We start from the raw sequence: 72089 nt of genomic DNA, 5'->3' as shown, positions 1-72089 counted from the left end.
AGAGATGAAGACTCCCAAAGAGCTTGTTGCCAATGTTTGCAATAGCAGTGACGCACAGGCCAATTCCATTGATAATGAGGTATTTAAGGTTAGACCCGGAGAAGTCAAAGATAACCATCCTGATAGGGAAAAGGGTAGGTTGAAATGCTACAGATGTGGCAGCGGTACAAAAGGGGGTGGTGATGGACGGAGAATCTGAACCAATCAAACACTCTCAGATGTGGCAGTAACAATCACCTTGCTAATGATGTACTGCCCGTAATGTCACGTGTGTAAAATGAAACAAGAAGGGGCCTCTGGGTAGAGTGTGTAACAACAGTGAAAACTACCAAGTGAAAGTAGTACACAGTGAAGGTGATTTGGCTCCTAAGTGTGTGTTCCAAGTAAAATGCAAGATACTGTCAAGCTTCCCCAAGTTCTCAAGAACAATTCTGTGACCACAGGTCCATTGATTATCCAAAATGTACCATCATTGTGAATAATAAGCCCAAAGAGGTGTTTGCTGATTCGTGTGCCCCAGTGACCTTATTTAATATTGATGTCGTAAATTTGATATTTGATACCTCCAGTCTCAACATTTTAGAACCTGATATATCAGCTGTAGGGTATGCAGAAGAGAACATCCCATTAGTAGGAATGATGATGGCGGCTATTCAATTCAAAGGGAGAACCACATGGGGCAAAGTGTACATGGTAAGCAAAGGTTCCAATCTGTTTGGTTGGCATCATCAAAGAGAGTTGGGGATTGTGCTGGATCCTAATAACAAAGATCAGGTCCAATTAGCTGAACGGGAGGAGGAAACCAGCAGTAATTTAACTAATCAATCTGAAAAGTTCTCTGGAGTAGGCCACCTGGTAAATAGTACTACCTGCGGTGTACTTCCCATGGGAGTGAACACAATTACGAACCAAAGTTCTATATCTGAAACTGATGGTGTTAAAAGAAAGCCTGGAGAGAAAATCCATGTTCCTTCGAGAAATCCTACAGCAGTTCCTAAAATACCATGGACTAAGTTGGCATTATAAATAATCGGCCCCACGGAACAATTAGGAGTCCTTGAAAGATTTCTGATTGTACTCATGGACTACACTTCTCACTGGGTTAAATACAAGTTTGTTTCAAGGATCTCGACCAAAACTCTCATCGACTTTTTAAGAGAGTCATTCTCATGTGAAGGTGTGCCAGCTTGCATAGTCACCAACAATGGTATTAACTTCTCTTCTATTGAAATGATGACATTCCTAAACGATCTGAGCATCAAGCAAGAGGAAACCACTTTGCAATGTCAAGGGAACAATGACCTCATGTGTAAATCTGTAATCTTGATTAAAAATCTCACTCAACTAGCTTTTGCCAATAATATGGATGTGGATAAGGCGTTAAGAGAAGGGATTTGGGCATATCACACCTCTTCCGACTTGATAACGGGAGTAACCCCTTTTGCTTCCATCAGGGGAAGAGATCCAATTGCCAAATTTAATATCCCCTGATTCAACGTTCATATGGCCTTCATCAAAGATGTAACCTGTTGTATGTTCATCCACCTGGGCAGCTATGTGTTTCCGAGCCCCTTGGTCTCCGGTTGTATACCTCCAACTGAATTGCATGTTAGTTTTATTGTTTAGTACCCCTCCTTGGGGTTCCTTCAACCTTTGCACTTTCAGCAACCGCCTGCTTCCTTTGTATATCCTCCCCTGCGTAGGGAGATGTGTTGTAATCTTCCTTTTTCCTTTCCCTTGGTACATTCCCCCCTCCACCCTCCTTCCCCTTGGAATGTTCCTCCAGAGTTCACTCTAGAATGTTGGTGATCCTGTCAGTTATGGAGAGTGGATGACAGAATAAAGACGTTTGCACTCACCCTGCCTTAGAGCGTCTTTACTTCACAACATTAATTTATCAAGTCTGCACGATCTAACAGAAGTCTGGGAGTCTGAGACTCGGGGTAAGACTCCAGTGCATGCCTGTACTTGGAGCTTTACAGAAATGAGGGTGACTCTAGTATTACTAGCGCTCACAAGGGTTTGTTTACCACGGTGCAAGGCTGTTTGCCTCTTCAGAGACCGGTCCTGCTGCAACATCACTCCACTGCAATTAACGGGGTTGGGGGAGTGGTGACGTTCAACAGTTTAAGTGACTTAAGTAAAGTCATGCAGCAGTAGGAGGGGCAACGCAGCCTATCAAATTAAAATAACGTAGGCAACAAGGCAGGAATCTCCTCATTGATACATGGAATCACCAGCAGATGTTCTACCTCACTAAACCAACGCAATGCTACAGCCAACAGCCCCCAACCCGCGGGAGCACGAGCGGATGCCATGACCTGCTGGCAGCCACACCAGCAGCCTTAGCATAGTATTTATGCAGGCAGGTGTTTAGTAGGCAACTCTAACATCTTTGACAGATGAGGCGCAATGCCTGTAATGCGTGACAATGCATTTCAGTGCGGTGATATGGATCACCAGACTGAAATCCATTAGTCTGTCTAACGCCTGATATGTGGTACATGTCAGGACTGAGTACTCTGCTGAGGGTGCCCCTGCAGATCAAGGCCCCCCTGCACCGCAGGGTCTGTAGGGCCTGTGTTATGCCCCTGGGTGGCGGTCCTTCCACCATCGAACGGATATTTCCCACCACCAGATTAGGATGGCGGTGGGAACATGAATGCGTCCGCCGCGGGCGCAAAGACTGCCTACCACCAGCAATCATTCCTGATTGCCTGGCGAACGGTCCAGGGAGCCCAAAATGGTGGCATTGCTAGCAGGCACCATCCACCGGATTAGGATTCCAGCTTTAACCAGCCTTTCCATGACAGCGAATATGCCATGGAAAAGTATACAGTGTTTAGCCACGGGCCCGTTACGGGTCCCCGGGGGTGTGTGAGGTTGGGTGGCTGCACTTGGGGGGTATCTATGGTAACCCACTACAGTGACATGCTCAAGGTGGCAGACACCGCGTGGTGCCTGCCATGTCGTGCATCGCAGTGCAAAACATGGTATTTTAAAATTGCGTACAGTGCTGCAGCCAGCAACACCGTCCACAATGTTAACCTACCAGGATGCGCCCGACATTGTGGCAGGTGCATCCTAATAAGGTGGGCAGGACCTTTGCACCTATGGCAGATGGTCCCAGCTCTGCAGGCATGGCAGGCGGACGTAAGTCCACCCGCCATCCTAATAGTCTCCTTAGTCTTATAAGCAAAGAAGAATATCTTAAATGATAGAGTCTGCTTGAGGGGAAGACAGGGAAAGACTCGGATGAGATGAGAATATGTTCAATGTTGGGATTTTCAACAACCAGGCGAGCGGCAGCATTCTGTATGACTTGAAGCTCTTTCAGACAGTCAATATCACTGTGAATATCAAGCCTTTCCCTAATCCATATTGGAAGAACTAAAACCCAATGTTGTTGTCTGGCAGCTATTACTGTGAGGCATGATACAATCTATCATAAAGCCACAAGTTCATGTATATCTACTGGGTTATATGAAATTGTCCAAGCGCCTCATGCCAAAGGACTTTGTCCAATGATGTTCTCTGTGTCCAATCACCATCTCCATGAGTTCAGTGTCTGCCAATATCTACCCACCCAATATAGTGTATATGCCTGAAATGTTCTAGAGGATTCAATTTGATTGCCCTGGTACTCTGGGCACATGGTTATCTAGCATAGAAGCAGAAGAGTCGTTCGACAGCATGGATAAGAGGAGCTATTGGTTGGTTAACCATTTAAAAATAGCCATGGAGTCTTTGCCAATGAGATTGAGAAAGTGTAGGCATGTAAGCATCATTTGGTGACTGCAATGGAAATCATCACAAACTATAGCATGCATTAGAGTCTCTGCAGGAAAAGAACTGTAGTTCTGATCTGAATTACATTCATAGCACCAAGTCAGATTGGGGGCCCTCAGTAATGGCTATGACTATCTATGGTAGGGTCTTGGAAAGTTGACAAGCTAGAAAGGAGGCTGTTATTCTCGCATAATGAATGCAGTTTCTTTTTGGTAAAATCATATGTCCCTTGGCACTTTCTTGGCTTAGTCTCTTGTCTCCACGACAGAAATGGGGCTTTTGAAACATGGTAGTGAACATCTGAAACAAATGTTGACATATTTCACGTTTACGACTGGTCCATTTGGTGGCCATTCAAATAGACAGATTTGAATCACCTTAAAAAGTGACAGAGGGGTTTCTAAAAAGGTGAAAGTAATATGTAATAGCCCTGTTTTAGGTAGTTTGAGGAACCAATAAAGGTAATTTTGGATATCGGCTCACCACTGCAGGCTTATGACATATTCATGAGTTACGTTGAACAACTCTGCAGACATTTCCTTTCAATTACAATTGGGACAGTGGCAACAACTAGTACAGCAGTGTTGGGGTTCTGAAAGTTTAAAACTTGGTATGCTTATTTTGAATACCAGTACATTTCTTTTATCACTTGTAAAAAGTTTTGAAACTAATTCTATCATATGTGGCGGTCGAGGCGATCTGCCTACATGTTTAACGGTCACTTGTTAGTTGACTCCACACGTGTTGGTAAAACATGTCATGGGCACAGTACATTAATGGATTAATGGATTTAACGTGTGTTAGGTCTAACCGAGGTATATGGGTACCTATCTGAAAGATGCACTTATAGTTTAATTGTAGCTAAGCTAAAGGAAAATAACATAGTTATGGTTAGCTAAACTACCCGGCGAACAGTCAAAATATCGATTTTTAAATATCGAAGTACATTTATATTGAGTTTTAAATATCTTAGCCACGGAATATCAAAATTAAGAATATCGACAACCATAACATCAAACTTAAGGTAAGAAATACCGATGTTGCAAATATCGATGATAGTAATATCAATAGAAAAATGATTGTTGTTAATAATATCAATATTTATGTTAGTGTTATGTATTTTAGTATGTATTTTATATGTATGTGTTCTATATTTTTTGTTAAGTATTGTACTGTTTTTTAAACATATGTATACATTTTTTTAAAATTTGTAATTATTTTTAAAGTAAATTATCCATTTTAGTACCTCAGCGGGTTGTGGGTTTATAGAGGAATAGGACGGGCAGTAATTTAATTATAGTAAATCAAATAATATTTTTTAAGAATTATTAAGTATGTTTAATTACATTTTGGGGTTGATTCTGATTCGGGAAACTAATCTGTACGACGATTCGAATTCGTAGCCCTTTCTGTACAAATCGTATAAATCCGTCCGAATCGCGTAGTACGATCTGTAGGAAAAAAATACGTCCAAATCTTTGCGAATGTACGAAAAACAAGGGTAAGTCTGTACGACATGGACCCTCACAGTGAACCGTACGAATCGTAAACATGCCGTTCGACCCGCCAAGTACGATCCGGACTGGGGAATGAGTACTCAATTAGTACGGTAAATGTCGCGTATGAGCAATTCGTACGGAGAGCCACACAATCACATACGCACCGTACCCCTGCAATCATGGGGTGTACGAACCATACCCCTACGATCATGGGGTGTACGAACTGTACTCCTACGATCATGGGGTGTACGAACCGTACCCCTACAATCATGGGGTGTACGAACCGTACCCCTACGATCATGGTGTATACGAACCGTACCCGGGGGTCGGTTTTGTACGCATTTCGAGTCGAATTTTGCTTTTCCGGACGTTTTGAGCTCCCGTTGAAACAGAGTCGTACGGAACGCTGACTAGACGAATCGTACTTGCTGGGTCGGAATATGTTGCTACGATCCGTACGGACATCGCATACTGCGTGTTTCGAATGCCATTCGTATGGATTATTGAGTCATACGGGCTTTGGTACGATTCGGACAGAGAACTGCTTTGGGTACGCATCGGACTACATCGTACATACGGGGACGTTCGGGGATACGATTCGTACAGGAAAAATGCCGAATCGGAATCGCCCCCAAAGTGTTTTAGTTCTGTAGTGGGTTGTGGGTTTGTAGGGGAATAGGGTGTGAAGTAATTTAATTTTAAGTAAGTAATTATTAATTTTTTATTATTGGTATTAATAATTATTTTACTGTTAATTAATTATTCATTGGCAACGATTTTTTATTAATTGATAATTATACTTTTTGTATTAATTTAATACAGAGAGTAATTTAATTTTAAGTAAGTAATTATAACATTGTATTTATTGGTATTATTTAATTAATTTATTGTTAATTAATTATTACTTGGTCATTAATTATTATTAATTGATAATTATATTATTTGTATTCAGTTAAATATTGGAGTGGGTTGTGTGTTTATAGGGGAATAGGGTGGGAAGTAATTTATTTGTAATTTAGTAATTAATAGAACAAAATTTGGGATTGATTTAATTTCTTTGTGAATTACTAATTGTTTACACATTTTTATTAAATAGTATTTAATGGTATTTATAATGAATGTATTGTTAATTAATTGATTAATAGAAAATTAAGTTAATTGTGTGACTTTTTGGGGTAGTGTGTTGTGCTTTTTTGGGGGAATGGGATGGAAAGTATTTAATGTTATTAAAGTAAATATACATTTTCATATATTTATATTTTTTATTTTATTTGTTGTTAATTTTTTTATAAACCATTATTTAATAATAATATTTATTTTACTTATAAGTATGTTATTTTTAACACCTACGCTATCCAACGCTTTCCCTACTCTTGCACTCTCTGGAGTGGAAATAGTAATTTTTACCCCTATGCTATCCAACGCTTTCCCCACTGTTGTACTCTCTGGAATGGGAATAGAAATTTGTATCCCTACGCTATCCAGTGCTTTCCCCACTGTTACACTCTCTGAAGTGGAAATAGTCATTTTTACCCCTATGCTATCCAACACTTTCCCTACTGTTGCAACTCTCTGGAGCGGGAATAGTAATTTTTACACCTATGCTATCCAGTGCTTTCCCTACTGTTGCACTATGTGGAGTAAGTATATAAAGTAATTTATATGTATATGTTTAATATATTTTATTATTATATGTATTAGTTATTATTTTAAATATGTTTTAATATATTTAAACTATGTTTCTTTTAATTATATGTATTATTTACTTAATTTTACATTATCATTCAAACATTTTTAAAAACTATATTTTTAACATCGATATTTTTGACAACAATATTTTTTTCTCTATATTTTTGTACTTACCATTATGTAGATTGGACTTTGATATTTTGACTTTGATATTTTTGTGTCGATATTTTTGTACTTCGATTTTCTGTCCGTCGATATTCTGTCAGACATTCCAACTATCCAAAGCTTCTACACCTGCAATGCAAACCATAACAGTGGTACCAAATACATTGCTCATGGCCTCATCCTTGATGTACCAGATTACTTTACGAATGACAGAACTGCTCAGACTAGTGACCATTAACAATGTGAATTGACGGAACAGGTTTCCTTTCAAAACCATATTTAAAAGGAAAAGCTAGGCAGGAGGACTTTAGTCCACACCATCCATCTCCAGAGGAAGGAAAATTACTTCCTGCCAACCATCTCATTCAATCAAATTCTTAGAGTGTACGATTGCCTGGGCACCCCAGCAGAGGATGGACACAGACAACGGTATTACCTGTTTGTGATTGTTAATGGTAGACACAGACAAAGGTATCACTTGTTTGTCCCTATGTGGGCCAGAAAAAGCTGATATTGGTTGGTAGACAAGTGCACAGCTATGGATCAACTGTTTGTAAGCAAAAGTTCAATCTATAGAATAGGTGCCCCCAGGTATCGTCCTCTCCCCAGTGGACGAGTAGTAATTCAGAAAATGAAGTGCTATCAATAAAAAACTGATTGCATCCCTTAGGGCACACTTGTGTTGGGGGGTCTTTGCCTCCAAAAGTTTTAAAGAAACAGTATTGACAAGTTTGTTTGTATCTCAAAGAATAAAGTTTTTAATCCAATGTGGTCATTGTAATATGTTTCTTCACATACTCAATTTGGAACATTATATCCTTAATTATTTCCTCCTGCTCCAATGCATTTCGGGCTGCTGCCCTTCATCTGGGAGCATCTAAAAAAACGACAAATCAAAAGACCTATGTATATTCCTTCAACAAAACAAATCTATAAACATACAATAAATATGCAAAAATAGTGCACTGAAAATCAAAATCTACACAAGGTGAACATTAGTGAGCAATCAACAAATTTGTGCGCGTAAAAGCTAGGAAACGTGCTGTTAGGTCTTTAACCTGCGTGAGACGGAAACAGTTCTAGGGCGGGTGGTGATATTACGCTGTACAGAAAAGGCCTGGTTAAAATTAAGGTGTTTTTGGAGCCAAAGGCGTTAAACATGACTGTTGTGTAAGCATGGCTAGCTAGATGTGAGCAAGTTAAAATGAAGTTCGTAATTTACCCAAGCGCTAAATGGGGCTAGTAAAACAAGTTAATTACTGGCAGCCTTAATGATAGCTAGTGAGAAGTGCTCCGCGACTTACGTTAGAGAAAAGAAATGGCGAGTCTTTTCGCGCTGGTTCAAACGCTCAGCAGTGGGTTGGGAAACTAATGCAGAAATGTGGTTTAAACCCGGTGAATCGGTTACGTGCTCGGGAAGCATGGAACTAGAAATAGGACTGACCATGTGGTTCAAAGGAATAACTGTTATACAATAATAACAACAAATGAATGAAAATTACAAAAGAAAAAATGATAAATAAAAAGATGTGTTCTCATGTCTAGGAATAATCAAAAGGTACCTAATATAACAACAAGGAGAACTGTCCAGAACTGGTGACCCCATGGTGGGGGTTCTTCAAAGATTGTTTATAGATAGCATGAAAATTCAATGCGTTCATTTAACCCATATGGTTTGATGGACTGAAGTTTGTAGATCCAAAAAATTTCTCTTTGGAGTAAGTACTTGTTATTGTCTCGTCCCTCCACTTTATCAATAACTTCCAAAATTGTGTATTTCAGTTGCGACCCTGAAGGACTTTAAAAGGGAGCTCAGAGAGGACATAAAGGTGGACATAGGAGCCTCCTTCGACTACTTCTACTAGTGGAGAAGTGTGGCTCACTGGTTAGAGCGGCAGTCCCTGCTGCAGAGGTCTGGCCCGGGACCAGGGTTCAATTCCCGCCTCAGCTGATCTCGGTGGTTCTTGTGCTCATAATTCCTTGGACCTGATTTCTTGCCTCGGTGCCTACTCTGAACATGAGTCCCACACTGCAACTCTGGGCAATAGCTTGCTTAGTCTCCACAACGGCCCCCAACAGCGCTGGGGATGCCTGGCTTCACCCCGGGGATGCCCAGGAGTGGACATTTCACAGGGAAAAGCCAGGATGGGTTCCCTAGCGGTATGAGTACAGCGCCAGGATACACTGGTTTCCGGGGTAACAGAGCTCTTTACAAATACATTTACATTTTACTTCAAATCGGAAATGGGCACAAAACTTAATGCGCTCCAGGCGGACGTGGAATCCATTGGGGCGCGCACCCTTGACTTAGAAGCAAAATGACAGGACCTGGAAGGTCGACTCCAACCCAAGCCTGTTCTTGCCCTCATCCCAGTGAGGGCAGGAACAGGCTCCCTCGACTGTTGAGACCTAGATATTCTGACTGATGCCCGGCGGAGCTACTCCGATAGCTATTGGAGAGATGGCTGTGGATTCCCTCATCAGCAGTCTCCTACCCAGCTGGTCTTTGGGCAGACTCTCCTTCATCTCTCCTGACCCAATCTCCCTCCTCTCCCCTCATAATCCCCCCCTACCCCTATCCACTCTACTTATCTCCTTTCTAGTTCCTGAACTTTGCCCTGACCCACTTGGTTCTGAGTTCCCATCCTGTTTCACATCTGGACATTCTTCTGGGAGAGTGGCTGTGGATTCCCTCCTCGGCCGTCACCTACCCAGTCGGTCATTAGGCAGACTTTCCCTTCGTCTCTCATACCGTCTACCCCCTCTTCCTCTCCCTTCTCACTCCCCTTCTCCCCCTATCCGCTCTGTTTGTCTCCCCTTCTTGCTCTTTAATGTGTTGCATATATTTAGATATACCCCCTTACCCTTCTAAGCTCCATTTATTTTGTCATCTACACTCTTGAAATATTTTCTAGTAACTGATATAACGTGTAACTGATGTTAATTTTGTAATTTCTGTGGAACCTTATGTAAAGCACTCTGATAGCTCCGGGTCTAGCCAGAGCTATATAAAACTCTCAAAATAAATAAAATAAAATAAATAAAGGTCGATGAAAAAACCTTGATAGATCTGGCCCAGAGTATCTTGAATTTGATGTACTTTACTGACTGGAGATATAGGGCCTGATTTAAAAAATTGTCTGTGCAATGTAACGCAGAAAAACAACGCGATGTGCAGCATGAAAGAGAGAGGGCAGAATGCAGCACACTTAGAAAGAGGAAACAAAGAGGAGAAATAAAGATATTTCTTCTTGGTGCACCTCTGGTGGGAAGGCGTGCAGCTCTGCTGTATTTCAAGGTCTATCAGTATTGGTATATCTGGGAATGCATCCAAATCCATGGGTGGATGCGTAGGAACACTGACGCTCTACCCATGTGACACCCCCATCATGAAGAGTAACGCAAGGCAGCAACTAGTGATGCCTTGGGTCACTCCAGAGTTCCCAGGCCATGCTGGCCCACGCAAGCTGACTCTGCATGCTTAGTAATTCACATGCTTGGTTTTGCGTCGCCTGACGCCCCCTTGCCTGGCGCCAGGGCGGCACACAACCTTAATAAATCTGGGCCCAAATGTCTACAGAGGTGCGTCCTCTGCACTTCAGTCCTGTCAACCTACGGGACACTGCATTTTGCAGTCTCTGTAATTGTAAACTCACATTTTGTTTAGGGAGACCCAAACATGTATCACTGGAGACATCCAATCATGACAGAATCAGTGCAATCACAGAACTGGCTGACTTTTTGAATAACCTTTTGATTTCTATGTATTGTCTATAAAATGTCCATTGTAAATGTTTTATTATGCTATTATTTATTGTTCAAAGCTCGTCAGCCTTTGGTAAGGTTTGCACACACACATTTTTGGTAAAATAAACATATAGTTTGTTAAGTGGCTGCAGATGAAAATAACCCACCTTTCACTCCTGAATTGGCTCCAACTAAAAATCTTGATGATAACACCCTTCCATCCACCCTCCCCCCGAAGTTACAATGGTCTTGTGTAACTAGATTCGAACATATGCTCAAATCCGGAGGTAGAGTTACCTGCCACATTACAGACTCTGGGCCTACTACCACATTCTTGGCTTTAGGCACATCTCTACCATCAGTGTATTTTTTATGTTCTATACATTTTTTATTGGTATGTAGTAAGAAAACACATACAAATAAACCAATGTTGCAGATGCTCTGTGATACAAACAGAAGCTGCAAACCCAAAAAACAAAAACAAGAAACAAGAAACCATATAAAATGGCAAAAAAAGAAATACCTACGAGTACATTTGGTAACTAACAACCATTTCCAATTAAGATACAGAAACACAAATATGGAAGTAATGGTATATGATGTGAATGTGATCACTGAAAAGTTGGTAAGATATGACTGAATGAGTTTGTGAGAGTTAGTATATCATGCAGGCTCTGTCGCATAATCAAAATAAGTGCAAACAGCTACATAATTTATTATATTACCAGCTGAAGGCCGTTTTAGATTTACTGCAATTTGTGTCCGACAATATAACAAACTGTGTTGCATGCTGACGAGTTGTGATGTTCACTTTAGTCTGTGCTGTTGTTACTCGTTCCCAAAGATAATGCACATCTCTTATTTTTTGCTTGAAGGCCATCTCATCTGAAGTTCCATTTCTTAATTCAATTCTTATTTCAAAAAGTTGCAGAGCCCTGATCCTGCGCTGCTGGAATATGTTTCTGCCTCGGCCTGTGCCCTTGAGTTTATTAATAAATGTATATGTAGCTCCCTTCAAAAAAAGAAAAAAGACACTTATCTGTCACTGCACATACAAGCTGCGCATCGAATGGACCCCTTACCAGGTATGCAGTTGGTGAGGGTCCCACACACGGGGCGGGATTAACAACTTCCGCACTGGGCCCACTCCCAAACCGCTTTGCATGACATTTTACACATACATTTTCCAATAAAGATTGACTACATGTGTGTCTTGTTTCCTGTGGTAGATGTTGGCTGCAGTTTATTTTAGTTTATTTTATCAATTACTTTTGCGTTGCAATACCATGGACAGATCCCGCTATGACCAACGTCATGGGATGTCATGAATCACGTTTGATAAGCTCATAAATCATAGACATGACAGTTTATTAATCACTTCATTTGGCAGTCATAAATCATTTCAACAGGCTCATAAATAACGTAACAAGGCAAACCTCACAATGGCTGACAGGTCATAAATCATTTCTGACATATCACAATCAAGTTCTGTTATCTGCCTGCCATAGTTGTGCCAGCTCTTAGTCTGTTCAGGCCATCATACATGCCGTTTTATGGGGTCATGAAGTTCCTTGACGGTTTTCACATTGATTAGTTGGGGGGGAGTAGCCTCTCTTTGGAATAAGGCCCCAGCTCGCTACCTCGTTTGTCCATTTTTGTGCCTTGCCATTTGGCGGGTCTAGGCTGCGAGTGCTGTCTCTGCTCGCTCCCCCCTTCCAGCCTACTCACCCTGCCTAAGGCATCCAAAGGTGAGTGACCATCCTCCTGCACACCGCCGCCCGGTTGGCCTCCTTACCAATAAATGTACCCCTTCTTAGCCGCACCGTCGCAAGGGAGGCTTCCAGATCCCTGTGACTCCCCATCCTCTTTGTCGATTTCCCTTTCTTCTTGATTGATTTTTTTGAAAACAAAAGGTGCAGCCTGCCGGTGCTATGGCTGCCCATTGGTTGGCCCAGAGAAGTTTCACGCAACTTCTGTAAAATGCACCTGGCGTAAAGCTCCAGGAGTGCTGGGATGATCAGGCTGTGCTGAATGCTCTCCTGGCCAATGGTTTTGCAAATCTGTTGGTTCGCTTAGCTTCCTCCTGGAGCTCTCCACTGTGGTCTCTGACCGGGTGCCTCCCCATGCCAGCCTGGCAATACTTTCAAACCATCCGATGGTGGTGCTGCCACCAGCTCGATCGCCTTCGCCAAGCCTGTGTGGATAGAGTGGAGAAGGCCCCTCCTCTCGAGCATCGCTGATTTCACTGCCTCCCAGTTGAATCACCAAGACCTCAGGGTGCCATGCAAACGCTGCCTGTAATCCCTTTAGGGTTGATGAAGAGCCGGTTCCAATCCTCGCATTCGTGTGCGTGCACCGCCGGATCCTATTCAGGACCCAAGAGTGTCCGCTCATTAATGCCATACATGGAAGAAAAATAACAGTTATACACCAAGCATTCTGTTTTTTGGGAGGAGTGGTGCAGCACACCATCGCCAAACAACCCATTTGTTTTGACTAATGCCAATCAATGGCTTTGTTAGGCACCCCTACAATGGACTGCTGGCAAGCGGGACGGCTTCGTGCCCACCGGGCTGCACCCCACTTTAGTTGCGATCTAAGTTAACGCCCTTAGACCTCCATGGTATTGCCCAATCACAATGTAAACTGAAGGGCTCATCTGTTTCTGTTAAATCTGATCATGAAAGCACTACACCAAACATCCTCTAGAGCCCCACTTCTCTGTCTGATGGTGTTTTCTCCTGTGTAAGTGTGAGCAACTTGTAATAGTGAGTTAGCGTCTCAGCTAGCTTATCAATGCATACACCTCGTATTATTCTCTGCGCACAAGGCTCTGGGCAGCTGCAGTCAATATCCCAGTTAGCAGGCTGGGGTCCCGTACACTTACCCACAAAGACACCTTTGCCCATTTGTACATACTTCCAACCTTGGGGGGTTATCCATACTGAAGAGTTTCTAAATGATTTCTACTTTTTTTGATTTTTTTATACAGTAGCATTGCATCACATGCAGCTATCTTCTTACCTTAAGGGGGGTGCTCAGAAGATCCCTCTTCTGTGCTGGGCCATAATGGAAATGGGTGTGGTCATGACGAGCTCAGCTCATCATGAGCACACAAGAGGTATACCTCATGACGACCTGAGCTCGTCATGAGCATCGAAGGGTTTAAGGCGGGTGCTCATTACCTTTAGCTTACCTCCAAAATGTACGACCACTGCTGCTAGTATGGAAATTCCAGTTTGGCCTCACATGTGGAGTTGATGTCTTCTGTTCCATTCCTGGTCAAACATGCCCCAGAGCGTATATTTCTGCTCTTATTTATTTTATTTTTTACTATTGTGGTATGATGTACACTCTGTGCAGCGAGCTAGACAACACATGGGCGCTACTTAGGTTGCAAAAGGCCCCCTTGAACCCGGCAGGCGTTGGATCGTACTACTCACATCGGTCCAGGTGCCAATTCCCCCTTTCCCCCAGGAAAACCGACCTTTTTAAAACTGCAACAAAGCCTGCCTCCTGGAGCGTGCCAAGCATATCCACACTGGTGTGCGCCCTGGTCAGGGGGATTGCGCCTAGAAACCCCACTTGTACTTACTCGCCCTGGCTCTGGCCTCCCATGGAGATGCCAATTCTCTCCCTTTTTCTTCTTTTCTTCTTTATCTATATCAACTGCAAAGCTTACAAGGTTTCACCTTTGTTAAAATTAATCAGGAAGCATTTGTAGAAAATGAGTAGGTTTAATGTCCAGCACAGCATCAGCAAGTACACAGATCAAAATCCAAGGTACAACTGACTCATTACACTAAACCTTCTAGAATACAGGTGAGGTTGGAATCAAAACATAACATGCAGGGAAGACATCAGAAGAACAGGGTGATGTCATACAAGCATAAATAAATAATTAATAGGAAGAGGAAAGATAGGATGTAACACATCCCCCTTTTCCATAACAAAGATACACTAAACATAGTACCTATATATTCAAAGGCCTGTTTGTGACCCGCACATCACGTTTGATCCTTGAGGCGATGGTGTCTTGATTACTCTGCCCTGAAATATCAGAACACGGTAAATTCTTAGCACAGGCACCATAAGCAGCATGGTTACATTTTGCAATTCTTTTAGTGTTCCATAACTTACCATCCTGAGTAATAACAGAATTAGAGAACACTTTTTTAACTTGTATAGGTCTACCAAACTTAGAGGAACCTTTAGTCATTAAACCAGGTTTTTTAATTCGCACCCAATCCCCTACAACAAAATCATGCATTTTGACATTCCATTTTTTGTTGTACCAACACATGGTCTTGTTCTGTTTCTCTTCGACTCTTTTAGCCGTATCGTGTACACATTCCCTAGTTGATAATTTATCTTGACATTTATCCATAAGCCACCATGGACAAATTTTGGAGGCTGGATCTCTACCCTTCAATAATTTGAAAGGACTAATTCCAGTCGTGGAATGAGGCGTAATTCGATAAACCCACAACCTCTCTCTCAACTCACTCAACCATTCTCCACGTGTATTAATGACATCAGCAATGTAAGATTTCAACACCCTATTGAACCTTTCTACTTGACCGTTTTCATGCGGTTCATACAAAGATGTACATTTGTGCACAATACCATGTCCCTTCAAAATGTTTTCCATCTCTAATGATTTCAACTGGACACCATTGTCCGTTACAAGAATAGAAGGGCAGCCCTCTCGAGCAAAAATCTCCTTGAAAAACAAAATAACAGCATTAGTGGTGGCAGAGGGAACAAACTTCACCTCTGGCCACTTTGAATGGAAATCAATTAACACCAATGCAAAACGTGAATTCTCTGGTAAGTTCTTGAAAGGTCCCGCAATGTCGAAAGCTAATTTTTTCCAAGGCACCTCTGGCCATTTTGTCACCTTTAAAGGTGGAACATTAGTTCTGAGCATCTTTTCACTAGATATACACTCGGTACATTCCCTTACTGTTCTGTCAATGTACGCATCCATTCCTGGCCACCAAAAAAAGGTCCTAATCAATCTCTTCATGGACGATATACCTGGGTGTGTCTTGTGAGCCAATTTAAGAATCATGTCATGTATACCCTGCGGTGGAACACATTTCCCAGATTTAAACAAGAAATCATTCTCCATTTCTAACTCATCTGCAACCTTAGCAAAAGGCAATAACTCCTCCATAATCACATTTTTCTTGGGCCAACCCTCCATCACAAATTTTTTGAGGGTGCTCCACTTATCGTCTTCACTAATGCAATTATTCCACTTCTCCTCAGTAATCTCTTGAAACTGATCACCCAATACATCTGTAATAGATACAGAAAAATCAACCTCTCTAATGACATCAACATCATCTTCTTTACATGGAAGTCGAGAAAGAAAATCCGCTGTAACATTTTTTTTACCTGGGACATATTCCGTACTGAAATTATACTCCTGTAACTTGGATGACAATCTTGCAATTCTGGCAGTCGAATTCCATCCACCACCAGTAGATAGAATATTAACTAACGGCTTATGATCCGTTCGCAGAACAAATCTACAGCCCCAGACATACAAACAAAAATGTTCAACAGCCCACACACATGCAAGAAGCTCCCTCTCGATTACTGCATACCTCCTTTCACAGTCATTTAGTGTGCGAGAAGCAAAAGCTACGTTCCACTCCTCTTTTCCTTCTCTCTGTGACAGAACACCCCCTAGGCCATATAGACTCGCATCTACAGTTATAACACATTCTTTCTTCATCCTGAAAGGTTTCAACGTGGGGGCATTGACAATATCCCTTTTTATTAACTCAAAAGCCTCCTGTTGTTCCTTAGACCAGACATACGTCACATTCTGTCTCAACAAACTTCGCAGAGGTTCCATTTTGGTAGCAAAACCTTGCACAAATTTGCTATAGTATTCACACATTCCTGTGAAAGACAGTAATTGATCTCTATTAACAGGTGATGGTGCTTTGAGTATGGCATCAACATTATTTTTCTTGGGAATAATTCCATCTCCAGATAAGGTATGTCCTAGATATTCAACCGAACGTTGGAACAGTTTACATTTGTGGGCTTTTAAGGTAAGACCATGATCTTCTAAGCTTTTGCAAACTTCATAGAGATGTCCTACATGGTCATTTTCCTTCCTTGAAAAAATCAGAATATCGTCCTGAAAGCACTTAACATACTCATCTAAATCTCTGAAAATCAAAAACATGACTCTTTGAAAAACTGACGCGGCTGACGCCAGGCCAAAAGGCATTCTAGTGTATTGATATAAACCAAACGGTGTAATAAATGCTGTCAGTTTCTTAGATTCCTCTTTAAGTTCAATCTGATGGTACGCTGAACGCAAATCTAACGTTGAAAATATTTTTGCACCTTCAAACATTGATACTACTTCGTTGATATTGGGTAAAGGGTGACAGTCTATGACAATATTAGCATTTAGCGCCCTGAGGTCTACACACACTCTTAATTTTTGATCAGGCTTGCGGACTAAAACTATGGGGGAAACCCACTCCGCTGACTCAATAGTTTCAATTATTCCCTCATCTGACAATTCTTTTAACATGTCTTTTAGTTCTTGTCTCACACTAATAGGTACACCCCTTATTTTTTGTTTCACTGGTATAGCATTGTCTTTCAAAACAATCTTGTGTGAGAAACTCTTTAACTTCCCCAATTTGTCACAAAAAACATTTTTAAAAGAGTTGACAAGTTTTTGTTCTTCACCATCAATCTTAAAATTATCTTCCACTGTGGCTACTTGGTTATAAAGTGCATCATCACATAACATAACTGGTTCCTTAGCTCTGGGATTTAGTATAATACCTAGCTTATATTGGTCACGCCAACCCAGGACATTAACACCTTTTTTTGCAATGTAAAGCTTTATGTCAGCAGATCTGTGTTTAAAATGTATGGACACTTCAAAATAACCTTCAACTTCAATATGATGTCCTTCAAAACTAACGGCCATAATGTCTGGTTGTTCCAACTTACTAATACAAAGATGATCACTTAACTTTTCAAACAAATACTGTTCTGTCATAATTGTCCATGGTGATCCTGAGTCTACCATTAAGGATAACTTAAGTTGACATATAATAAAATCAGCATTTGGTGATTTTTTAATGTGCGCCGGAACAATATCAATTATAGAGACAACAAAACCCTTGTCTATCATGTCTGTTCCCTCTAATGAATCTTGTGAATTGCTATTGTGAGTGGTTTCATTACAAGTGAGAACAGAAACTGCTCCCTTAGAGGGTGTGGTATTTCGTTTGACATCTTTACAAACACTGGTGAAATGTCCCATTCTACCACAATTTCTACATTCCTTATTGAGAGCAGGACATCCAGGGAAGGAAGCTAAATGTGATCTATTTCCACATCTATAACACACAGACGTACTACCAAACGTTCCCTGAAAATTTCTATTGAAACCTCCTCTGTAATTTTGTTGAAAACGTGAAGGTTGAGGACGTTGATAGGTTTGTTGCATATGATTATCGTTCCTGAGTTTAACATTACATATTTCCTCTTCTGTGGCTTTCTTATTAGCATTATCTTTAACAACCTCCATCCATTTTTCAGATTGTTCTAAAGCTTTAGCTTCTGAAATGGCCTCAGCTAACGTGGGATTACCCAACACCCACAATCTTTCCTGTATTTTTTTATTTTTAACATGCACTATGATTTGATCGCTGATCATTTCATCTGTTAACATCCCAAAATTGCAGTGTATAGATAATGATCTCAAACCTGTAAGGAAATCATCAAAGTTTTCATCAGACTTTTGTTCTCTTGTATAAAATTTAAATCGATTAAGGGCAATACTGGTGACAGGTTTAAATCTTTTCTCTATACGTAATAAGGCTTCGTTATACACATTTAGATTGTCACCACTACCATCGTTCTGTACTGTAACTTGAGGTAAGGACCTAAAGATGACCTGACCTTCTGATCCTAAACAATGAAGGAAAATACTTTTCTTCCTTTCTGCTCCCATGCGTTCCCCATCAATTGCCTTCATATATGTAATGAACTCCTCCTTCCATCTTACCCATGGCATAGGAGGGTCACCCTTAGTTTGTAGAAATTTCGCTGGGGGGTCGAACTGCATACTTAATTGTAATAATAGATAATAAAAACAATATGTAAAAGCTAAGCTAAAGTACTTCAATTAATAATACCAGATAAGATGAACAATTAGAAATAGACTGTAAGAAAACGATATATGAAAAATCTTGTTCCTATATAATAAGCTAAAATAAGTTAAAATGTGAATGAAATAGCAGTTAGTAATCTTGCCGTGTGAAAATTTGTGTCCAAAAGAATCGAAATAGCAGTAAATTGTGCCTCGTAGTTGGAGCTCCGTGTATTGTTAGTTTCCGTAGCCTAGGCAACACAAAATGGCCGCCGACGTTATGACGCGCTGTGTATATGCGTGATGACGCGCTGTTATGAAGATGCCGGAAGAAGATGAGACAACTCGCGTAGGCAGGCGTGCGAGGTAATGTCTTGGCAACCAGTTGCGCAAAAGCAATGACGTGCCGTATTCTTGGCAACCGATCACAACAAGGCTCGAGGAGAGCAGCTGCTTGCGAGCGATGGCAGCGCTGCTCGTGTACAGATTGAATAATGCAGATGGCGGTGTCCGTTTAAAAATAGACGAAAGGTACAAAGTTAACTAATTCGAAGTGGGAAAGTCACAGGAAAACGAGGTTTGAAGGAGTGCGAGGAGTATAGTTTAAAACAGGCACGATGTGGTAAAAACGTTGTTTTTTCTTCAAGAAGAAAGGATGAACACAGGAAAAGTAAAAATAGGTGTAATCCAGGGTAATCCAAAATGATAATAAAAGAATACAGCCGCAGGTGCTATTAAAGCACATATAATCAATTTTGTAAATTAGAAACTGCCGCTGGTGCAATCAGAGCACATTTAGAAGAAAGTATTTTTTTTAAAATAGACACTCCGTACCTGTGCTGGTGAGATGACAGGAGTGTAGAATGGTTTTTTCCCTCGTCGCCAAAATATGTTAAAATTAATCAGGAAGCATTTGTAGAAAATGAGTAGGTTTAATGTCCAGCACAGCATCAGCAAGTACACAGATCAAAATCCAAGGTACAACTGACTCATTACACTAAACCTTCTAGAATACAGGTGAGGTTGGAATCAAAACATAACATGCAGGGAAGACATCAGAAGAACAGGGTGATGTCATACAAGCATAAATAAATAATTAATAGGAAGAGGAAAGATAGGATGTAACAACCTTGCTTATGTGTGACTTTTCTCAAATGTCAGAGTCATCATAAGAGATATTCGCGACCATGAGCGATATATTTGGAAACAAAATCAACCAATGAGCGTGTCAATATATAAACTCCACTCATTTGTGCAGCAGGAACAACAAAAAACGCTAATCATACTGACAAACAGTCTGTCCAGGCTGTCTGTGTGCACAGCTGCCAGGATAGCAGATTGCCTAAGTGTTATATTTAACAGATTCCATTCCACTCATGAGTACCCTTCATTTGTCCAGCCCGTGACACTCTCTCACTAGCCTTCAGACATCAACATCTGAACAATGGAAAGCTCACGGAGCCCAGCAACTACTGCAAACAACAAAAAACCTGGCATGAACATGCCTGCTCCGCATAGTCCTTACTGTTATTAATTCAAAGTCGCTCTCCTACTCTGCACACGACCTTCTTCGGTCTACAACCCCTCAGTGTGGTCATGGCCCTGCTTAACGAGGGCTGTTCTTTCCCTGGAATTGAATCCAAGTCATTCGGCAGCACCAGGGGGCGCACCATCGACTATCCAGGCACTGAGCTAACCAAGCATACTTACAATAGACCGACTGTCAGCTTGGCCCCACGGCCCGACCTCTCCCTGGAATGCAGACCGAGAAAAGACATTTACCAGAAGCTTCTACGAGCTTCTAAGAAGGGGGTGGGGGGAGGTGGCGCGGGGCATTCCGTGGATATGTTTATCTTTGGCTTTGTCTCCGGGACTAGGACAAATTAATTCTATTGTATTTCTCGTCACGGCAGCCCTTCCCAATTTAAAGGTAAATTATCCAACTCTGGTTTTAAATGCTCCTTTAAAATATGCGGAACGTTTGAGGCTGCCTCAAGCACTTTGAATTAGGCATTCTTAATAAGCACTGCAAAATCGTCCCTTTGACCATGAAAGGTGTTTCGTGCTAAGAAATTGTGAACCATGCAAAAGCAGGCTTAAAGGCTTCCCCGCAATTTGCCATCGCTGTTTATCCGCCAATCTACTCTCTTGCACAGGCAATGTAACTAATTTAGGGGCATATTATCAAGGGATTTATCTCCGCTTTTTTGGCTTTAAAAGGCAAGAAAGCGGAGATAAAATTATCTCCCTATCAGCAACAGGGTGCTAACACGCAAATTCGCACGTTAGCACCCTTTTTCTCTACGCTTTCCCTTGCATCTCTAATGAGATGCAAAGGGGGCGTTCCAGAGAAAAATAATAGGAGAAATGTTGTTAAGCGACATTTCTCCTATTATCAAGGATTTCGCTAACCCTGTTAGTGATAAAAAAAAGCAGAGCCAACCGCGGTTAGCGCTGCTTTTTTTACACCTGGTATTTTCCTGACTTAGCCATGATATCCTATGGAAGGTGGATATCATGGCTAAGTTTGTGAGCCCCTATCATCAAGCTAATGCCAAACTTCGAGAGATTATCGTTGGTTTTCCAGCGATAATCTCTCAATTGTCAGTTAGCTCTAGGATTTTTATCACTTCTGAGATAAACCTTGCTAATAGCAAGTTATCTCTGCGATAATTTCCGGCGATGATTAGCGTTAAATAATTTGTTGCTAAGCATCGTTAGCGATAAATATCGCTAAACGTTGGTGATATGCCCCTTAATGACTTGTTGGGTGGCACCATGTATACACAGAATACTGGTTCGGATTATTCGGCCGCAATTTCAGCCTCGGTGGAACACGCTGTGCGGTTACAGCGAGTAGCGCCTTAGCTGCTATCCTGACTAAACCAACTGGGCACATGGCATCCCTAACACCGGTCTTAAGTGGACCTTGTTCTTGCCTCTTCGTGGCCACGTGCCACCAGCTATCGGTTTAGCTCAATCAGAACAAGCTGTGCTGCCACCGAACACCGGCCGACTCAGTGAAGGTTATGGATGCAGAAACCATTGTGGCCATTATATTCATGCTCTTCAACATTCAAATGTGCACACGCCTAGGCTTGGACACTGCTGAGGGATAGCGCAAATGTTATTGAAAGCACTATTTAATATTTTACACCCATATGACAGCGTTGGTCTGTTTCGAACCCTTGCTGTATTGCCATCAGTGGCATACACAAGCATACATTCAGAGTAGTTTCACATGACTATGAAAATAGGCGAATTATTCAGTTTACTCCACCAGGCTGCCCAACACCTAATACCAAAAATCCTAGTTCAAATCGTGCATGGTATCACAGGGGCGGCATTGTTTCTCTGATTAATTCCCTGTTTATTTTAAATGGAGACTAAGACCTTGGATAGTCAGTAAAGCAGCAACTTTCGACCTCAGACACCTACTTTGAACTCATCTAGCTCCTGGAGAATCATGGCAGAGTGCCAACAGCGTCAAGGTAAGCACGTCCATTTTAACAGAACTAAACCCACATCGGAGCCCCTCAGAAACTGCAACTGGGGTTGGGGGCTGTTAGATTTGAAAATCCCAATCTTGCTATACACCCGTTCCCCGTATATTAGGTTAGCAGTGTGTGGCTAAATAGACACTATTTGTATTCACATTATGCAGCCCACTGAGCTTTCCATGCAACGTGCAAGCTTTAGTTAGCAAGTGTGACTCCATTTTGTATTTCGTAATTCCTATTTGACTGTGCCTGGACTAGGCCTCATTATTTGTACTGCTTGCCTCAGAAGAACACTGTATTTACTTATTATTTTCTTTACTGTCCAAGGCTTCCAGACTCACTAATGAATAGATCATTCTGCCCTTGCATACCTATCCGAGTGTGTAGTTCTGCTCCCACGTTAGGAGATGCTGAGACCCAGCACAGTGGCCTTCAGCCACATATAAGCCTATACCCATCTAGCAGATGGTAGCCATCCTTCTGTGCCTCCTTTGTTCATGTTCGTCCTAAGCCGGTAACTTTCCACTGTGGGCGTGGTTGGAGGTTCTTGGGAGGAATGATTATGCGTGGCAGACTGTTGGGGGGCCAGTCCCTCGGCAGACATCTTAGGGTGCAGGTTAGATTGAACTCCTCTGCATGGTATTGCTAATAAATATATGTTTGTATTCTGTACTGTCTGGACGACTCATAATTTATCAGATGGCTAACAGGAGGTTTGTAAGATAACCCGGGTGGACCCTAAGGGCTACTTCCTTCAGGGCGGAGGTGATCAGAGCTCAGGGAGGAGCACTCATTTTGGGAAGAGTGCCACCAACTTTCTCAGTTCACATTCTTGTAACAATCTACACACACAAGTGTAAAATTAAGGTAGGGCTGCACTGTTCCACTAAGGTCGAACTGTAGTGTGTTTCAGAAGGTGCAGCTAAACACAAGAATACTCCCTATCTTCTTAGACAGATCTTCGGAGCTTGAGAGTTGGCCAGCGCACCGCCGCCAGCTTCCAAAAGTGACCTGTGGTGGGGTAGCAGTACCCATGTAATCCTCCATTGACCCCTCCTGGCTTGCAGTGACATCTCCCCCATTTTTGGGGGTGTGGGGGTGGCGGGTTTCAAACATCACTTGGCCCCCTATTGGCCAGGCATTTTTGCAGCACCCTTTGCACGCCCCGTTTCTAGGGGAGGGGTAGAATCTCTCTTTGTTGTTGGACACACAGCAGCTGCCCAAACAGTTTTTTCCGGTCAAACTGGTTTTTCTGGGTTGCTTGAGGCACCGGCCCGCAAGGCTCCCTTCCGGGACGGCCCCTGCTAGTAATTGGCATTTGGGCTATAAAAGGGGAACCAGCAGTTGGAGTTTTCAAGCAGTACTTCCCTGAGGCTTATCCACAATGCTCAGGCTCCTGGCCTTCGCTTGCCTTGTCCTATCAGGTGAGTACATCCCTTGAAACCTGTTTCTTGGCTTCGTGCATCTTCCACGCTAGTCTGGGTTCATTTTCCTTGTAAATTATCTTCCCTGAGCCTGACCTTTTCCCAGGGCATGCTAATTTCCGGCTTTAAACAAGGAAGGCTCTTTTTACTAAAGGCACCACAGGATTTGAAACCTACCTGTCCGGTGGATTTATGTTCATGAAGGCTTGTTCCTAAAAATGATTTGCCCAGGTAGCCTTCAGCGCCCTTTGAAACTATTGGTTTTGATACAGGTGCGACTGGCCCTGCTGAAGGCACAGTAGACCAGAACTTGTGAAGGCTTACTACATTGGGAGCAGAGATAACAGGTGCTAACAGAACAATTGAGGACAAGATGGTGACAAAATATACCATTATGTGGTAGCGTTGTCAGAAAATGTGCATTCTCCTCTGGCCTGGTCTTGTTGGCACAGAATTTCTGAACGTGTGTGGTTGTGGCTCTGGGTTTTAATGTGGCTAGCCTTTGCATGGAGACATCCATGGCACCCCTCGCTGGCTTGGTAGGAGCCCCAACTTTTGAGAACGTTTAAATGCCCACTCATTCTGTTCCTCTTCTGTTTTCACAGGACATTGTTTTGTAGCAAACTTTGATCCCAATGTCTCTGTACGTGTCGTGGGAGGCACCGAGGCCAAGAAAAACTCCTGGCCGTCCCAGGTAAGTGCTAGACCGCCCGAGATTCTGCTTAGTGCATCATTCAAGTGTTACAAAACATTTTCCTCCTCGGATGTGCTTTTAGTATGTTTGTATCATTACATAAAGGGTAGACCCAAAAGTACTGGGACCTGGGTATTCAATGTTGCAGGGAAAAATGGTCCCAGTATACATTCTTAAAGCTCCTTTCAGTGATCGGTTCCTGAGGGCTGACAGTTTTTCCCGCGATTCAGGCAAGGGGCTGTCAGTTTCAAGTTAACTGAACCGCCGAGGAGCGATTGTATGCCCTAGTGTAGAAAGTAGTGCGCATACTTTTGGACAGAACTTCTGATGCAAATGACCAGTTTTTTAATTTAATCGGCATTGGTGGAGGAAACCCATGGTTCCTTCTTATGTTTAGCGCGCTCTCTGGTGGTTTTAGAAGCCTGTGTGTCCCTCATCCCTCAACTCAGCCCCCCATGTAGGGCGGCTCTCTGGTGCCCCATTTCACCCCCTCCACACGTCCTAGTCCTGAGGAAGACCCCATAGTAAGGTGGACCTCAACCTACGGTGCTCGGGGGTCAAAACGTAGACTTTTGTATTTTCGCCAACCCAACAACAACAGATCATTGTTACTGTGTTTTAATGTATGGGCATGGTTAACAACTGTTTAATTCCAAATCTTTATTTCGATCACATGATCATAAAAGATGTACAAAATTTACCACATCAATTAAAAATCCGGAATATCAATATGTCATTAATATGAAATACATTAAGGATTAAAAAAGTAGTCAAAAATGGTGCCAGTTAGTCAAGGGATGAAAGTTTGTCAAGAGTCTCCGACCCCCCTTATCAGTCGGGTGCGGGCATACCACATTGCAGTTAAAAATTTTGGCATAGTGAACACAATTGGCGGAGATAAATCAGTCTTTAAAACTCTGTATGCGGGTAGGAATGTTCTAAATCCCAGGTGTTTGAGGAGGGGGACAAGCCAGTGTTTCCTGCTTTTCCAGTAGGCTCGACAGAAGAAAACCATGTGCACATCGTTCTCCTTTGTGTGGGCACATGCAGGGCATGTCTCTGTGGCAGGTCGAAAGGACCATACTTTAGTAAAAGACCTGAGAGGAAGGGTCCCGTACCTCCACTGCAGGAATAGCTTTCTTGTTAGAGCCGGAGTCATGCCATCCAAAACGCATTCAAGGTTATATGAGTCTTTAGTTTTAATGAAATGTTAGGGATCCTTCGCGAGTGCTATCCAGAGCTCGAAGAAGCATATTGTCATAATACGCTCTGGACAGCGCTTTCCTCTGAATCCTATTGCTTGTGCTTTTAGGGTCTGACCATAGTTCTGGTAGTCCAAGGGTCTCACTAGTTCTCTTGATGTAGTTTAACCAAGGCGTCTTGGTGGCAGTGGGCAGGGATAGAAATTCCTGTAGCTCGGTTCTATAGGTGGTGAGGTCTTGACTGCTCCAAAGACGACGCCAAAAAGTTAGTGGTTTGAGCCCTAGTTCCTCCGTAATGGGCTTCAGACCCAGGTCCAGTCTCAGGGGCTGGAGTGGAGTGCTTGGGGGAAGGGCTGTCAGATGCCTGAGGATTTTTTTTTCTGTGGTCAGCAAGTTATGCGACGGGATGTGGCCCCACAACTCTCCCCCATAGGTAACTGCCCCCCGCGCCTGGGCTTTATAAATTTGGATTGCAGGGCCGAGTGGGCGATATGGTGACTTCTTCGCAATTCTCGAAATGCCTCCCGCCCTCTGGGCCAGTTTCATGTTTGCTTTTGTCCGGTGTGCCCCCCACGTTAGATTTTGGTTTAGGGTTATCCCCAGGTACTCAATTGTGTAAACCCTTTCCAAGCGCACTGTACCAAGCAAGGGGTTGGGGCGTTTAAAGGGCATAGGGTTTAGGATCATGAAATTAGTTTTCTGCGGGTTGATTTAAAGTCTCCTTTCTGTACAAAATTCCAGAAAACCATCCAGCACCCGCTGTATGCCCATTTGGGATTTGGACAGCAGGAGGTGTCATCCGCAAACATAACTGCGGGCACCCTGCTGCCGCTCAGTTTTGGGGCGTCAATGTTGGCAATCCTTGTCAGGTGCGCGATTACCCCGTTCACAAAGAGGCAGAACAGGGTCGGTGCAAGCACACCACCCTGTCTCACCCCTCTGCGAACGGGGAATCTTTCAGTTAAGTTGCCGCTTCTCCCGCACCTGACACGTGCAAAGTTATTTTGGTGTAGTTTCATCAGGATTGCGAGGATATCTTTTGGGACGCCTAACTCCTCCATTACCTTCCACAGTTTTGATCTTGGCACCAAATCGAAGGCAGCACGTAAATCCACAAAAACCGTGTACAAAGTGTCGCCCTCGATCAGTGTGGTCCTCCAGTAAATAAGGTTTAATCGGAATATTTGATCGACTGTGGACACCCCCCTCCTAAATCCCGCCTGGTATGGGCTCAGGGTATCTGTCTCCTCCAGCCAATTCTGAAACCGGTCCAGTATTAGCCTACCGAAGAGCTTCTGTTGGACGATAGTTGGCTGGAAGCAGAGGAGATCCCTTTTTAAATATTGGAACCACCTCTGCACCCAGCCAAGTATCCGGGACCTTCATTCCCTTAAGGACCGCATTGAATATCAACAGGAGATAGGGGGCCCGTACCCCTGGCTACTGTTTGAATAGGTCGCCTGGCACCCCATCCAGCCCCGGGGCTTTGCCTGTTGACAACCCCGCGATAGCTGCCCGAACTTCTTTTTCAATGAAAGGTTCACCCTCTGGGTCACTCGCTAAAGTGCAGGGGGGGGACTCAGGGCCTCATCCTCTAATGCATATAAGGACAGGAAATGGTTTTGCCATATGCCCGGGGCAATATTGGGTTCAATTGCCGAAGGGAGATCTTCTGATCCGTTATTAACTACCCGCCAGAATTTACGAGAGTCTCTGGTAGCTAATGCGCCAGAGAGTTCCTCCCAGTGTTGTTGGTCCCATTCGGCCTTGGCGTTTGCCAGCAGTTTCTTATATGCCCGTCTTCTGGCTTGTATCTCCTCCCGGCTTCTACACGCCTTAATTGCGAGTAGAAGTTCTCGTTTGGAGTTCCGGCATGTGGCATTATACCAGGTCTTCTTGTGTGTCCCACTAGTTCTACCTGCACCCTTTACAAAAAGATCTAAATCCATGGTGTTTATTAGATCTTCATGCGTTCGCCATAGCTGCTCTCTATTTTTTTCGTTGCTAAGTTCCTCGCTAAGAGCAAATGCCTTTTCCAGCACTGGGATAATTCTGGCATACAGCCTGGGTAACTTAACGCCACTTGTGACCAATTTTCCCCATCTTACTCTCCTTCTGTTGTTCTCCAGGAGTAGCCCTGTCTTTGCCCTTTGTTCGTCCTGTCCCATGTCCTCATTAACGGCATGGCATATTCAAGTTCTAGGGCGTTATGGTCACTGTCCAATCTTTCAATTACCCTGAAATCGATAATTCGTGACCAGCATGACAATTGGACTAGGACGTAATCCAATCTGGATTCACTTCCTGCCTTATTGAAGGTACATTTGCTTGGCATATCTGATTTAGTACGCCCATTGCAGGCCCTAAGGCCATGATTGAGAGTAAGGGTGGTTATCTGCAGAGCGAGGGAGGTCCAAGCTCTTGGTGGGGGTGCCACCGTGGCAGGTACCAGCCATCTTGAATCCTCCTCTAGGGAGGGTCCATCAAAAAGGCCATGCAATGGCTCGTAATGCGAGTTCAGATCCCCTCCAACCACGTAGTGGAGCTCCCTTGAAATTTCGCTCAGGAAAGCGGAGAGTTCCTCGATAGTATTCGATTCTCGTGCTATGGCTACTGGTCTCGAATAGACGTTTATTATCGCCAGTTTGGAGGAATTTGGCCATTCTAACAGGACGGCTAATATGTCATCAGAATCCACAGTTAGGCATCTGGCCTGACAACCCAATTGGGAAGCTACCCAAATTGCCAGCCCTCCCGACGGTCGACCCCGACCCCCCCATTTAGCAGGTTTTGAAAATACTGCAAACCCCTGGCACGTGTACTCCTCTCTTGCCCAAGTTTCCTGGAACAGGCAAATGCTTTTTGAGTTGATACAGGGAGCCCATTCCCGACAATCCATTTTATTACCCAACCCAGCTACATTCCATGAAATCAGGTTCAGTGTTGGAGGCCTTGTGGATGGTGGCTCGATGTCAGAATGGTTATTCTCATTTGTGCCCGGATTTACCATTAAATGTTGTAACAATTCCCCATGACCAACCCATAAATTCCTGCCATTGCCAGATGTGTCTGCTATAGAGTGGGCGGGATCTCGATAGTGTGCAAGCTCATTGGGAGCAACTATCTGTTCCCATGGAACCGGGACTTGTTCAGGGGAGATGGTTCTGTCCTCACTGCCATCTATGGAATAGAAGTGGTGCTGGTCCCTGCCTTTGGACTTGAGCTGTCAATCAACCATTTCAAGGCTGCTGTACCTGTTGAAGGTGGGAAGGTAGACTGGCTGGTGGATTCTATAGGGCCTGGGAACTCCTCTCATTCTTCCCCCCCATCCGCCCCCCCTCCTAGTGCTAATCTCCCAGCCCTCCTCGTCGCCATATGAGGGTAAATGCTCGGGCCATTCTCCTATGATAGTAGGGGTCCCTCCTCCCTCCACAGTTACTCTCCCATTCTCCCGCCATTTCTTGATGATACCCCCATCTCTGATCTTCTGATGTATACATACTCGATGGGTAAAAGAATGAGAGGGGGAGAGACTGGATGTGGTTCCCTTGATCGTCAGGGGCCCAACTGCAGATGTAGGAGGCTGTCCTGGGTTCTCTGAAGCTAATCAGGACGCAGTTGCCACTGATTGTTTTTCTCATGTTTCCCACCCAGGTAGCCCGTCTTACCATAAGAATATCACTAGTTGTACCTTGTGGGAGAGGTCTGCATATAGACAGCCAGTTGATAACTTTGTTCTTAAGGGAGGCGGTCGTCTCTATGGCGGTGGGGTTTAGCTCGGGTACCCCCGCTAGAATTACTGTGTAGGGGGACGCCTCAGGTGGTAAGTTCACAGGTTTGGTTTTGCGACATTATTTTGCGTATTATCTGGGGGTTGCGGCTCTCTCTGTGGCTTGTTAAAGGGAATGGCATTATCTTTAGGGTGTGTAATTGTGTTTGGGGGTGAAAGTGATGGTGCCTGGGTTTGTGAGGGTGGGTTGATCGTGTTTGCGTTAGCCAAGGATTGAGGGATCTTATTTTGATTGGGTTTGTGTTGCGTATGTTGAGAGGTAGCTGGGCCGTTTTTCTTTGTCATGGTTGTTGGCTCAACACCCTTTTTAGGCTTTGGATCTAACCGCCCTTTGGCTCCCTTGCTTTCTGATTTCAAGCTATCTGCTAGCTGGACTGTAGATTTTTCAATGTTAACCAGCCTGGCTTCAATCTTTATCAGGTGGGCTTCTAGGGGGCTTAAAAGAGACCTAAGGAGTGTACCTATGTCTGCGAGTGTGATATCCTCGCTGGAGGATTCCATTGAGATATTGTTGGAGTGGGATGGTGTATCCATAGATACAATGATGATAGGTGGGGCCACTGCTCTATCCTCGGATGAATGGCCCAAGCTGGTATCGCCGGAACTAACAGCGTCCGTTACGGGATTGAACTTAGGAGTTTTTGCCTTACTCCCTCCCTTAGTTTGCCCCCCTTTCTTCCTTTTTTGGATTGCTCCTTCCCTGGCTCCACTTAAAAGATCGGAAACTTTCTCACTAATGGTGGCTATGGCCGAGTCGTGGCCAGAGGTTGAAAGTGGGGTTTGTGGTATTTGGACCGTTGGTAGGGTCATTAGGCTCATGTCCTCGAGATCACTTAAGACCTCCTTTGTGAGGTCTAGGTTAGTAAGTGACTGATTGACCCCCGATGCCCCGTTGGTAGAGTTGTTGGCCTCTAGCCTTCCATCAGGAGTGTTGGCTAGAGCCATTGGGCCCATTGATGATCTCCTTACTAAGTCAATTTCCTGGGAAATACGTCTCTCAAGCACAGCAATGTCCTCTATCAGAAGTGATCCTGCTTTAACAAAATAGTTATCGATGGTACCTGCCGCAGCCAGCGAAGATTTGCTCCTTGTTTCCCTGGTACACATTCCGATGTCTGTATGATCCGGTCTTTGTGGGGGATGGGATGGTGAAATGGTCCGACCAAGGGGAGTGGCCCGGTCCCGGTCTCTTCCGTCCTCGGACGGCCTCAAACGGCCCGCCCTTTGCCCGGGCTTTGCCCCGTGCTCCGTCCCGCGCGCGTCCCGCAATGCGCGGTTGCCCTTGGTTGAAATACACAGGTAGGGAGGGGCAGGGCTCACACGGGAAGAGGCACCAGCTGTGGATCTCAAGAGGTATGCTGGTCCTCGCAGTCCCGGTGTGCCACGCTCTGACCACACAACAGGGTCCTTCCCAGCAGGTTCAGGGAGGAAACAGCGTCCAATCGCTCCGATGCAGTCCCGGCAAAGTTAAGAGGCAAAGAGCATGCAGGAAACTCCTACGTGCAGCTCCCGCGGAGCTGGGGCCGCGAGGAGTAAAGTACAGGTAGGGGGGGCGGGGCTCATGCAGGAAGAGGCACTAGCTGTGGATCTCAAGAGGTATGCTGGTCCTCGCAGTCCCGGTGTGCCGCGCTCTGACCACACAACAGGGTCCTTCCCAGCAGGTTCAGGGAGGAAACAGCGTCCAATCGCTCCGATGCAGTCCCGGCAAAGTTAAGAGGCAAAGAGCATGCAGGAAACTCCTACGTGAGGCTACCGCGGAGCGGGGGCCGCGAGGAGTAAAGTACAGGTAGGGGGGGCGGGGCTCACGCAGGAAGAGGCACTAGCTGTGGATCTCAAGAGGTATGCTGGTCCTCGCAGTCCCGGTGTGCCGCGCTCTGACCACACAACAGGGTCCTTCCCAGCAGGTTCAGGGAGGAAACAGCGTCCAATCGCTCCGGTGCAGTCCTGGCAAAGTTAAGAGGCAAACAGCATGCAGGGAACTCCTACGAGCGGCTCCCGCGGAGCGGGGGCCGCGAGGAGTAAAGTACAGGTAGGGGGGGGCTCACGCGGGAAGAGGCACCAGCTGTGGATCTCAAGAGGTATGCTGGTCCTCGCAGTCCCGGTGTGCCGCGCTCTGACCACACAACAGGGTCCTTCCCAGCAGGTTCAGGGAGGAAACAGCATCCAATCGCTCCGATGCAGTCCCGGCAAAGTTAAGAGGCAAACAGCATGCAGGGAACTCCTACGAGCGGCTCCCGCGGAGGGGGGTCGCGAGGAGTAAAATACAGGTGGGGGGCGGGGCTCACGCGGGAAGAGGCATCAGCTGTGGATCTCAAGAGGTATGCTGGTCCTCGCAGTCCCGGTGTGCCGCGCTCTGACCACACAACAGGGTCCTTCCCAGCAGGTTCAGGGAGGAAACAGCGTCCAATTGCTCTGATGCAGTCCCGGCAAAGTTAAGAGGCAAACAGCATGCAGGGAACTCGTACGTGCTTCATCTGTTTAAGTTTCTATGTGGCTAAATGATATGCCTCTGGGATGTTGACTGTTTATTTTGTGACTACACTGAAGCCTTTGAACTGTCTACACAACTTTAATCCTCACAAAATCACTTACCTTCCCCACTACTCCTCCCCTCTTTTTTTCCAGGCACAACGTTCATGCTTAATGAAAAGCTTTTTTCATATATGTGCTTTGATGAGGATGTGAATAAACAAACATCTCTCACAAATTCAATGTATAATTTTTCGTTTGTACAGCATAAAGAATTGTTTGTGTTCTTTTAAGAATGTACACTGGGACCATTTTTCCCTGCAACATTTAGTATGTTTGTAGCACAGCCATTTATACCACACATATAGGAGGTAATTACTTAACAAAGCAGCCTCACAGAAACAGACAAACCAATATTAATAAAGGCAGAATGAATAAACAGAGCTCACAGCCTAGGATTTGGGCAGTCGCATTGTTCCAGGCAGGGGTTCGGCCTAGAAAAGCTTGGAGAACAATCACCTCAAGCTTACCCATGTTCGCTCACTCAGTTCTGTAATTTATGTGCCTTCCTGGATTTGCAATCTTGCATTTTTAATGGAGAAGGTAACACACCAAACAATAGTAATGCAAAGACAAGCATTGGCATAGCCAATAGGTCTTGACTTTGGAATCTTACAAGTATTTAGTTATGCAGCACAATATCCTTGGTGCAACAACATCAACTGTTGCATGGCTAAACACTTACAAGGTCCCAAAGGCGAGACCTACGGCTATGCCAATGCTTGTTTTGTGCAAGTCAGGGAAGTACCCAAGCACTGATCACACAGTTGGGGGAAAGAACAGGCAAACGCGTGGCAATGAACTGGACACTCACAGCCTTATCACAGCTCAGGAGGAAAGACTGTAAATCACCAGGAGGAGAGGAAAGAAACCAGGTGCCTCTCAAAGCAGCCATCGCTGGCTGCAGCCAGGCTTCCTCCTCTTTTTAGCCAACAGTGTGTACAAAAAAAAAAGAAAAGAACAATAACTAGGGAGGCCAGGAAACAGAGTGCCGAACTCCGATGGAACAGGGGAAACATGGGGACTGGGATCTACTGGTATGTGGGTCTAGGAGACCTGACACAGGTTAGGTGGCATGGCTCAAGACCCAAAGCGTTACTGCAAACTACCGTGAAGAGACAATAAACTGTACACTCATCAGACCGACTAGAATGGATGGTCTAATTAAGTCTGCTGGCTTGCTGAACTGATCATGATCACAGATTTGAATCTCACCGGGTCCATTCAGCCTTTCATCCTTCAGAGGTCAATAAAATGAGTTCCACTGAGATGGATAACAATACACGTGTAGCCTGTGCCAAAAAGCCCCAAGGGTTGATGTGTGCTCTTTACAAATACATGTTTTGCAAGACCCACTCGTCCCTCGGCCCTTCAGAGAATAAATACCTCTTTAAAAATAACACACGCCTTTCAAATCACACACCCTGCAAACCACACCCAGACCAGTGTGGTTCAGGAACAAATGCCTATCGGAGACCCTGCTCTAGAGAATCGCAAGTAGTCAAATGTTTTCAGAAAACGCACGGAGGCAAAGTAATAGCCATCTGCTGTGTTATACAGCTACCCAGTAGAGTAACATAGCATATGGTTTACAGAGTTAAATGAGAATAGCAGGCTAGTATGCTAGCTAAAGTTTTACACAAATATTATGCGGCAGCAATAAATCATTTTCCCTCAGATGCTGCAAGTCGCAGTGTGCCAAAATTTGCCTAGGTTGCAAACATGCAGTTATACACAGGGGTTAAAACAATTTAAAACTATTTGTGAAGTGTTGTGTTCAGTGGTGTAATCATTACGTCATCAATGATGCTGAGAGTACAGCAGTGTGATCGAACAGCGTAAAAACTACCAGTTACCGGTTGAATTGCTGCTGCTCCAATGTTCATTATAACAGTATTTACATCAAAGCCCCCATTTGCAACAGATTGCATGGGATGCACACAGTTTTCCTGCTTTTTCATATTTTGCCTAGCAGACTTTTAAAAAACGTTTTGAAGTTGCAATCGGTTTCAGTTACAAGCTAATAAAATAGTCGCACTTTAGAATAGTTTAGCGCATTTGCAGTTAGAAGCCTGTAAGTTGTACCTAGACGTTTGTCTGTGTTAAGTACACATACATTGTCTGAAGAGCATGAAAACAAGAAATTCAATGACTGCGACTCTTATCACAAATTCCAAACTGAAACAATCAGACTAAAACCACAAGACAACTTAATGTGCAAGCAAGCTAATGATAATTTGAACCCAAGGTTGTGCTCCGAGCTTGCCACTGCAATTACCGTTTTTCAAAAACATAGCGCGAAAAAAACACCAGCGCGATTGCATAGCGATGCCCCAGGCTGTGCAGGGCTTTTCCATTTATTCACCAATGTAATAATCTGTTATATCTTGAGTTTCCCGATCAATTCTACATGAAGTATCCATCTTCTTATTGATTACAACATAATCCAGTCCTCACACAGGGCTCAGTATCAATCATGACAAATGTACTTCCTCAATGCCACCACAAACTCCAGAAATTCGCAGCTTTCCTAGAATGACCAGAAATGCCCACGACCAAATGATGCACTTTAGCATACATTCACTTTGTTATCAGAGGCAGGCAAGGCATGGAGTCTGATTCAACTATTTAATTAAAATACGCAGATTAAGTGGCTGATTAACCACCCACACCGCTGGAGACATATGCGCTCTATTCACAGTTAGGCCGATAATGGAAATTCCACTCGTGGGTACTACTCCTGCCACTCTATATGATGAGAGGGAACTACTCCCAGATGGTATAGCAGACACCCCAACCCGGAATGGTGGATCCACCAAAAATGTCTGATGTAGGTAACGCTGTGAAATAACGAAAGGATGGATGGATTTCCTCGCAAAATCCAGTTAGATGTTCCTAACAGTTTGAAAATACCAGCACATTTAAGAGTTTAGATAAATGGACACAGACAGTATACCCTCCACTTTGGTGATGCAAATTTCAGTCCTCACATTTAGCAGTAGAGCAGAAAACCTGACATTTCCGTGACAGCGGAGGAGTAGGATCTGAAATGGAATAAATAAAAATATTATGCCGGAGTTTGACCTACACAATTCCCAATTCCATAAGTATCTTCAGCTCCGCCATGCTCTGTCTCCCCTGATTAAAAAACATACTGCACTGCCAGAATTTCTCCCACTGAAGGGTAGACTACTGATGGGGGATCTGGGAGGACACAAAACCCGCCAACTATCCCAGACCCTGACCACACATTCCAAGATAAACATACACCTGACAAGGGCAGCGTGGGAGGCAGATGTACTGACCCTTATGTAAAATGTGAGTCCACACTGGTATCGATGCCCGGATGGCTGGCGCAAGACGCCTCTTAGTTTCCATTCTGAATAGTTACCAAATAAAGAGACGGGCGCTGGAAGCAGGAGTCACAAGAACAGGATTTATTTCTCATGAGGAGAGCCTGTCATTTCGGACACGAAACACAGTGTCTTTCGGGAGGTGCTCTAACAAGTGAGCTGCAACGTCGTCTTTTATACTTTACAGAGCACTTAGCATTACAATCATGACATTGTGAAACACAAAAAGGACATCCCCATGATCCTCGTGTCAATCCTACCCCACATATGTTCACAATAGGGACCCTTGACCTGCTGATAAGAGGGGAGGGTAATCACGCAGCTGAGTGTTCCGCCAACTTTTAGGATGTGTGCGCCTGATCATAGCCCAGGGGGTGGGGTGCCCAGGATCAATAGTGGGTCCTTTGAAGAGGAGTGATTCCATACAATAAGCAGTAAACAGTATCTCCTGGCTTAGGCGATGACCTCAGACATGTGTGGACAGTCAATCGCCGAGGGAGGGTTTACTAACAGACGGGTTATTCATGAAAGGAGAGGAGGTGCTGGTCAGGCGCGGCCGTGACTCCCAAGGACAGGGTCTTGCAGAAGAAGAAGGTTTATGACTTGCCCGTGTGAGGGAGAAGGGAGGGGGAACCAGGGTGGACACAGGGACAGAGTCGCATAGAGAGAGAGAGAGGTCTTATGACTCGTGCGAGAGAGAGCGGGGGTAGTCAGGTGCAGCTGGGGAGGGCTATGTCAGCTAAGGCGAAGGATGCCTCTTCAAGAGGGAACGGGGGGTTTGTGTGGGTCAAGCAGGAGGGTCGTCTTTCAGGGCAGGGTCGCGCAGAGGGAGAGGGTTTCATAGTCTATGCATGTGAGAGAGGGAGGGGGGTTCAGATACGCGCAGAATGGAAGCCGGTGATTCTAATGAGCAGGAAAAAGGCCAGGGTGCCTAAAATGGTTGTCATGTACATATGGGTGTGGGCTTTTACTGGCAGAGTGATGCGGTCAATAGTTTACGGTATTCATGGTGCTTACAGGGAGAGGAGCGGGAAAATGGAATAATGAACGCTGTTTATGTACATCAATTTCTCAAATTTCCACAGTCGCCCCTTTTTACATTACAGAGTTCATTTTTGTAATTGATGGGGGTACAAAAATACACAGGCGTGGTTGAAGAATTGGCATTTGTCAAATATTAACATTTGGCATATAATCATGGACAGTTGATGTGATTGGCAAGATGCAGCACATAGGAAATTGCATGTGTCGAGTTCCTAACATTCAAACGCACTACATAGCATAAATGTATCTGACTTAAAAAATGCGACCAATGAACATTTTGACCAAGTAGTTGAGGGCGGAATTCAGTTCAGTACACAAGATCTCTTCGTCACAGTGTCTTTTTAGCAGTGAGCCATCACTGGTAGGCTCTAGTCCGTATCCTTCAGTTGGCGCTGTTGAGCACCGGCGGTGGAGCTATAGGTCCAGCTCGTATTCAACCTTTCGCGTTGCAAGGTGCGGTCTGTCCTCTGCTGTTAGACCACAGTCCTGTTCCCTAACCAGTCCTTTTAGTGGCGCCTTATGCTCGGCACCTATATTTCCGTGGCAACACCCTATTCCCACCTGAATGCCGTTCTTCCTTTTGGTGTGAAGTCACATGGAAAAGAGGGTGGGTGTGGTTCAAATAGTCGATAGGAGAGAGAGCGGAGTTGGGTCAGAGTTCCTGGGACACACAAAAGGGACCAGGGGAGCAAAGGATAACAAGCAGGCAGGCCCATCAATCGGGCCCAAAGAAGGGGGACGGAGACTCCAGGCACACGTGGGTTAGCAGACGGAGGGCTTCAGGGCTGCCCGTCAAGTTTCATTTTCCACGTTTGAAATTGCTGTCTCGTCCCGCATCTTGTTGCTCTACAGCTCCACCTTTGGTCGAGGTCACATGTGTCTCAAGATCTGCAGCTAGGCTGTACATCACGTCCGACCCTTCTCCTCCGGTGATCGTGAATCTTTGAATAGGTACAAAACAAGCTTTTAGAGAACTGGCAGACGAAGACATTTATGCAAGTGAACTCCTCCCTTAATCCTACGTACTTGGGAGATACGCTCATCGGTCACAGTCAGAGGTCTATTACCAAGCAGTGCATATGTCAACATTCCTACTGTGTTCATGCCAAGTGTATTCATCGTCTATTCATGACATAAATGAATAGAAATAATATTCCCATCAACTGCGCATTTCATCGATTTCAACATTTTGGAACTTCCAGTGGAGACTTGCCTTTCAAACCCAAGCCTTTAACAGTCTAACATTTCCCTTCAAGGCTGGCTAACCTTTCCAAACAAGGCGGGGGCGCTATCATCGAGAGTCACGTAAAACAGGTTTTTCTCGAGGGACGACAGTTACTCATGGTCATCATGTTTATATCCGGGACAGCAGCTGGGGTCAATCAAATGGGGCGGGGATGCTTCGGGCATTAGCGCTTGGGTGCAAAGGGAGTGGGGCAATCTGGGCATTGGGGGTCAATCTAGACATTGACGCTTGTTTCTAACAACAAATAAAAAATAGGGTGCCATTGACATATAGTTCCCCTTTTAAGAGGGCCAGATTAGGGGACCGTAGTCGTCTTACCTGTCCTTTCTTTCTTAGCCAATTCGAGTTCATTCATTTTGTAGAAAGGAGAGGTAGTAGCATGGCGAGGTACAATCATTTTAGTTTCTGTCAATTTCGCTGAACACCTTCGCGTTCAATAAGTATCCAATCAGACTGGTGCCAGCGAGGCACGGTTTTATCATAAAAAAAGGAAGAGGAAATAGGGAGACTCTCATAGAGAGTGAGAGTCGTCCGCAATCTAAACGAGCCATTTGGTACACGTATGACATGTAGAGAGAGAGAGAGAGAGAGTGAGGGAGAGAGATAGAGAAAGGGAGAGACGTGTACAAAAATAGGTCATTTAGTGCGTTCACAACACAGAACAGTAGGGGGTCAGGTAACGGAGAGACGCAAACAAAGAAAGAACATAAACCCCTACAGTACACACACACACAAACTCAGACGAAGGAAGACAGTACCTGTATTACATATATAAGACATTCACAACAAAACAGAAAACAATAGTTGGCCAACAAGATCTATATATTTTTTTTATATCCTTCGTATCTTTACTGTCCTATTTACCCACGTGCTTAGCTCTTTTTACCTTTCCCTCCTTTTCCCTCTCGCTTGTTATCTCTCCGAGCGTTCTCAATTGCCAATACTTACACCTCGGTTAGTCGTTCAGAAATGAACCTGGTCGCGCTATTCACCCATGGTTGGATCTTAAACCTTTTTTTTCAGTTCCTTCCTTTGGTGGGAAGTTCTCCAGGCTGAGGCAATGGCAAGTATTGATCGGGGGAACAGTCGGGCAGCTTGGCTAGATCTATGAGTGTGAGAAGGGGGGGGGGGGCAGTACATTTTGAACATCAGCAACATTTCTAACTTCCCAGACGGGTGGTGCCTTGGTAACCCTTACCCGTGCACTTTTCTTTGTCCTTTCCCTACCTAGTCAAACGTCCAGTTACATTATCTAACGTGTTATTTCTAGTCAATTTTCGTCATACAGTACCCGTCAATTTTCTATGTCAGTCCATCCTCCCAGTCGCTATGTTCTAAGGAGGAACAGTCATGTTTAAGTCTACGTCTTTTAAAAACTTATCGTCATAAGGACTATGCTCATATTCCCTTCTTCCCCTTTCGTCGGTGGCTCGATCATTGTTCTCCCATACTTCAGCCGACGTTCCGACGCGACCTGCAGAAGGGAGGAGAAAGAAGGGGTGGGGGGGGGCAGCATTCAAACCACATCAGCATGCAGTAGTCCGAAAATGTTTTTACCTACCACATACTCGACCTATCTCCACGTAGTGCATTTCTTTACCATCTCGGCGTTTAAGCCCAGAGGGACCAGTAATGTCAGATAGATAATCATTGACGATCTGCGTATCTACATGAGTTACTTGGTCGCGACCCCTTTTGGTTGTGTGCAAGGGTGGTGGTTAGGTGGCATTTCTGTGGTGTCGTTTTGAGGCTTCTAAAACACTTTTCCGGCTGCCTGTGACACATACCGTAGCTGCTAAATATCGGGTCCTTTTTAACCTTCAGCCTTCATCATACTTTCTCGTTGCTCACAGTAGTAATACATTCAAAACTCATTAATGCAACCGCTACAACTATGCTTTCTTTTTCAAAAATACTTTTAATAAAAAAAGTGCTGGTGTATAAATACAGGCCTACAACCCAGTGGACCGGCCACGGAGCAGATTGGAACTGTACATAAGAAGAACGAAGTTGGTGGCAGTTCATTGCATAAAGTGCGGCAGTGCAATAAAATCGTATCGAACTTTCCTACAGAGCAAGCATGATGCATATCAAGAATTCAGTTTTTCAATTAATTCATTAATTCATTATCCAGATGCTCATTCACTGTCTAAATTCAGCCTTCATCATACTTTCTCGTTGCTCACAGTAGTAATACATTCAAAACTCATTAATGCAACCGCTACAACTATGCTTTCTTTTTCAAAAATACTTTTAATAAAAAAAGTGCTGGTGTATAAATACAGGCCTACAACCCAGTGGACCGGCCACGGAGCAGATTGGAACTGTACATAAGAAGAACGAAGTTGGTGGCAGTTCATTGCATAAAGTGCGGCAGTGCAATAAAATCGTATCGAACTTTCCTACAGAGCAAGCATGATGCATATCAAGAATTCAGTTTTTCAATTAATTCATTAATTCATTATCCAGATGCTCATTCACTGTCTAAATTACACCAATTCATTGTCCCCAATCATAATTGGTACCCACCCTAAATCAGTTCATTGTCCAAATACATGATCAATATCTGTATTGCTGTTTTCTCTAAGCACATAATCACTATCCATCTTATCGACTTTCATTGTCCAAAGAATGCATACATATCTCAGAGCATCAATACTCGAGCAATCCGGGTGAACAGGGAGTTTGAAAGTTTCGTTTCGTGTATCGGCGCCATTTTGGGCGAGGTCAGGCAGGTTCCAGTATAGTCAGAATGTCTCCAATGACTCATGGTTGGAACCAGAACCTTCCGTTGGTAGTTCAAAAAGTTTTTCGCAATGTGGTAACAGTCTAACAATTTGGACCATCAGTCAAAGAGTGGGGAGGGCGGCAACAATTTTCCTACCGGGTCATTCTGGTGTTCCACCGGAACTGAACAAGTCTGTACCTTGGCTGTGTTTTAGCCATTTTCAAACTGAGGCTGGCGCCGGCAGGAGTGCGTCGATGTTGCGGGTCCCAGTGAGGGGGACGGGGGCGCCCATGCAGAGGGGTCGGGGGCCCCCCGGCTCTCATAGAATCTTCAAAGTTGAGGAGAGAAGGCATGGGGCGTGTGCCCGTCCCGGGCAAAAGACCGCTTTTCGATGTGGACCCTCTTTAAGCAAGAGCGTTGGGTGTCGCTGGAAGCCTCCACCTGGAGGGAGGTGGGGGAGGCTCGTTCGCGCCACCTCCCCCTTCCAGCGACCCCGCGCCGTTCCTCGGCTCCACCGTATCGGTATTGGCCGTGCCGGCTATTGAAGATGGGGGGGGGGGTCGGTGGCTGAGGCAAGACAGCCCCCCCCCCTTTTGACATGTGGCGGGATTACCTGAAACTCTCCAGGGGTTGACATGTGGCGGGACTACTTGCGATTGTCCAGGCGTCGACATGTGGCGGGACTACCTGCAATTGTCCAGGCGTCGACATGTGGCGGGACTACCTGCAATTGTCCAGGCGTCGACATGTGGCGGGACTACCTGTAAGCGCCGCCGTCCTCGCTTTGGCTTCGGCCTTCTTTGCGGGCCGGACCAGGCGAGAGAGAGAGAGGGGGGGGTGGTCGGTGGCTGAGGCAAGACAGCCCCCCCCGTGGCCTGCAGGGCAGCAGAAGAGGAGAGAAGGAGAGGCCATCACGGTTTTCTGGGTCGTCCGCCCCACAGCCTCCCCTTCCGACTGCGGCCAGGCGAGCCCCGCATGCCTCGAGGCCTCGCCTTCCGGATGGGCGTAACCGCGGACCTGTTGCACTTCGGGAGTTTCCGGAATGGGGGTAGGTACCTATTGATTTGTATCTATTTCATGTGACCGTTATTTGGGCGTGGTGGGCAATGAGGCAGACATGTTTGGAGTAGGAGTAGGCAGCGGAACCTAGCTACCTCGTGGCTGTCTTGCTGTCAAATTTTTCGCCATTTTATATTTCTTATTACGAACTGTTTCTTATGTTACTTATTTTTAGTGAAGTCAAAAGCTCATCAGGGGGTTACTGACTTAGCCCGATTTCTTTTTTATTTTTATTCTTCTTTTCCTTAGCGTGTTTCGAGCTAAAGTTTCTTGTTAATAGGGTACGGTGATCACTTCATATTTTTATGTGTCCTTTTCATTAGGGGTACTCCTGGACGGACCAGACGAGTTACCTCCAAGAAATGGTCCGGGGTGGAACGAGATTATCGATCAAAAGGGGAACATATATTCCTTCATTAGGGTATCATCCTGGACAGACCAAACGATGTACTTCCACTTACTAGGGTAGCCTCCTGGACGGACCAGATGGTCTACTTCCACTAAATGGCCCATGAGTGGGGAGCATATGTCCTCCATAAGGGTAGCCTCCTGGGCGGACCATGCGAGCTACCCCCAAATAAACAATCAGTGGGGAGTGGGTAGGACTGACGAATTCACAAAGGGGCATAACCTACCCTTTACTACTTGCAAAGACTAGACAGAATATTTCTATTCCTCGTTGTTTGCAAATAGAAAATACCTCAAACGAAACAATTCCTGGAACAACAATGTCCAGGCAACCAATCAATCAGTGGGGAGAAAAACAGGCATGACGGATTACAACGGGGACAAACGTCTGCATTACCTGCCCTTCGCTATCCATAAAGGAAGACAGAATATTTCTATTCGTCTCTGTTTGTAGACAGGGAAGATCTCAAAGAGCAACAATCGATTATTAATCGATTCCAAACAATCAGTGGGGAGAAAAGTAGGCATGACGGATTACAACGGGGACAAAAGTCTGCATTACCTACCCTTCTCTATCTGCAAAGAGGGGCGAACGTTCCAATTCACCGCCGTTTGCAAACAGAGAATGTCTCGTTCTCAAGAAGAGAACCAATATTTCAAGTAGTATCCAAAGCTAAATGAACCAATAACAACAATATCAGTATACAAATACCGATTCCAATACAATCAATCAATCAATCAGGTGGATAGAACCACCCTACCAATCAGGCGTAAAAACACCCTACTTAATCTTACCCGGACCGGACCATGCGGATAGTTCTTCGTCTTCCCCCTCCAGCGCCCGATCGTTCTCTTACTCTATGCAGCATTCCTGTGGGATTCCAGTCAGGACAGTAGGTCACTCGAGAGAGGTCCGTTCAGAATCGGTGAAGTTCATTTAATCGGCAGCCGGACGAGGGCCCTCTCAAGGCAGGTATACTCCGATCATTTAGATATTCACCTCATCGTCTGGATCTCTCTTACTGGACCTCATGTCACTGATGGACCCCGCGTTGGGACGCCAATTGTAAAATGTGAGTCCATACTGGTATCGATGCCCGGATGGCTGGCGCAAGACGCCTCTTAGTTTCCATTCTGAATAGTTACCAAATAAAGAGACGGGCGCTGGAAGCAGGAGTCACAAGAACAGGATTTATTTATCATGAGGAGAGCCTGTCATTTCGGACACGAAACACAGTGTCTTTCGGGAGGTGCTCTAACAAGTGAGCTGCAATGTCGTCTTTTATACTTTACAGAGCACTTAGCATTACAATCATGACATTGTGAAACACAAAAAGGACATCCCCATGATCCTTGTGTCAATCCTACCCCACATATGTTCACAATAGGGACCCTTGACCTGCTGATAAGAGGGGAGGGTAATCACGCAGCTGAGTGTTCCGCCAACTTTTAGGATGTGTGCGCCTGATCATAGCCCAGGGGGTGGGGTGCCCAGGATCAATAGTGGGTCCTTTGAAGAGGAGTGATTCCATACAATAAGCAGTAAACAGTATCTCCTGGCTTAGGCAATGACCTCAGACATGTGTGGACAGTCAATCGCCGAGGGAGGGTTTACTAACAGACGGGTTATTCATGAAAGGAGAGGAGGTGCTGGTCAGGCGCGGCCGTGACTCCAAAGGACAGGGTCTTGCAGAAGAAGAAGGTTTATGACTTGCCTGTGTGAGGGAGAAGGGAGGGGGAACCAGGGTGGACACAGGGACAGAGTCGCATAGAGAGAGAGAGAGGTCTTATGACTCGTGCGAGAGAGAGCGGGGGTAGTCAGGTGCAGCTGGGGAGGGCTATGTCAGCTAAGGCGAAGGATGCCTCTTCAAGAGGGAACGGGGGTTTGCGTGGGTCAAGCAGGAGGGTCGTCTTTCAGGGCAGGGTCGCGCAGAGGGAGAGGGTTTCATAGTCTATGCATGTGAGAGAGGGAGGGGGGTTCAGATACGCGCAGAAGGGAAGCCGGTGATTCTAATGAGCAGGAAAAAGGCCAGGGTGCCTAAAATGGCTGTCATGTACATATGGGTGCGGGCTTTTACTGGCAGAGTGATGCGGTCAATAGTTTACGGTATTCATGGTGCTTACAGGGAGAGGAGCGGGAAAATGGAATAATGAACGCTGTTTATGTACATCAATTTCTCAAATTTCCACACTTACAGATGATGACTGGACTGAGGCTCTTGCCAGTCCTAGGGGTTCAGCCGTGTCCTCTAGATATAGATTGATCCAGTTCAAATATCTTCACCAAGTGTACTACACCAACCTCCGTCTCTGGAAGATGGGAGCTATTCCATCCCCCACCTGCCTCCGATGCAATTCAAGACAAGGGTCCTTTCTCCACACGGTCTGGGCTGCACTGCACTACAACATTTTTGGTCAAGGGTATTGTCTTGTCTTGGGGTGGGTGCTAGGCTGGGACCTCCCAGCAGATCCTCGATTAACCCTTCTCCATAGCACAGAAGATATTGGGGGGAACAGATATAAAAGACATTTGCTATTTTTAGGACTAACATTGGCCAAGCGTGACAAAGCTCAACATTGGAAGTCCTCCTCTCCCCCGGGGGTGGCGGCATGGAAATCTGCCTTGGATAAAGTATGTTGGCCGAAGTGGCGGAATTTCAGGCACGAGGCTGGCCACAAAAGCATGGAAAGATCTGGACCAGGTGGGCTGAATACCGGGGCATTGACCTATCCATCTTCCCAACATCAGTGAATCCAGACCCCCATCAACAGACTTATCATTAATGACTCTCCAATCTAATTTGCGAATGGACCAGTTCTAGACATGCCTATGAGCCTGTACGCATATATAGTGCTTCATGTGGGAGGTGCGGTGCAAGGGAGGGGGGATGTTGGTTTGAATGCTTTATTGATCCTCAGGTGCTACCCTCACCAGCAGGGTGTGTACCTATAACCTGTAATCTGTCTGAACACCGCTTTGTGGGGTTCGCCCCATGGTACGTAGTGGTAGTGTGTGGTTAAAACGCATTCTCCAGACAAGGCTGGAAACGCTAATTCTTCTACATGAACATAAAAATGATACATTTCATAGTGGCTAAGCAGAAAATCCTCTTGATAGTATGCTTAAATAGTTAGTGAAGCACATGCTCTGAATGTACACTGCAGACCTACCAAACATCACTGCATCGATTGTCTCTGCTAGGCATGGTTCAAAGATGTATAGTTAAGAAAACAAGCTGGTAATGTTGTGCGGGCGTGAACGGGAGTAGTGGCGCGCGCTTGTGGCTAAAAGCAAACTGGTGGCTGCCTTTGGTAGCACTTTAAAAACCCGCTTACTAAATGTCTCACCAGTCCAGCGCATGCGCTGGCTCTAGCAATACCTTAAAAAACCATGACGGGAGCAGCATATGACAGCCCAATTAAGAAAAACATGAGAGCTCTGTAAGCAGAAGCAACCACTTCAACTCATCGAAGTTGGACAGGCAGCCCCGTAGTTGGGCAGGCAGCTGCAGATTTGGGCAGGCAGCTGCAGAGTTGGGTATGCAGCCGCAGAGTTGGGCAGGCAGTCGCAGAGTTGGGCAGGCATCCGTAGAGTTGGGCAGGCAGCCGCAGAGTTAGGCAGGGAGCAGCAAAGTTGGGTAGGCAGCCGCACAGTTAGGCAGGCAGCGGCACAGTTAGGCAGGCAGACGAAGAGTTGGGCAGGCAGCCGCAGAGTTGGACAGGCAGCCGCAAAGTTGGGCAGGCAGCCGCAGAGTTGGGCAGGCAGCCACAGAGTTGGGCAGCGAGCTCGATAAGTCACCGCTGTTTAGATTGTGGCAGAATCTAAAATATTATTATCAGCACCTTGATCCTGGACCCCTGTGGTCAGGTTTTTCAACAGTGAGCCCGTGCATCCCTGGGGCAGCAAAGGCAGACTCCCACCGAGGGAAGGACGCAGGTGCACACCAGCAGTGCCAGGATTCAAAGCACTCTGATTCGCTGAGCTAATCTCAGGGCTCCATACAAGACACTGATAGCAAGTGTGACTTCACTTTCAAAAGTTAAAAACAGACATAAAATATATTTATGTGAAAAATAGTAAAAGAGCTGTGTCAGGCAGATGTTCACCGGGCTGCTACTGTAGAATGTGTGTGCGGATGGATGTTTTCCAATGTTACTGACACTTTGCTGGTGCTACTGTACTACTACGTGTCTGTGATTATGACTGGTGACTTTTTCATTAGGAAGATTTGCCAAGTCCCACCCTCCACTTGCTGGAACTTGAAGACAGGTATTTGGGTTCTACAAATAGAGTGGAGGTTTGAGCTGATCATACTGGTTCGTAAAATGTATGCAAACAGGCTGGGTAACTTTACTACATGTCACAAACTTGGATCTTATCTCCTAGATTTCACTCCAGTACAGCTATAGTGGCAACTGGTATCACGCCTGCGGCGGGACCCTGATCAGGAACAACTGGGTGATGACGGCTGCTCACTGCGTGGACAGGTAATCAACGGAGACAAGACAGGCAGGAAACCGATTCTTTCACTGGAAAGGAAACAAGCTTCCGGGGACCGGTTTCTGGCATTACAGCCGTCTTCGGCCCGGCTTGCTTGAATCCTGATGGTGCAGTGAGCAAGGGACTCATGTCTGAGCATACCCTTCCACGCTTATGGTGGACAAAACGACTCAGAAAAGGGTGTGGTGATGGACAGAGTACCTGAATTAAGCAGACCACTCCTACCCAGTCCAAAGATCAGAGCTTGATCCATCACCGTTTTTTAGCTCACTGCACCATCCCAGCTCAGAACCTGGCTACATGCAAATTAGTCTGACCCTGGCCCAGTGCATCATGGGACCAGGGTAGTTACCCTGAGCCTTACCTGTGGTAGGGAGTGGAGGACTGTGCTTGTAGTTACCTGAGTCTTACCTGTGGTATGGAGTGGAGGGCTGTGCTTGTAGTTACCTGAGTCATACCTGTGGTAGGGATTGGAGGGCTGTGCTTGTAGTTACCTGAGTCATACCTGTGGTAGGGATTGGAGGGCTGTGCTTGTAGTTACCCTGAGTCTTACCTGTGGGAGGGAGTGGAGGGCTGTGCTTGTAGTTACCTGAGTCTTACCTGTGGTAGGGAGTGGCGGGCTGTGCTTGTAGTTATCTTAGTCATACCTGTGGTATGGAGTGGAGGGCTGTGCTTATAGTTACCTGAGTCTTACCTGTGGTAGGGAGTGGAGGGCTGTGCTTGTAGTTACCTGAGTCTTACCTGTGGTAGGGAGTGGAGGGCTGTGCTTGTAGTTACCTGAGTCTTACCTGTGGTATGGAGTGGAGGGCTCTGCTTATAGTTACCTGAGTCTTACCTGTGGTAGGGAGTGGAGGGCTGTGCTTGTAGTTACCTGAGTCTTACCTGTGGTAGGGAGTGGGGGGCTGTGCTTGTAGTTACCTGAGTCTTACCTGTGGTAGGGAGTGGAGGGCTGTGCTTGTAGTTACCCTGAGTCTTACCTGTGGTAGGGAGTGAAGGGCTGTGCTTGTAGTTACCTGAGTCATACCTGTGGTAGGGAGTGAAGGGCTGTGCTTGTAGTTACCCTGAGTCTTACCTGTGGTAGGGAGTGGAGGGCTATGCTTGTAGTTACCTGAGTCTTACCTGTGGTAGGGAGAGGAGGGCTGTGCTTGTAGTTACCTGAGTCTTACCTGTGGTAGGGAGTGGAGGGCTGTGCTTGTAGTTACCCTGAGTCTTACCTGTGGTAGGGAGTGGAGGGCTGTGCTTGTAGTTACCTGAGTCAGACCTGTGGTAGGGAGTGAAGGGCTGTGCTTGTAGTTACCCTGAGTCTTACCTGTGGTAGGGAGTGGAGGGCTATGCTTGTAGTTACCTGAGTCTTACCTGTGGTAGGGAGTGGAGGGCTGTGCTTGTAGTTACCCTGAGTCTTACCTGTGGTAGGGAGTGGAGGGCTGTGCTTGTAGTTACCTGAGTCTTACCTGTGGTAGGGAGTGGAGGGCTGTGCTTGTAGTTACCTGAGTCTTACCTGTGGTAGGGAGTGGGGGGCTGTGCTTGTAGTTACCTGAGTCTTACCTGTGGTAGGGAGTGGAAGGCTGTGCTTGTAGTTACCCTGAGTCTTACCTGTGGTAGGGATTGGAGGGCTGTGCTTGTAGTTACCTGAGTCTTACCTGTGGTAGGGAGTGGAGGGCTGTGCTTGTGGTTACCCTGAGTCATACCTGTGGTGGGGAGTGGAGGGCTGTGCTTGTGGTTACCCTGAGTCATACCTGTGGTAGGGAGTGGAGGGCTGTGCTTGTAGTTACCTGAGTCTTACCTGTGGTAGGGAGTGGAGGGCTGTGCTTGTAGTTACCTGAATCTTACCTGTGGTAGGGAGTGGAGGGCTGTGCTTGTAGTTACCTGAATCATACCAGTGGTAGGGAGTGGAGGGGTAGGCTTGTAGAAACTTGAGTCATACCAGTGGTAGGGAGTGGAGAGCTGTGCTTGTAGTTACTTGAGTCATACCAGTGGTAGAGAGTGGAGGGCTGTGCTTGTGGTTACCTGAGTCATACTAGTGGTAGGGAGTGGAGGGCTGTGCTTGTAGTTACTTGAGTCATACCAGTGGTAGGGAGTGGAGGGCTGTGCTTGTAGTTACCTGAGTCATACTAGTGGTAGGGAGTGGAGGGCTGTGCTTGTAGTTACTTGAGTCATACCAGTGGTAGGGAGTGGAGGGCTGTGCTTGTAGTTACCCGAGTCTTACCTGTGGTAGGGAGTGGAGGGCTGTGCTTGTGGTTACCCTGAGTCATACCTGTGGTAGGGAGTGGAGGGCTGTGCTTGTAGTTACCTGAGTCTTACCTGTGGTAGGGAGTGGAGGGCTGTGCTTGTAGTTACCTGAGTCTTACCTGTGGTAGGGAGTGGAGGGCTGTGCTTGTAGTTACCTGAGACTTACCTGTGGTAGGGAGTGGAGGGCTGTGCTTGTAGTTACCTGAGTCATACCAGTGGTAAGGAATGGAGGGCTGTGCTTGTAGTTACCCGAGTCTTACCTGTGGTAGGGAGTGGAGGGCTGTGCTTGTAGTTACCCTGAGTCATACCAGTGGTAGGGAGTGGAGGGCTGTGCTTGTAGTTACCTGAGTCATACCAGTGGTAGGGAGTGGAGGGCTGTGCTTGTAGTTACCTGAGTCATACCAGTGGTAGGGAGTGAAGGGCTGTGCTTGTAGTTACCCGAGTCTTACTCTGGTAGGGAGTGGAGGGCTGTGCTTGTAGTTACCCTGAGTCATACCAGTGGTAGGGAGTGGAGGGCTGTGATTGTAGTTACCCGAGTCTTACCTGTGGTAGGGAGTGGAGGGCTGTGCTTGTAGTTACCCGAGTCTTACCTGTGGTAGGGAGTGGAGGGCTGTGCTTGTAGTTACCCTGAGTCATACCAGTGGTAGGGAGTGGAGGGCTGTGCTTGTAGTTACCCGAGTCTTACCTGTGGTAGGGAGTGGAGGGCTGTGCTTGTAGTTACCTGAGTCTTACCTGTGGTAGGGAGTGGAGGGCTGTGCTTGTAGTTACCTGAGTCTTACCTGTGGTAGGGAGTGGAGGGCTGTGCTTGTAGTTACCTAAGTCTTACCTGTGGTAGGGAGTGGAGGGCTCTGCTTGTAAGAAACTCTGCCGCTCCCTTGAAAAGGCCTGGAAAAAAGACCCAACCACTAGCACCAAGGACGCCTTCAAAAACGCCACTCGCACACACCACCAACTAATCCGAAAGGCCAAGAAAACAGCATTCAAGGATCGACTTGACAACAACGCCCACAACAGCAAGGAACTTTTCAACATCGTCAAGGAATTTACCAATCCCTCGGCCAACTCCAACGACATCACCCCCTCTCAAGCCCTCTGCGACTCCCTAGCCTCATTCTTCCACAACAAAATTGCAGACATCCACAACAGCTTCGACAACCAACCCGGAGACCAACCCACCCAACCATATGCTGAACATTCTCCCCCCTTGAACACCCTTAACGACTGGAACCCAATCTCCACTGAGGACACCATCCGCCTGATGAACTCCATCCACTCAGGATCCCCCACAGACCCATGTCCTCACCACATCTTCAACAAAGCAGACTCCATCATAGCACCGCACCTCCGAGACGTCATCAACTGCTCCTTCAACTCCGCCACCTTCCCGGAAAGCTGAAAACACGCTGAACTCACCGCCCTTCTGAAAAAACCCACAGCGGACCCCACCGAACTCAAAAATTACCGCCCCATTTCGCTCCTTCCATTCCCGGCCAAAGTAATCGAGAAAGCCGTCAACAACCAGCTCGCCGCTTTCCTCGAAGCCAACAAATCCCTCGACTCCTCACAATCTGGCTTCCGAGCAAAACACAGCACTGAGACCGCCCTCATCGCAGCAACAGACGACATCCGAACTCTACTGGACAATGGAGACACAGTCGCCCTCATCCTCCTCGACCTCTCTGCAGCCTTCGACACAGTCTGCCACAGCACCCTTTTACAACGCCTCAGTAACATCGGAATCCAAGGAAAAGCACTTGAATGGATCACCTCGTTCCTCACCGGAAGAACCCAGAGAGTCCGCCTTCCACCATTCAAGTCCGAGGCCACTGAAGTCATCTGTGGAGTACCACAAGGATCCTCACTCAGTCCCACCCTCTTCAACGTATACATGAGCCCCCTCGCGGCCATCGCCCGCCAACACAACCTCAACATTATCTCTTACGCGGATGACACTCAACTGATCCTTTCTCTCACCAATGACCCCAGCACCGCCAAAACTAACCTACACGAAGGAATGAAAGAAGTTGCCGAATGGATGAAACACAGCCGTCTGAAACTAAACTCAGATAAAACAGAAGTCCTCATCTTAGGTACATCCCCCTCTGCATGGGACGACTCTTGGTGGCCGGAAGCCCTTGGAAAAGCACCCATCCCGACAGACCACGCACGGAACCTAGGCGTTATCCTGGATTCTTCACTTTCAATGAACAGACAAGTCAGCGCCGTATCCTCATCCTGCTTCAACATTCTTCGCATGCTCAAAAAAACATTTCGCTGGATCCCCACCGAAACCAGAAAAACAGTCACCCATGCTCTGGTTACGAGCCGACTGGACTACGGAAACACCCTCTACGCAGGTACTACCGCCAAACTCCAGAAGAAACTCCAACGAATCCAAAACGCCTCAGCCAGGATCATATTAGACATCCCGCGCAACGAACACATCTCTGGTCACCTGAAAGACCTCCACTGGCTACCCGTCAATAAGAGGATCACTTTCCGACTGCTAACCCACGCACACAAATCACTCTACGACATCGGACCAGAATGCCTCAACTCACGACTGTCCTTCTACACCCCCTCCCGCCAACTACGTTCTTCCAGCCAAGCCCTCGCCACTGTACCTCGCATCAACAAGACCACCATGGGAGGCAGATCCTTCTCTTACCTGGCTGCTAAAACATGGAACTCACTCCCCACTTACCTTCGCCTTACCCAGAACCACCTAGCATTCAGAAAGCTACTTAAAACGTGGATATTTGACAAGTAATCCCCCTCCCCTCCCTAAGCGCCTTGAGACCCTCTGAGTATGTAGTGCGCTATATAAATTCTTTGACTTGACTTGACTAGTTACCCGAGTCTTACCTGTGGTAGGGAGTGGAGGGCTGTGCTTGTAGTTACCCTGAGTCATACCAGTGGTAGGGAGTGGAGGGCTGTGCTTGTAGTTACCCGAGTCTTACCTGTGGTAGGGAGTGGAGGGCTGTGCTTGTAGTTACCTGAGTCTTACCTGTGGTAGGGAGTGGAGGGCTGTGCTTGTAGTTACCCTGAGTCATACCAGTGGTAGGCAGTGGAGGGCTGTGCTTGTAGTTACTTGAGTCATACCAGTGGTAGGGAGTGGAGGGCTGTGCTTGTAGTTACCCGAGTCTTACCTGTGTTAGGGAGTGGAGGGCTGTGCTTGTAGTTACCTGAGTCTTACCTGTGGTAGGGAGTGGAGGGCTGTGCTTGTAGTTACCTGAGTCTTACCAGTGGTAGGGAGTGGAGGGCTGTGCTTGTAGTTACCTGAGTCTTACCTGTGGTAGGGAGTGGAGGGCTGTGCTTGTAGTTACCTGAGTCTTACCTGTGGTAGGGAGTGGAGGGCTGTGCTTGTAGTTACCTAAGTCTTACCTGTGGTAGGGAGTGGAGGGCTCTGCTTGTAGTTACCCGAGTCTTACCTGTGGTACGGAGTGGAGGGCTGTGCATCGTCTAGATCTGCAGACAGAAGAAAACTTTACTCCCCACCAGGTCCAGGCCACTGGTGTATGCACTGGTTCCTGTGCGGGGGGATGGGGGGGGGAAGGGGGAGTCCAGTCATGCACACAGAGGAGGAACTAGGTCTGAATTCACACACGACGGAATCTCGACTTGGTGACTCAATTCATTTGGGTTACAATGGGTGAGGAATTACAGGCTCACCTCAACGTCCTCCTTTCCACATCCACACCACAGCGAGCACCAAACAAGACAGGCAGCTCCATGTGGAATAACACTACTACATACAGAAGAACCATTAGCCCCTACAGCAGAGTCTCAACTTTTAGCCAATCTCTACCAATGAGTAGAAATGATTCTTGTTGCCTTCTTGTTCCTCTACAGAAATTTGCCCTACCGCGTGGTTGTGGGCGACCACAACTTCCAGGTGCACGAGGGTACCGAGCAGTACATCACCGTCTCCAAGGTCGTCAGGTACCCCATCTGGAACAGCAATGACGTAACTGCTGGGTAAGGCGCTTGTATCTTCTGGCATTTGTACCACTTCACTAGAATCCTTTTTTCGCAGTATGGCACCAGAAGAGGCCGGTGTTTGAGACTAGTGGCCGGGCGGGCGGGCAGGGAGCTCGTGGCGGGGGGAGGTTTTCTCTACAGCCCTCTCCTCTAACCCCTTGACAGCACATAGCTGACTGCTCAGTACTAATGGTTGGGCAAGGGTTCAACGCTGTGATGTAAATGAGGTCAAAGGGTTTTTGATTTGTTTTTACCCCACCATCAACGTTTCGACAAATTTATGTCTATGGCTGCATGCCCGAAAACTATGGCTTATCCTTGGGTATTTTTTAGTCGATTCACATTGAAGGAGAAATTGGCTGGAATAGTTTGTTTCTCCGGCTTAATGATGTTTTTGTGTGGCTTTTAGCGGCTGGGCATTCAATGCCACATAGTACATTTCCTGTACTGTCTCCTTTAATGTCCTTCTGCTTCTGACTCAGGTGATCTCTTCCAGGTATGACATTGCTCTTCTGAAACTATCTTGGAACGCTGTTCTGAACAGCTACGTGCAGCTTGGGCGTCTGCCTCCCGCTGGACAGGTCCTTCCCAACAAATATCCCTGCAACATCACCGGCTGGGGCATGACCACAAGTGAGTATTTCTTGCCTCAGGTGCACCCTGCGGTATCTCAGGCTCATGAAGCCTCTAGGAGAGCACACTCTGGCTGATTTACTACGTGTTGGGGCAATACAGCACTGCACCCAAAGTTGCTATGCTGGGTTGCATCAAAGGTTGTGAGAAAAACAGAACAATATCTAATAAGATATGGTCAATCAATCAATCAATCATAACACTTGTATAGTGCGCTACTCACCCGGAAGGGTCTCAAGGCGCTTGGGGGAAGGGGGTCGCTACTGCTCGAACAGCCAGGTCTTGAGTTGTCTCCTGAAGGCGAGGTGGTCCTGGGTCAGCCGAAGGTGGATGGGGAGGGAGTTCCATGTCTTGGCTGCCAGGTAGGAGAAGGATCTTCCGCCGGCGGTGGCTCTTCGGATGCGTGGTACGGCGGCGAGGGCGAGGCTAGCGGACCGTAGCTGGCGGGTGGGCGTGTGGAAGGTCTGGCGGTCGTTGAGGTACTTGGGGCCCAGGTTGTGGAGAGACTTGTGTGCGTGGGTGAGGAGCCTGAACGTGATCCTCTTGTTGATGGGGAGCCAGTGCAGGTTCCTCAGGTGGCCGGAGATGTGGCTGCATCGAGGGATGTCCAGGATGAGTCGGACGGAGGCGTTCTGGATGCGTTGGAGTCTTTTCTGTAGCTTGGCTGTGGTTCCGGCGTAGAAGGTGTTTCCGTAGTCCAGCCGGCTGGTGACGAGGGCCTGGGTGACCGTCTTCCTGGTTTCGATCGGGATCCATCGGAAGATCTTGCGGACCATGCGGAGGGTGTGAAAGCATGAAGAGGAGACGGCATTGACTTGTCTGGTCATCGAGAGGGAGGAGTCCAGGATGAAGCCCAGGTTGCGTGCGTGGTCTGTCGGCTTGGGGGCGGTGCCCAGGGCTGGGGCCCACCAGGAATCGTCCCAGGCGGAGGGTGATGGTCCTAGGATGAGGACTTCCGTCTTGTCTGAGTTCAGTTTCAGGCGGCTGTTCTTCATCCACTCGGCGACGTCTTTCATCCCTTCGTGGAGGCTGGTTCTGGCGGTGTCGGGGTCTCTGGTGAGGGAGAGGATCAGCTGGGTGTCGTCGGCGTAGGAGATGATGTTGAGGTTGTGTTGGCATGCGATGGCTGCGAGAGGTCTCATGTAGACGTTGAAGAGGGTGGGGCTGAGTGATGATCCTTGCGGGACGCCGCAGATGACTTCGGTGGCCTCGGAACGAAACGGGGGAGGCAGACTCTTTGTGTTCTTCCAACGAGGAACAAGATGATCCTCTTCAATGCCTTCTCTTGGATGCCGGTGGTGCTGAGGCGTCGGACTAGGGTGCGGTGGCAGACAGTGTCGAACGGGGCGGAGAGGTCCAGGAGGATGAGTGCCGCTGTTTCCCCGTGCTTGTGGTGCTTTTTTTCTCTCCCCCAGCACTAGCTCACTTTAGGCTGCCATGCAACAACACCCCAAATTTGCACCATTGTGCAAAGGAGTATGCATTCTGCCAAGCACTGGTTTTGTACTGGAAGATGAACATTCCAGTGCAAAAACTATGCTTTAATAGTGCTGCCACTTTGTATTTGACCTGTACAGCGCAGCACACATGCAAACTAAACAAATCTAGCGACTTTTCAAAGTTGATCCATTGGTAAGCATTTTTGGTGCAAATCCCTGCATGCAAATGTTTGTAGATAAGGTTGTGTCAAAACCCATGGGTAGTTGCGTGGGAACGTCCATGCACGCCCCCTTGATTCAAAGTAGCACAAAGGGGCTCAAATTAGCACAGAGAGCTTTACTTTAGGCAACCTTCCCATGCAACTCATGATTCGCGCTTGAAGGTAAATCCCACCACAATACTTTGTGCCAGGTTTGTGTAATTTTTATAAAATGTTAGTAAACCTGGGCCTTGGTACCTAAATTCTGGGAAGCTGAGATGGGCAAGTATTCCCAGCAAAATGAGAACTAGTTAGAAATCGTTTCAACATTCTGTTACTTTTGCACTTGATTTCTTCCTCTTTGTTGAAAATTAGTGTCTCTACTAAGTGGACCAAGACCTTCAAGGCTGCAAAGATGTGAAAGCAGATCCTCTATATACCAAACTGTTGGACCCGGCCTCGTGGCGTGGCCCTCGCTGACCCCCATAACCCCAGAACGACGGATGGAACTGAATCCCGTCCCCCCAGAACTATACACGAGACTCCTACACCGGACATGAGACGACCTCCAGACCGCGTGCCTGCACCCATGCACGTGACCATCATACTCCATGTTTGGACACCCCGGCCAGCCGGCCGCCTTGTTCCCTTTCGGCAGCCTCTTGCCGCTCCTGGCTGCAGCTGTGCGTGCGCGTCCGGCGTGCCCCAACCCGATCGGGGGGTGAACGACTCACCAAGTACCCGAAACCAAGACTTCTATCACACCTCCGGCCCCCTTCCGTGGAACTGGTTTTCCTCACACCTCCAAACCATCCCTGGGGGCTGGTTTCGATCGCACCCTTGGCTTCCTAGCGAGCTGGCTCCAGGCCTTGATGAGCCTCTGGGATCCCCTGGACGCATGGTCCAAAAGCATCAAAGACCCAACCGCCCAGACAATCGGGCGCCTGACCCTCGGACCTCCGGCCTCCTGCCTCTGAGGGTCCGGACATCAAAGGGCCCCTGGACTATAAGACAGCCTACCGTCCATCTAGCCCGAAGTTGTATCTTGGACAAGAAAGCCCTGCTGATCTGATCGTGGCTGACCTTGAGGAGAACAGACTCTGACCCACCGAGCCCTGCTGACGTCGTCGCGGCTCATCCTCGAAGCTACGGAACTGAACCACCGAGCCCTGCTGACGCTGTCGCGGCTCCCTCTCGAAGAGTAAGACCTGAACCATCGGAGCCCTGCTGACCTCGTCGCGGCCCACTCTTGAGAACGAGAGACTCCTGCTATCATCCTGAGCCCTGCGGACGCTGTCGCGGCTCTACCTGCCTACGAGTACTACGGAGTACTCCTGACCAAGCCCTGCTGACCTCGTCGCGGCTTGAAGAACCCTCTGGTCCGGCTGGACCATCAACGCTACCCTCACGATCATCTTGAACAGAAGTGAGTAGGACAGCAAGTACCATCGCCAGCCCCCGTACCCCCCAGTTCGAGGATTGAGAACTGTGCGCAGGGTGCGTGGCGTGCCTACTGGCCCTCTAAGACTGTCCCGCTTCCCCGTTCCCTTGTTACGAGACTTTCACGATCCCTCGATCGCTGTATATTGCTACCTATTTTACTTTGATAAAGTTCATACTTGATAAAGATTCACGGTGTGGTGTCCGTTCGTAAGTGTGGTGTATCGACAGTGTGTACGATCAGTCCTCCCCGGTGAGGACCATCCCTCGGTAAGACTCGGCAGGAATTGTGGGAGAGGAGGTCTCGGGTGGTTAGGAGAGTCATCTTGACCCCCGGGGTCACCGCCTTCCAACACAAACCCTCACATAAATACACTTCTTTAATCCACAGACACAAAATATCCTCTTCCAGTCCCCCCATCTGTGGTTTTTGCATAGAAGCATTATGCAAAATATGGGATGCGTACTCAGATCCTTTCAGACCAAGAACCACAGACAACACCCATTTGGTTTAAACATGGCCCTGGACCTCCTTCTAATTTTAGATTTTCATTATAATGGGAACATGATAACTGAGTATGTGCATTTTATTAGTTCATGGTTTTTAGCCAGGACCCATGCAACCCTACTGATGTCCGAGTGAGCATCTAAAGAAAGTGTGAGGTCTTCTACCCGGGCACACATTCTTCCCATCTCCAGTTCATCCCTCTTGTCTTGAGAGTTTCATTACCATGGATGATGCGGGGCACCATGCGGATGCGGAATGGACCATTCCCCCGCTTCCCAAGTGAACAAGCCTTAATCTGGCAAAACAAGAGGAATAGTTGAACTATTCCATTTGCCCTCGAATGCCCACGAATGCCCTGTCTAAACAAATGATAACCCCACTTTGCTTGTGAAATAGAGACCTCTGTCTAAATTCCTCACTATTGTGAAAATTGATCACATTGAAAACACAATATAAGCATTAGACTTAGTTTTTTAATTCTACAAAAAATGACATTCACGCTTTCTATTCATGTAAAGAACAGGAAGAGAATGTAGATTGACTTTGTAGAAAAAACTGTACCCAGCATGTAAACAAGGAAGAAGGAACTAAGGGCAATAAGCAACCATATTTCTTTGCCTTTGTTGAATTAGTTGGACACTGGATCCCATGATATCTCACTGACAACAGTAGCAGGAGCGTCGCCCTACTTGAAACTCTCCCAAAGATGAAAAATAAAATGGTTTTTAATTACCATTGTATTTTTCATCCCCCGTCAGGATGGGGCCGGCCGCTGCTGAGTGACAGAAGCATGTCACTCAGCAGGGAGGAGGGTGGGCTGGTAAGGCACTGTTTAAAGTGCGCATGTCTTTTTGGCCGGCCGTCCTGCGACGGGCAACCACACATGCATACTTTAAACATCTCTAACCCAGAGCCGAGACTGAGGCCTCTCTCACCAATCCTAGGGCTGCTCTCATTCTGGTGAGAGCTGCCCTAGGATTGGCCGAGGAAGTTGCTGCTTCTAGTTCCTGTGTTGAAAGAAGAGGTCTGGAACGAGGACGATGCGGAGTTCAGGTACATTTTATTTTTTAATATATAGTATGTTCTGCTCGCACACGCCCGGCCCCCCTCCTCCCATAGATGCTGGTTGCCGCTGACAGTAGTGATCAAATACAACTGCTATCAGATCTGATCGGAAACGCTCTGCTTAATTCAACTTCCCATTAATCTCTCCTGTGCTTCTGCACATGATAGATGTTTTTTGTCATATTTTTTGATTAGTGCACATAAAAACTCAAAACAGAGCAATGCACTTCCATGTCATTGGGGTTATGTCACATGTAATATCTTAGCATTTGGTTACATTTGTATTAGTACAGCCAAGGGATAATCACTGACAAACAGGCACTAGCCTTTATGGGGCCAATATGTATCCGCCTCCTCTGTTCTTGGGGCGGGGAAAGGTGATGAAAGTTGAACAAATATATTCAAATCACACTTGTCTGTCTCAAAAGGGAGATAAGGAGAGATCTGCAGTCAACTTCTAGAATGCTACAAATCATGAGTGATGAAAGACTTGCTCTACATAAAGAGAAAAAGGCTATGTAATTGTGCCTTCTCTTGCAGCCAATGGCCAAGTGTCTGCCACCCTTCAGCAGGCACCTCTTCCAGTTGTGGATTACATAACCTGTACCACCCCTACCTACTGGGGAACCATCGTCAAAAGCACCATGGTGTGTGCTGGAGGAGACGGGTTGCGCGCTGGATGTCAAGTAAGTACTGAATGTATCAACATAACATGGGTTGTGTGTGCTAGAAGTCTTCTAAGAAAAGGCTCTGATAGCATGTATCCCATTGTTATAGTCTTCCTAAATGTTATGGACATGTTTCGATCAGTTAACTGCAAGGTACTGATCTTACTTAGGATATGATCTTCTACAGTTCTACGGATCCAATACCACAAAGAATTTGTAGGATTTTTTCTTTCAATTTTTAAGGACATTGCCTTCCTCGACCAGAACTCCAATTATTACATTTACCAAGCTATAAATATAAAGTAGTTATTGTTGTGTTGAAATATTTATTATGCAATCGTCTTCTGTCTATGATCAACTGCAGTCAATGGACTCTTATTCATTTTAGTCCCCGTTCTGGAACCCTGAGTTCGTGTAATCTAAAAACCCCTGGGTTGAATCATGGAGTGCCAACTGAGCATGTTATTTTTCGAAGAATGACAAAATGAGCACCACCAAGTTGGGTCAAAACAATACCTGGTAGTTACAGCCTGGCAAATATCAACATAAATACTGCAGAGTGCCATATTGATAGCAAACAACATACAAGTATGTGCTTCTTATCTCATTTGTTTTGTTGGGGCGGCGAGACCAATGTGCACATGTCCTTAGGGCTAAATGCACAAATGACCAAAATCTAGGATGCATGACCTTTCTGAGGTCGTTTCCAAGAATTGAACAGTTTGTTCTTGAGCATACAGTAAAGCTTTAATTGGTGAGAATTGTTTCCACCAATACCCAGTCAACGTGACAAATGAAAAGTATTACTATTTTACACAGCATCGCTCTAATGGGGCTGTTGTGGAAGATGGGGCATTTTCCACAAAAAAATGTCTAATGGGACAAAGAGTAAACTCATCTGTCTGTAGTCCAACAGCCACAGGGTGCGGTGGCCTGCAAACGTCTACTATCTGACTGATAGTAAGAAAATGAGTAAAACCAAGTTGGGAAAAAACAGAGGGGCATATTATCAAGGACCAATGTTAAAATTATCGCTGTTTTATCGGCGGGAAACTGCAGCTAAAGCAGCGATAATGGGCTTGATAATACGCCCTTGTTAATTTCCATAGAAGCCCAGGTTAACCCCAGAACATGGGCTTCTATGGGAATTAACAAGGGCGTATTATCAAGCCCATTATTGCCGGTTTATCAGCAATTTCCCGCCGATAAAACAGCGATAATTTTAACACCGGTCCTTGATAATATGCCCCAATATGTGGTATTTTAAGGCCTCGTTAAATTGAAGATTAATTCGAAGTCTTGCCATGATAAAAAAAAACACACACAGATATGTCCTTCTGTTGAGGAAAAAATGTGCCTATAGCTGAATACTCAGATAACCATGTATGCCATGATGCCCATTCTGGGTTTCATCCAAGTAATCAAACTCTGTTTGTTTTTGTTTGGTTTCAAAAAAGAATTCCAGTACACCTGCATGGATGGTATGGTTTTCTTTTCATCATTGCTGGGGTAATATGTGCACATTAAAAAATTACTTATTTGATAGTGCATTGTCCTCAAAGAGCAATGGGGGTATTTTTCAAGAAGGTCTTGGGAGCCAAAGTGAGCCCCATTCTCAATGGGAATCCATGGCATGACTGCAGGAGCATCTGAAATCTGCTAGAAATGTGGACATCTTTCAACCCATGAACTCAATATGCCTCAACCATTCTGTATCACTTGAAGTTTAAAATAATCTGTGTACTTGATTCTTAGGGAGATTCCGGTGGACCTCTTCACTGTGCTGTCAGTGGTGCTAGCTACATCCATGGAATTACCAGCTTTGCGTCCTCCAGTGGATGCAACATAAAGAACAAGCCAACTGTGTTCACCAGGGTGTCAGCCTACATATCTTGGATGGACAACGTAAGTTTGATGCAGAAGGCTCATGTTGATTAACTCACGGTGGCATCAAAGAATCAGACCTGATCATAACTGAAGGCAGATGAGGGCTAGTGGCTAGGTTGGGGACTGTGGAACAAGGAAACCAACAATCTTGATTATAATCCTGGAGGCAGCGTTGGGCCAAGTTGTGTTATCCTGGGCAAATCAAAGAATTTTCTGGCACATCTTTTCCATTACCTTTATTCCAGTTAATAGAGCTAACCATTAGGTTGGATGTTATGACTTGAAGGGAAAAAATGGGTTCAAAAAAACTGTGAGATATAAAAGGGAGAGAAAAAAATAGCTGGCAAAGATTGTTGTACTCAAAGTATCTGAAAATAATCATAGGACCCACAGCTTCTTCTAGAATAATTTTTGTTTCACTAGTCACACATTCATAAATTAGAATTACATTTTTTTTATAAATTCTTACCTGAATTACCTTAATTTTGTTATTATGCTTGGTAGACATTAGGTCCTGATTCTTGGAGATTTTGGAATCCTAACATCTAAGCTGTTGTTTTGTCCTAGTTCTTATAGCTTTTCAGGTAGCATGGACAGAATGCTGCACAGTGCCAGGCTGTGTAACAGTGAAAGGAGGGAAGTGAGGTTAGGTTAGTTCAGCAGAGAAACACAACAGATCTTTATGGCATGTAGGTAGGCAAGCATGCTGCCACCTTGGCAATAAACACTGGAGCAGTTGGGCTTCACTGGGGCAGTTACCAAGTGCTTCAGGACAAAGTGTATGATGCCCTTGTATCTATGTGCGACACAATTATAATTTGCTGATAAATGCCTTTCTTTTCTTTTAGGTTATGAAGACAAACTGAATGCAACCAAAGTCTGAGACGTGCGAGAGACTCCTCTGGATACTTGGGTCTGGCTGACCGGATGTTCCAACATGTTTGGATTACTGTGTACCAGTGGGAGATATGTATAGCTCTCAGTAATAATTATAATAAAGTGACAGACTCAGATGAATGTCTTCTCTCATTCTTTGTCCAGCTGCTCTTGGTGTTATTAATTAGTCACTATGCAGTAAGCCCATAAAACATCTAAGAAGATACCTTTTAAGTATAGTCAAACTCAACAGCTGTCGAATTTTCTTCCATTACCGACATAAATTAGCTTACCAGATCAATACGGAAACTAAAATTAGGATACTTACAAAACTATATGACCTTAAAACATCTAGCAGAATACCAAATAAGACTAATGCAGTCTGTTTATATTTTGTCTCATTTCTCTTCCGCTACAAAAATACATTTCATCAGTGTGCTGATATCCCCTCAAGGTAGATCCATGGGCAGTGGTTAGTTTGCAAAAAAATAAGTGCAGCCCATTTTTCCTGTTAGTGCCGCCTAAAACAGAACCAACTACTAACCATGAAAGTGGGAAAAGGATGTGGCATAATGGCCAGAGGTGATGACTTTAGAGCTAGGGAACCAGGTTCGAGTCTCGGCGTCGGCTCAACATCCTGTGATTCTGGGCAAATTGAAATCCCCCCGTGGCTACCATAAATAAATGTGTCCTTAACTGGTGCTCATGAATGGTGCTGAGCGCCGGAAACCACCAGCTCAAATTAAGCACTGTCCATTGGGCTGCATTATGGATAGAGTTCACTCTCCGACTCTACGTTGTGGTGCACATGCTGGCCGCAGAGCGTGACAGAGCGCCTTATCACAGTAAATGCACTGTTCACACTGCGGGCGCAAACCCTTCATTGCGCTGGGGCCAGCTCCTTAGTCTAAGACGAAGTGGATGCTTAAAGCTGCTGCTCCGCATTTCACTGGTCAGGGGGCTGCAAACGTTCTGCCTTTTAGAGGGGGGCAGACATCTCTTAAAAGATGTTCATACCCCCACTGAACTGCAGTAAAGCATGTACAGCATTCTGAAGCATAAAAAATGGATCTTGTTTGAAGCGTCAGGGTGGAATACATATAACCTCAGCACTTAGCATTGTAAATTTCCATTAAGTATGTTAAGTTCTGATTTCATATTAGTTATATAGCGATAGATTTTGTTTTGTCCTTCATTTTTTGCTTCACTCTGTACATAAATTCAGAAACGAGGGCTTTCAACAGACTTTCCCAGTCATAAAAGACGGATGGGTTGCTTAACTATTCACCTACGTGGTTAGTAGTACTGAAAGCTGAGCTTTTATGTACCACTGGCCAGGTGATACTTTGAATGCGTTGTATTCACCATGGCACAGGGCCTCATGTAAACAAGGCAGAGTAGACCGGCTTTGGTCACTTGGCCAATCCACTCAAGTTCTAGTTGAATTTGAGCTTGTGGAGTCTAATTACACAGTTTCAACAACTTTCTAACAGCTTTTGTTGTGACTCCGTTTATCTGTTTATTTAGTCTGTCAAAGAAGGTCGGAGACCCTTAAGATAGTAAATGATCACGTTGGCCTTCCACGCTGGTAAAGGTCCCCCGCTGTGCCACAAGCAAAAATCTTCATGAGCGTCTAAGTGCTTGCACTGTTGCCACTGCTCCTGGGATTACTTCCTTAAGATGTCCTTTCCAATTTCAACTCTAGTCCATCACTGCTTCTAAATAACAACATTTGGTCACCTGCCATACAGGAATCTTATCGAGGGCCGGATTTACAGTTTTACTAGGGCTACAAAATACTGCAATTCCTGTTTTGTTTAAATTTATTTTAGTTTATTGTCACTTTTTATTCTTAACGTGCATTTAGAAGCCTTCGAGTACAATAAAGGTTCCTGTCGAGTGATATAAAAATAGCTTCTAAGGCTATTTAATGGGTGATTTCAAGACTCTGTTTATAGGATTTTATTTCATTCAATGTAGGGGTAGGGTTGCGTATATAAAGAGAAAATAACAATATAGCCATTATGCATCTTTATCTTAATGTGCAACCACACCTTACACTAAGAAGGGCAGGGGGAATGAGAGACATCATTGGGCTACCTCTGCTTGCACTCTCCCAATTGAATATCATTATCACCAACAGCAAACGTGTCCAACATGAGGTCAGGTGAAACGTCCCTGTTTCCTCGATAAGGGAGGATGCCCCTTTCTTGTGGCATCCAATGTGGTCTGGTGTTTGCTTTTATGTGAAAATCCAGCATGATGTATTTTAAGGGTCTTAGTGTAAAAAAACACTAACTTCTCAAAGAATACAAAGTTTATCTTAACACCCCATCACTCACCTACCGCACCACTCTCTATGAAGCCTGCATCACTTTAGGGGCTATAGCTCATAATGGAGGATATCACACGTCGCTGATAAATGCTTGTGGACAATGACGGGCAGGACGTCGGCTATGCACCATGAAGCAAAGAGACACTTCAATGCTTGAAAGGTGGATGCAATATGCAGCTCTACTCTCAGCCACCATGTAGGATCAATGACATGAGTTAAATAAATTTGCAAAGTACTGTCACACTTCATATTGGTTCAAATGCTCATAAACCTGCCCAGATACATAGAAGCACTTTGAAGGGGAAAACCTAATTTTGTCATTCTGTGGCAATCAAGGACAGAGAGCAACAAAATGAGAAAGAGGAAATACGTTTGTTTTCAGTTGTCTCATAGTCATATATAATTATGTACATAAAACGTGCCATCCGAAGCTTGGAACAAGGCCTGAAAAAAGGATGAAATACGATTTATTTATAAAATCTGAATTCCACACATAAAATCATATACTTGCATTCATATACATCAACAGGGTTTCGACCTACATGGAAGTTAAAGGGTCATCATCAGGAGGAGGGGAAATGTACTGGAGAGATACCTTAAACTCCTTTCAGGGAAATACTTAACCAGAAGAGGGAACCTTTTATCAAATTGATCCCTTTTCAGGTAAATGATTTTCCTGAATGGAGTTAAAAGTATCTCTCCTTTAACCACTTCTCCTTGAGCATGCGCATTCCTTTTACACTGACCTAACAAATATTCTCCTGGTATTTTCCAGTTTCATAGACACCTCCAGTGCTCAGCAAATGTTCTCCAGTATCCTGAAGACTACCCTATACCTTGCATCAGGGCTGCAACGCCATTGAACGCAACATAGACACATTGAATGTAGATAAATGAATAGTGACAAATAAGGACTGTATGGATATTAACAATTGTACAATGTATGATTTTCTTTTTGCCAAGTCTGTCACTCTATTCTCCTTTTTTGATCACATGTTGGGCTCCTTTTTTCCTTTATTGGCACCATGTAATCACTTCCCACACTGAATACTTTAGTTGAGCATGATTACATGTCATTTGTTCTTTGTTCTCTGTTTGAGTGTCACATGAGTATGTTTTTGTTCAATTCCATTTCTAAAATGGTCATTTTTTTCATTTACTGATTGGTGAAGTATTGAATATATCAGAATTGGACAAACTGTTTCAAAGAGATATCTGTTGTAAGCACTGTTGATGCACACATTCGATTTGCAGGTTGAACAATACAGGCCTCATTACGAGTGAAAGTGCTATTTATCGTACTTCGAAAATAATATATATGGATATACTGAAAATAGTTTCTATTTGTAAATAAAGACTGAAAAACAAATATTTTGCAAAGACATAGATTCAAAAATACAGACCACCAATATCTTGACTGTAATAAATATCTCCATAGAAACATATCTATCTTTATTCAACCCCTAAATAAAGCAAACCTCAATTGCAACATATTTTAGTACTGGGTTCATTTACTGTTCCTATTCCTGTTCATATTTATTTAGCCCTTTTGTTGCTAGGTTCCCCCTGTGTTAAGTCTTTTTTTGGCTATTTGGGGTAGTTTGCACTTAGGCCCCTGTAACTTTTTAACTACATAAAAACTTCCCACACCGAAATTGGGTCCTTTTCTTCTAACATCATGGGGATTCTAAAGGTACCTAGGGTTTGTGGATTCCCCTGGAGAGCACCCAGAAATTATCCAAAATACAGCTACATTTTATTTTTTTGAAAACATGGAATACAATTCTGCAAATTAAAGCATCTGTGTTTTTCCCTGCATATGGTATCAACAAAGGGTTTGTGGGGCTGAAATTACAATTTTCCCAGCTTTCAGGGACTGACAGACTTTTGACAGAAAACCAACATTTTGTACACAGTTTGGGCATTTTACTGGGACATAGACTATTTTTGCTATTTTTTGTGCTTTCAACCTTCTTCTAGTTAATGGTAGAAATGGGTATGACAGTAATAATGGATCCATAAACTATACATTTTACAAAAGTAGACAAACTTTCAAATTCAGCAAGGGGTCATTTGTGTCGATCCTTCAAGGTTTCTTTATAGAAATTAACAGTTGAAAATAGGAAAAATTGAAATTGAGTTGAAAAAGACAGCCATTTGTGCCAACATTTTCACCTGTAACTTCTTCTAAATATGAAAGATGTTTGAAAGCAACACACCGTTACATCTACTGGACCTTTCTGGTTGTGGGGATATATAGGACTTGCAGGTTCACTAAGAACCCGACAAACCCAGAACTAATAACAGAGCAGCGTATTGCAATGGTTTTTTATTTTGTACCGGGTATATAGCAATTAATTTAGGAAAATAAATATAGTGAAAAATCAGGATGAAAGACACCTATGTATTTCTGAAATTGGAACAAAATATAGAGTTCAGAAACATTTGCCATTTCGTAAATTGTGAGTATCCATACTAGCATGAGAATTATAGGACATTTTTCAAATTGACTTCCTTTTTACACATTGTCTTTCATTTGGAAGGCAGAAATGCATCAAAAGTCAATAGGCAATATCTTTCTTACGCGAAAGGGTAGCAACAACTCTCACTCTGGCCCCCTGTGTTGTAAAAACAACCAGTGTATATCCTAGTTATTCCATTAATGTGCCCCTTGTGCCCTCAATGTGTGTCTCCTGCAAGCCCAAAATATCTGCTCGCAACCTTTTAAGTTCAATTGTGATTCTTTGCCTTTTATTTGAGTCATTCAGGCCACACACATTTATAGATGCAATTCGAATGCTCAACATTTTGTATCAAAATGATGAGTTCCTACACCTACTTTGACCAAAGATGACCTATTCTCTACCTGCTTGCCTTCCCGTGATCCTACATATACCTCATTAACCATTTTTTCATTTCTAGCAGTTCAACAACCTTTCTTTTCCACCCCTTCCTTCCTGCATTATTAACTTATTTAATTGTGGGAAAGCCTCCCCTTATCTAAAATTCTAAATGTCACTGGGTCTGTCACCACACTCTATCTCCCTGTTGTCACTGGTTCCCTTAGCTCTTGCAGTTCCTTCAGGTAGTTTTGAGCCTTTATTTCAGAAGGCAGCATCCTAGCCTTCCCTCTACAAATAACTTTGAGACGAGCAGGACTTAAAAGATAATCCTCAGCTTCAATAGCCTGAAATGGCGAGATCCACTGGCGAAGCCTCCAGTGCCTTTCCACTGTACAATGGCAAAAGTCAGGACTGCGAAGAACATATTGCCATCAAATGATTGCTTGGCATCTGGTCTTGCCCCATCCGTGATAGCCTGACGTAGGAGCAAGCTCCCGAAGAAGACTAGAATTGCCCTAGGTCGATCCGGCTGACCTGACGTGTTATTGTTCTTCAGATAGAGAGGGAAACGGTGCACCCGTTGGACCTCGGCACTCCAGTTCAAATTCGATAGCTCGGGGAAGGCGCCTCTCAGCAGATCCACCATGAAAGTTCCAACATCACTGCCTTTGCTATTTTTCGCTATTCCAAGATATCAAAGGTTGTTTCGACGTTGCCGATTTTCGAAATCTTCAGGATTCTACATCATATTCGTTGACTGCTTTTCCTATTGGTCCTTATATTCCTGAAATTTCCCCAATTCGCTCCCTACGGACATGGTTCTTTCCTCAACACGTGTCACCCGTTCTCCCATCTCTGTACACATTTTTGTCACCTTCCTGATAGATCCCTGCAGTTTCTTTGTGGCCTGATGTGCCATTTGATTCTCCTGGTGAGCTTCACACTGCATTTGCATAAGGGTGGCATAAATTAAGTTCATAGAGGGAGGGTTGCCTCTATGAACTTCTGATCTGACCTTCCTTCATTATATACCTGGCGTGTGGCTGAGTAATCTCATTTCAGTCTTCGAGTGGTTTCATCATTACTATTCGCTTGGTGTCTTTTGATCTTTTTCTTCGTTTTTTGGGTGGCTGGTTTGTCATGACTTTTACTTGTGGATGAGCCCTCGGATCTTGAGCCTTCCTCTGTGAGCCCAGGAGTAGATGTTGAGAGCTCAGAGTTATCTGTGAGGGAAAAAAACTCCCCCTACAGTCTGGTGAACTCATTATATTTTTCAGGCACAGAACATCCAATGGTCCCTGTGTCATTGTCCCCCCTTTGAAGGTGGATATAATACTGTGTAGAGCTTCATTCTTGTTCACTGCTAAAGTTTCCAATGCCAAATCAGTACTTTTCAGTATAGACACGCTTGCTAGCACTCTATCTACCGAAGGTTTGTCTTTAACTGAGCTAGAGTTCTGGCTGTCCTCCATCCCGAGCTGCTCGTTCCATGCCTGAGTCTGTTCCCTCTCCGGCAGGGAAAACTGCTCCACCTTCTCCCAACACATCGCCTGCCTTCCCTCACGCAATTCGGCTGTTCCTCCAGGTGATCCTGCGCACCTGCGGTTACCACAGATACTGCTGTGAAGACAGGCAAATCAGCCCCGGCGCCACCCTCCACGAGTGAGTCACCCTGAGGCATGGACTCAGAGAATGCCTCCATCTCTGACCCTTGCACCACTCCCAGCTTGAAAACCTCTGTGATGAGCGTCTTCTTCGCGCTGCGATCCACTGCAGTCCCTTTCCAACATCCATCTGCCCTGCGGCCATTCACACATCTAGCTTCAGCCTCATCTGCTCTCCTGGCTACACCACCACACCGCTGGCCAGCCGCACCTCGGCCCACACCGGCAATCCCAGGGTCATTTGCTTTAAACCCTTCGATGCTCATGACGAGCTCAGCTCATGATGAGGTACACCTCTCGTGTGCTCATGACGAGCTTAGCTCGTCATGAAAAAGGGGATTCAACAACTTTCAGCACAGGAGGGGAATAGGCTTAGCACCCAAGGTGTTAATCAACATGGGAGCCATGCCGCCGGCAGTAAGCAGTTTCCCTTGCACAGCTACTGCTAGATTTGCGGCATTTTTGAAAAATGAAAGGGCCCACCGCTCCAGCTACTGAAGCACTCCAAACCACACTGATATCCTGAGGCTTTAGTTCACCAGGTAAGGGGATTTTCCTTCGTTATCCACAATTACTCAAGCTGCCCCATTGCCTTTGCTCATTAATACAGCTGAGTTAGGAGCAAGACATAGAGATGACTTTCTCACGGCGGTCAGTCAGCCGCCATCTTGAAATTAGATGAAAGAATTGCCAGACAGATACATTAGGTAGGTGGGTAATGGCAGAGTGCTGTTCCCACAGGTATAACTTTACTCTCTGCTCTATTTACAGCTCTACCGGAGATGACCCTGAGGTTTTTGAGGAGGTTAATGCAGAGCTAGCCTCACGACACGCACCAATAATATTCGGTGGTGACTTAAATATCAACCGCTTATCCATCAGTTGGGAGTTTTCCGGGAAATATTCCTCACGTATAAGTAGAGTGTGGAGGGCCCTCGTCACACTGGTTCAAGATAATGGTTTAGTGGAAGCCTGGGCTCAGACGAAAGTGAATGATCCTGGGAGTACGTACTACTCTGCACCCCACAAAAAGGTACCAGGACTAGATTACTTTTTAACCTCAATCAGCTGGTTTTAGAAACTACTATAGAAAAGCATCCTCCTGTGATATCAGACCATAACCCATTAGTATTAACAGTGAATTTTAGGGGATCGGAAATATAAGAATCAGTTTGGATTTTCGAGAGAGCTCTGTTGGAGGATCCAGATTACATTACTCACATGAATTCCTGGATTACTTGGTTCTTGAAGATTAACAGGGACAGCACTGGTTGTGGAATGGTTTGGGAAGCACTTAAATCCGGGATCAGAGGTGAGACACTCAGCTACAGTGCCCAGCGGCAGAAAAAAGAAGCAAAACATTCCAACACACACAATATAAGGCCTTGATAGAATTGGAGGAGGAACTAACAAGTGCAATAGCACGATGGGCACCGGTAGAGAGCTGGATTTATAGGATACCGATAACTAAAGCAGAAATTGGGGCAATCTCAGCGACTAAGGCTACCAGGAAATATTTGACATGGCGTCAGGGATGCTATGAATTGAGCGAGCAAGTGGGACATATGTTAGCTGTAAGGACAAGGCAGAGGAGGGTGATGGGGGAGATAGTGGAGATACAGTATGCAGGGGGGAACCTGATTAAATAGCCACAAGGTTTTCGGGAGGAATTTCAAAGATACTCTAGTAAACTTTATCTGGAGAAATCAGACCCGTCCTCTGACGATGTCAGGGGGTATCTGAACAATATTTAAATAGAGCAGTTCGCCACAAGTAACACTGAGGATCTGGAGGCGAAGCTTACAAAAAAGGAAATATATAAAGCCCTAAAGAATCTCCCATCGTGAAAAGCAGTGGAGCCAGATCAGATATCCCTGGAATTTTATAAAACTTTGTATTATATATTAAAACAAGATATGGTAAGGACATTTGAGCAGGCTCATGGAGGAGGCTCTATACCCAGGTCCTGGACCCAGGCAGTCATAGTGTTTTTTGGGAAGAAAGAGAAAACTTTGCAGGAACCTGGCTCATATAGATCGATCACTCTCATGAACGGTGACTCTTAGATCTTCTTGAAGGTCTTGGCCTCCCGATTAAGCTCAGTCATTAGCAGAGTGATTAATCCGTGACAGGATGGGTTTATACCTGGCAGATGAACCACCGAGCATATCTGCAGGGCGATAACATTATTCGATGCCGCAGCAGTCTCAGGAGACCCTATGTCATTGATACTTTTAGATGCTGAAAAAGCATTTGATAGGGTCTCCTGGGGCTACCTTTGGTTTACTCTCGAGAGGTATGGGATAGGAAAAGGGTTCATTAAAGCAATTAGGGGTTTATATAAGAATCCAGTGGACCGTATCAGATTAAATGGAGGATATACCATGACTATTCGGATCACAAGGGGTACCAGGCAAGGGTGTCTCTGCTCCCCGCTACTCTTTGCCTTATACATAGATCCATTGATCCGAAGAATTGAAGGAAATGAAACAATTAATCCAATGATACTTCGGAAGTTGGAAACCAAAATTCTTGCATATGCAGATGAGCTGGCTGTAGTCACATCTGATCCTCAGGCCACAAACATAGCAATTGGTGAAGAAGCTGCAGTATTTGGGGTACTTTCAAGGTATAAACTCAAGCAGCAGAAAACACCAGTAGTAGTTAACCATCATCATCAAACAAGCTTTATTCGACAATGTCATAAAAGCATTAAAAAACCTGTATTACATTTTATGGTTTAAAAGGTTAAAATGGTTAAATTCATAAAATACATCCTATGTACAAATTACAAAAGTGCATACAGTTTTCCAACTGGGTTAGCTAGAGATTTAACAAGGTTTCAGTCCCGATTCCAGTTTGCTTCTGATAATCCATGCCCAGCCTATGAATTTGGCCAGAGCTATACAGATGGTAAAGTTATTGCTTGTACGGATTATTCTAGCTGCTACTAAGCCACTTCTGGTTCCCAGTAACTTAGCAATAGGGCATAGCCACTTCCGGCGTGGATCTGCGTATGCTGGGCATTCAAATAGTATGTGATTTATCGTTTCCAGAGCAGCTGGACAACCTGGGCAGGCGGCCTTGTTTCCCTGGGCCCATTTTGAGGTAAATGCTCTAACTGGTAAGCTGCCTATCCTTAATTGGAAAAACAGCTTACGATCCAGAGGTTTGCTAATGCTGTCCCAAAAAGCTTCAAACATGGGTGTGTCTTTAAAACCCAGAAAGAACCCTGTTAGTGAGAGGGGGGCAGCCTTCCTGTACACCTCTAAAGTCACAGCCTCCCAGTACAAGCCCTTGAGGTCCTTTTTTGATGGGAACCTGGCATTCGCTGGATCTTCCCAGAGCGCTCGTAGTCCCAATTCAAGCAAGGATTTACCAATCCTGGATAACCATACAATTTTGTGGTGGATATCACTTCTGATTAAATCCTGGAGTCCCTCAGCGTATGTTTTCAGTTCAGGTGTTGTCCATAGGCGCCTCCAATAAAGAACTGGTCGGAGGGCAGCTATGTGAGCAATAGGTCTCATGGCCATATCGAGGTAGAGGGGGCACATAGGAGTGCTCTGGGGTAGGCTTACAAGATTCCTCAAAAATCTATTCTCTGATGCTGTTAGTTTCCCTAGGTTTTCAAATCCCCATATCTTTACGCCATATAGGGCTGAGCTAATCACCTTGCCATTATAGACAGAAAGGGCAGGAGCAATTGGTTTGGTGTGTGACCTAGCATGTTCCCTGTTTAGTGCTCCTGCTAGCTGGAGGTGTTTAAGGGTTCCCAGTTCCACCTGCTGTTTCCAGGATAAATCTTGTT

The 72089-nt window shown here is 45.5% G+C and overlaps 1 protein-coding gene across 1 annotated transcript; it reads left to right on the top strand.

Moving 5' to 3' along the window:
• The first annotated feature begins 23895 nt into the window (after positions 1 to 23895).
• LOC147678954 (chymotrypsin-like elastase family member 1) lies at positions 23896 to 61532 on the top strand. The gene is made up of 8 exons (XM_086944701.1): positions 23896 to 23956; positions 24562 to 24650; positions 46397 to 46497; positions 52592 to 52717; positions 53217 to 53353; positions 58546 to 58691; positions 60429 to 60578; positions 61409 to 61532. The coding sequence occupies exons 1-8, from the start codon at positions 23917 to 23919 to the stop codon at positions 61424 to 61426; spliced, it is 807 nt and encodes a 268-aa protein (XP_086800827.1). The 5' UTR covers positions 23896 to 23916; the 3' UTR covers positions 61427 to 61532.
• Positions 61533 to 72089: the final 10557 nt, after the last annotated feature.

Source organism: Lissotriton vulgaris, chromosome 11, assembly GCF_964263255.1.
Source record: "Lissotriton vulgaris chromosome 11, aLisVul1.2, whole genome shotgun sequence".
Classification (NCBI taxonomy): Eukaryota; Metazoa; Chordata; class Amphibia; order Caudata; family Salamandridae; genus Lissotriton; species Lissotriton vulgaris.
This window is presented reverse-complemented; position numbering and strand designations above follow the sequence as displayed.

Coding starts and splice junctions, on each gene's coding strand:
- LOC147678954 (XM_086944701.1), top strand. CDS start 23,917: ATGCTCAGGCTCCTGGCCTTCGCTTGCCTTGTCCTATCAG. Junction 24,651..46,396: donor AAAACTCCTGGCCGTCCCAG/GTAAGTGCTAGA, acceptor CTTATCTCCTAG/ATTTCACTCCAGTACAGCTA. Junction 58,692..60,428: donor GGTTGCGCGCTGGATGTCAA/GTAAGTACTGAA, acceptor CTTGATTCTTAG/GGAGATTCCGGTGGACCTCT.